Here is a 72089-nt window from a genome sequence, read left to right as displayed (position 1 = left end):
GATGAAACCTGAACCAGACCCATATAATAAAATCTCTAAGTCTTTTGGTACTCTGAGGTCAAATATTTTTCTATGGCTAAATTCAGTTTGCAATTAGAAAGTTTCCTGCCTGCGTGTTTTTCAAATTAGTGAAGAAAAGTTGAAATTCATATCAGAGCACCGAGAAATAATTTTGTAAAACATTCAACATATTAGCTCTCGCAGGAAATGGTCGTTTAGACACCTTTTTTTTGGAAAAGCTAATTAAAATAGCAATAGAAAATTTTACTAGGGGTATATTTAGACAAAGTCTTTATAGAAAGAACGTATCAATTCATAGAAGACAGAAAAATAAATATGTTGGCTTGAAATATGCAACAACTTTCTCATGCTCACTTTTATGTGCTCAAAACTAAATACGTATAAATTAAGGTTTATTCGAGGGTGATAGTTCGGGGCTTGGGTTATCAGTACTGCAACTATCGTTATCATCAGAATAGGAGTCACACATATGCGCAATGCAAAAACTATTTATATGATACTTAGGTTACTTATTTACATAGTTGGAACATAGGGAATGTTCTTGAAGAGCAAGCGAATTATTCTTTATGCTACTTAAAAAAAGGGTATATTTTTGAATAGGGTAGTAACTGTGTTCACTCGCAAGGTAAATGCTATTAAAAGCTAATGTGGCAAACGATTTTGTGTCTTTTTTGAATAGACAGATACGCTGACAGAAAATTTAAAAAGCACCACATATTGAAATTCTTTTTATTTTATAAAAATATAGTGAACTCTATAACAAATACCATATTAACCCAAGTTTCAAATCGTGTACAAAATTTTTAAGAATTCATCAAAATTTTAAACATTTTCCCAGAATTTACGAAAATTTGCTATATGCAGAAAAAAATTATCAAACTTTACTATAATAAGATAAAATTGGCTATAAAACTGCATACCCAAAGAAAAATTTTTTTATTATGAAAAAAAGGTAATTTTAGGGCGAAAATTTACAAATGTTTACAAATTTTATAGGAAGTTTGAGACTTGGATTCATTGGTTTTTTGTTATAGAATGAAATATATATATTCCTTTAAAAAGAAATAAAATTTATTAAAAGCATAAAAGAAATAAATGAAATAGTTTAAACTTATTAATATCTGTAGATTGAATGAATATTTGCTTTTTTAAACTTTCTAGTTCTGAATTTTTTAAAATACTGTAAAGACAAAAGTTTATGTTACTTTCAATGGAAAAATTAGTAATAATTAACAACTAAAAAATAATTGAAAACAATTATAAATATATTTAATTGGAGGTTATACCCTTTGTTGGGTCTTGGGCTCAGCTCCTTTCAATAAATTCCAGAAAACCAAATAACAACAAAAATTCAAATTGTTACAGAAATATCTTTGACACTGTAAAGAATACAAAAAAGTTGCTCTTAAACGTGCATGTTTTATTCTTTTTAATTATTTTACGATGAACAAACAATTTACTTCTAAACTATCTAAGTCCCCCGTTTTTTCGGGGGCATGTAACCTAACTGAACCTGCCACCGACTAAATACTTGCAAATCATTTAAAATTTTGGCAAATGGCGTCAGATGTCGTCATATTTGATACTTGAACTGGCCAGTTAAGTAATGCAGCGCGCAAAGGGCAAAATAAAGATTTCCATCAGTCAAAATACTTTTCTTTTAGTAAAAATGTATTCAAAAGTTACAGTGATTGCTAATTTTGCGCCACCTGGTAAAGATTTTTATCACTCAAAATATTTTATTTTATTTATATTAGTTAAAAATTTTTCAAAGCAAAATTCATGATTAATTTAGCGCCACCTTGTAGTGGCGAAAGGAAAATAAAAAGATCAAAAATGAACCGCAGCTAACAAAAATCCAGAGAAAGACACGACTTGAAAAAATATATTAAAAAAATTCTCAAACTACAATATATATCTAAGTCCATTTAAGATTTTATAAGCTAGAAATAACCACACATTTTATTTTGTCAGAAATTCGAACAAATGAACTGCCAGAGTAATGAAATTTTCTGCCTTCTAATTTGAGAAATATCTGTTGTGCTTCAACTGTCTTTACGGCGCCTTCTCTGCAAGAAATACTACACAAACACGTTCGCAGCTCATTAGATTTGGACAAGCAAGGTTGTTGCTGTGTGTGTGTGTAAGTGGATGTGGCAGGTATTTCCTGAGGAGTACGAGCTGTCAGAATATCTTGAAATTAAGGAAAATACCCTAAATTTAAATGAATGAGGATATACATACATTCACGCATACAAACGTATAGGCAAGCATACGAGCAAAGGTGACTTAGACGATAGTCTGGTATGCTCGGCTTATATCACACAACTAATAAGATGTAAGTATATACATATACATATGAGTATGCATGTATATTGCGGCTACCATTCGACTTCATTTCAGCAAAGTACTTAGAGTCGAAAGCCCAAAGCCCAAAGACTCAGCAGGCACGTCGCGCAATATGCCAACGGATTACTCTAGCAATATACACATAAATGTACAATCGCATATACACACATACATGCATATGTGTAAATGTGGGCTCGAATTCAGAATGAGCGTGTGTGTGTGTATGTGTTCTACATTAAATGCTCATAGCTTGGCTAAAAGGTCTCAGGGACTCCCATGATTCGATATACAGAGAGGGGGAAATGGTAAGGGCAGGACTAAAACTGGTAGGAAAAAGGTGGTAGACAGGGCATTTAATATGCGTCTTATAAAATCAGGAGAAACACTGGAGGGCGTTGCAGTATTGGGCGTGATGCTTAAGCATTCGAATGCGATTTGTGGTAATAAATTGTGCAACATTGCTGAGAACTAAATTTTTTAAATTCCGCCTGAAATACGCTGTAGAAAATGGATGGAAAGAAAAGGAAACTTGTAAAGATGTATAAGGAGGCAAGGGATAAGAGGAATAAAGCAAAGCGAAGGAAAATAGGAAGCCGTTACGTAGCAAGTAAGAGTAGGTCTGAAAAGCTAAAATGAGGAGGTTTAAAGTACATGTTGAAGCAACACCCATGGCTGATTAAAACATAGGCTTCCATTTCGAAAGATTTAATATTGTAAGAAACGGGGAAAGGTTGGGAAAAGGCATTTTGAGTTAGATAAGATATGTAAAACCTCAAACCTCAAAGAAATTACTTAGCCACACAGAGATAAAGACAGTGGTTAAACAAACAGCAGAGGAGTAAAATTACATATGCGATAGCACAGCCCAGCAAAATAAGCCTTGTGTGATATGTGAGACAAAGCGCAGATTTTTATGAAGATACGGTGAGTTTGTTGGTATACAAATCACAGAAGAGTACTGAGATATAACATTAAATATTTATTTAAGTCAATATATGCATCGTAATAATTGTTCAGTCTTGGCAAATAAGTAAGATGGTGAATTTATCAAGTGAGCAAAATGTGGCTGTTAGTATGTTTACAGCAGGTCCGTCCGACTATCCGCTCCACTACCAGACTACTGCAGCGTCTATCAGGCAGAAGTTCTAGCTATAAAAGAATGACTACATATCTAAACACGCTTGCCGCAACACAAGCTACTATAAATATATTCAGGCGGCCATTAAATCAATGAGAGCGACTATACAAAGATCAAAGGTTGCATAGGAATGCCGAGCAGCGCTAAATTATATTAGCGCTGTATTCAAGGTCAGCTTTATTTGGTTCCGGGCCACAGAGATATTGACGAAAATCGTAAAGCCGATCAGCTAGCCAATTAATGATAAAATTACCATTGGTAGGTATACCACGAGTAAACTAATAATCAAAAAGAACATTATCCAAGATACCAATAGATCATGGAGACATGAAGGTACATGCGTAACAGCTAGGTTACTATGACCGCAAATAAACAAGAATAAGACAAAGGAAGAGAGATGATATCTTGAAGGTCGTGGCTTGTGTTACCGATTATTGGCCATTTGGCAGGCCTTGAGACGGGGAGTATTCTCCCATGAATATTGTAGAAGTTGTAGACTTGAAGAAGAGGAAGAAACAGTTGAGCTCTTCCTTAAATCTAAAGCAGGTTGTCCAGGTAAATTCATTTTCAATCCTCTTACAGAACTGTCTGGCGTGGGCATGGGACAAAACCACCGCTTCATAAGAGCCACAAAATGGTTCCATGAAGAAAAGTAAATGAGGTTCCCGTGTAGCACAGTGGTATAACAACGGACCAGCAAGGTCTAAGTGAGTTCGTCGTACACACCGACTAACACCATAACCTAATCCAACTTAACCTATAATAGGTATATAAGACCGTCATTGGTACATAAAACTTTGGTTCATAAAACATTGAATATTCCGAGCAGGTTAAAGAATATATTATATATTACTTTTAAGGCTCAATAGGTTCATACTCATAAGTGGAACTAAAACAAAAAAATTCTTTACAATGAGAAGATTTTTCATCCCAGAAGGGGCGAACGCTATTATGAAACACTATTTTTACCATTTGGTGTTTCATGCAAGAAGATTTGAACCTGCGCACTTCCGAATGGTAGTCACGTACCAATCTATTCTGAAACGGCGGCCGCCAATTTTATCATTTTCTCAAAGGATTAATAACTTTTGCAAATGGCTTTGTACGTCAATTAAGTTTTACACTTGTCAAATAGACAGCTGCAATATACAAATAGATAAGCAATGGATCGCGTAAGGTTCAAATATAGATTTCCATCACTCATTCAATCATTTTTCTTTATTTAGAAAAAAAGCGTGCCATTGGGTGATTTTTTGTTTAATTTTTCCGATGTTTATTAAGTTGAGATACATATTCTTTTTCTTTAACTATTGCTTATTCTTTAACCAAAATCATATAAAACAACAACAACAGACACTTTATGGAAAAAATGTAATTAGAATTTCACACATTCTAATTAGAATTTTTAGAAAAATTTCGAGTTAGCAGTTTTACTGCCCAGTGAAGTTTGGTATAATTATGTGTAAGTTTTAAGTTTTTAAGTTAAGTCAACTTAAGTGAAAGTAAATTGAAATTTTTTATAGCAAGTGAAATATATGAAAGCGAGTTGATCCTTCTTAATTTCTTTAGCAAATTGTTTCGCGTATTTTTTTCCCCATTAATTCGTTTTCAGACGAACGAAAGTGCAAAAAACCGCAGAAAAAAGTTCTTAAGAATCGAGCCTATTTTTTAACCGTTTAAACCTTGCATTTGTTATATTAAAATTTCGTGCGAAATGTTACTGCATACCCCAAAAATTTCTGAACCGATTTAAAAGTTAAAAATTTAGATGAAAATTTGTATGAAGTTTGATAATTGGAAAAAAATTCTAACTCGAAGTCATGAACCGCGAAGTTATGTTTGCCACTGTATTTTAAAAAATTGTATGTATTTATGGTCCATTTTGAAATTTTTCTGAGGAAATTTTCATTTTCACAGTTTTTATGCTTCTAAACGAAATTTTTCTGATATCGATGAATATTTTATTTATACATTTGACTTTATTTTAATTAAATTTGCCGCACATCCCCAGCTACATTGGGTTCTTTGGTTAAAAGGCCTACCACATGGAACAAAGACCAATTGGAAAATAACTACGTCCATAAAAATTTTAACTTGCGTGAAAATTGAAATTTAACTTTAGAACAGAGGCAAGTGTCAGGTTGTGTTGTTTTGTATGAAATCAAAAGGAGCTTTCAAGTCCCAGCTGATCTATCACAATTCTAATTGGAAGCCCAAGACACAAGAAACACTAAGAGAGCACGGTGTAGCAGTCAAAGGCAAGAATGCGGCATAGCTATTATAAAAGAGAAAGAGCTGTAGAAGATTGGACCATCTGCTGCGTTGTCTCAAGTTGATCCATTTATTTGGAAAAAAAAAATACTCGTATAAAACTACAAGAATGGCCATATAACGATAGATGTAGAAGCTGCAATCAAGAGGACTCTCTGGAGACAGCCTTCCACTATCTGTGTGAGTGCTAAAGTCTGGGTGCTCTACAACATAGAATGCTGGGGAAATTCTCAATGAACAATTTGGTAGAAATTGCAGGAAAGAAAATAGATGAAAAAGGCAGATTTATAGCTTAAATCAAGATGGTTTGACTAAATAACGGCAGTAGCTCTGCTAGTGGTGTATCAAAATGGCATTTTATGGTGCTAATTAAGTTTGGAGCGTGTCACCCAGACAGTACCTCAACCCACCAACTATAAAACTACGTTTACCATTAGTATTGTCTTTTAGTGCTTTCAATAAAATTTAATGGCGCATATTTTTGTGAAAAATTTTACTAAATTTTTTTTTTACCCGTTGATACTTATTTTTAAATATTTGAAAAATATTAAGTTTTTAGGGTCGCTAGAGGGTTCAAATGTGCTTTAAAAATGTTCTCAGCGCAATTTGAGTAGGTGTCTTCTCAGACGAAAATAGTCTGCGGTAACGGACAAAAGTACATCCCTACTTTGTTTCTAACACTATTATGGGAAGCTTAAAATTGCCTATGAAGGGGCGACCGCTATTAGAAAAAACAGTTTCCATCATGTCCGCAGTGGGCTGGCAACGCAGTGGCTGTCGATTGATAATGACGGACAATGCCTTGCAAGCAATATAAAAAGTGAAACAATGAATTAAAGATTAACCAATTTTTTAATAAGAACCTTCTGCTCATTCCAGCCTATCTGGCAGACTGCTAACTTAGCAAAGAAAAAAATTTTTAGAAATCGTGACTGAGTGCATTGAGTGCAAGTTTGACATACAGAAAATATCACATACATATATTCTCCTGACGTCTGCCTATTGCATACCCCGCTGCAATGGTGCATTCGCCATTCACTACTTCACACAACGAACGGCACAAACACTCAACACCAACTAATATTCTGCTCACAAAGTCTCTCAGCAGGCACATGGCAAGATATATTGACCTGGTCCACACCTGCTGCGCGTCGGTGCGTTAATTTATTTATGGCACAGAGCAAAATTTGTTGTGGAATTACTTGTAGGAAATTAGATTTGCTGAGTGCATAGGTAGAAAAAGGTAGCAAATTGCCAAGACTCCTACTAACTTACTTTCTGCCCTGCCTTTTTCACAGCTAGCTGACTCCGTCGACTGCTTTTGTTTACAGGATAATTTAAGTCGGCATAGTGCCGACAGCCTTTTACACCTACATATCTACATATGTATGATTGCAAGCATATGCCTGTGTACGTGTTAGTCTGTTGCAAATGTGCTTCGCATCGGTTGCATGTTGGCTATTGTACTTATTTGGATTTTGTTGTTTTTGTTTTGCTGCAGTACATAATTTAACTTTTTATAATGCCAAATAAAGGAGTCTGCATTTATGGGGCGCCGCAGTGTTGTGGCACACCAAATAAATGTGTACTTGCACCGTGAGGTAATAGAATTTTGGTGTGGTGCTAATAAATTTGAAAATAGCCTTGATGTTACACTTGTAGCTGCAGTTAGGCAAGCAAAGGACTGCATAGAAATTGAATACCTAAAGACGATGAAGAGTATTTGCCAAAGAAATTCAAACATATTCGGATTTTTCATTACCTGGAGCCTAATAACTAAGGATTGTCTAAAAGAAAGTTCCTTAACAAATCAGTCCAAGGTTGAAATCAAAATTTCAACCAAACTGGGCAAGCCGTTAAAAATATATTGACTAACTTAGAGAGATAGTGCGACCAAGGATAGAAAGGAGAGCAAGGGGCTTGATGCATTGCATATGAACACATCTCAAGAAGTTACTATAAAGGCACCATATAAAACTACAACTACTGTTAATATTGTAGTTAGGTGCCTATAATAAAATTCAATGGTGCATATTAGCTTATTTCTAATAATGACCATAATAATAAATATTTCAAACTTAGTGCAAGATTTATTAAAACACAAGAAATTTTCAAACTTTTTAATCGCAATTTTTCAAAAAGATTTTGGGTACGCAGTTTTATAGTCCATCAAATTTGAGTGCAAAAATGTATAGGTTTGATGTCGGTCAATTTGTATTGAGTCTTCGATATTTTTTTGATTAAAAACCGTCAGGTGACGCTCAGTCAACTGATTTGAGTTCAGTTTTTTGCTAGGTTAACACATCTGTGATTAACATTCCTACTAAAATTTTATGGATGCAACGAATTTCTTTGTTTCTTATATGTCACTCGACGACATTAAACCATCCGATGATATTCGCTTAGCGATTCGGTTCTGTTTATACTTTAAGTTTTAAATTTTTCGAAATGTTTTCTCTTTTCGTCAAGCAGTGATGAATTGCTGAGCTTTTTACACATCCTTTTAGCCCGAAATAGCTGTCAGTGTCAAAATAAAGGGAAACCAGCCAATGGCTCACTCTTTATATTCTAAGGATCAAGCAGGCACTGAAAGCATATCACTGTAAAATGCATAACTTCATGCGTCTCAGTTCTAATGCAATGAAATAAAGTCGTGTATATAGGCATGTATGAGTGTAAGAGTGACTATACGAGCATCTGTTTGTTCTGAAGATTCACCAGTAAATATCATAAGACATTTTATTGTCGCATAAAAATAACAATTTAATAAAGATTGCAACATAAGAACATTCATGACCACATGCCACAACGTATCATAGTTGAAGTTGGTCGGTTTTTTAGACACCACACTCATACATACATATTTATTAGAAAAGATTTCGTGCGTGCATGTGTGTGCGCGTGTTTATAAAGCTGACTGCGCGGTTGTGACTTTATACTTTGCGTGCGTGCGTGTATGTATGCGTACGTCGGTGCAACAATAACTTTTGAACTGCAATGAGGTGTTGGTTGCTATTGTGGTCGACTTTTCATTCTTGAGAATCACGAGAATTCTTCCCTTATTTTTTTTCCTATTTTTGCCTACATAAAAAGAATCGCTTAAGTAGCATTTTATTGCTTCAATTTCCAGTACGAAATGCATTGAAAATGCTAGGATGCAGCTTTGCAGTCAGCTCAATGACTGTGGAGGTGCTTACCTTGGCAAATTGCGTAGCAGAGTGGGTGATTGTGCTCAGGTTAGCGTTGCCAAGGAGAAGCGTGACTTGACTGCCTTAATGCTGATGGGAGCCATAATGAAGATGATGATGATGATGATGTTGATGAAAAACTATGCTACCTGTGGTTTTTATTGTACATGGAAACGTACCTGTGGTCGTTGCATTTGGTCACTCTGGTTCAGCAAAGCATTCTTGCTACTATTACTGTAGCTACTGTGGCGTCTGTACCTACTTGTGAATGCAACGTGTGTTGTGGTGAGTTGATTGCTTTCCCGATTGCAATTTACGTTAGTTATAAATGAAAACGAAATATTGGTAAAGTTTAATGAAAAAAATCAATCAATTATTGTCCGAGTTTTTGAAACTTTAAGTATAAGTTACAGATTTTACTTTACTTGAAAACTGTGAGTTCGGTGCATGCAAAAAGATTATAACAGGAAAATATAACTGAATTAAAGAGAGGAAAAAAGAAGAGAAATAAATGGTAATGCTATGAGGAATCCACTGGATTGAAAATATGTTCCCATGAAGGCAAGTGAACAAAACCTAAGGAATTGCAAAAAAAAAAAAACACACACACACACACAGAAACGATTAAGTTTAGACTAAATTCAGTTAATTAAATTAAAATGGAATAACCTAGAAGAAATGCAAGGTAAATGAATTTCATGCATTTGAGTGTTATAATTTACTGTGATAGTCCATTGCGCATACTTCGGTATCGCCACTCAGCTCTCGATTAATTTGACAGAATAGACTGTTGAGCTGACATAATTTTAGATATTAGCTCGCATTATTTTTTATTAATAAACACTTCTTTTTTTTAGCTCTGTATCTTATTCACAATAGCCTGAGTGAAGATACAATTTCGATTAGAAAACAAGTTTTTAGCACTTGCCACGATGTAAACACTTGCCGCATTATAATTTTTGGAATACAAGGGTTTCATTTCTAATATGTATGTTTAATATATGTAGTATGCGAAATGATTGCTTTTATTTATGTTTACTGAGAACCTTTGTAAATATTCTTATCCAAAAATAAATTCCAATATTTTTTTCCAAAATACATTTTTTGAAAATGAAAGCAAAAAAATGAAGGGGGGTCAAAAAATAGTTGACTTTTGGGAATTTTTTTTGTAAGTAGGAATGATTACACTGTGGAACAAATTCAGGTTAGCAAAAATTAGGTCCATTCTGAGAGTGGCGGGTGAAAATAGAAGCGAAATTAGAAGACCCGTATCGCGCCGTTTTTTTATGTTAGTTCGAATTTTTTTTTAATCGGCCTTCGAAGTTTGCAGTCAAATGCCGATTTTCAGTATATTGTTTCATAAGTACCACAAAAATTTTCGAAATCAATTTTTTCAAAAATTGTAATTGTTGCACAGGTCTCTAGCAATAATTTGGCTTTTACAGATTGAAAAAATATCAATTAGTCGACGAGTTATAGCCAAAAAACCATATAAACAATTTTGCTTCGATTTCGAACTTCGAAGGCCGATTAAAAAAAATTCGAACTAACATAAAAAAACGGCGCGATACGGGTCTTCTAATTTCGCCTCTATTTTCACCCGCCACTCTCAGAATGGACCTAATTTTTGCTAACCTGAATTTGTTGCACAGTGTTATCCTACTTTTTATTAGGTCTTAATAATATGTACTAAAGTTAAAAAAAAAGTTTTCATGTAGGAATGTACGATCTGTGCGAGCGTAATATAAAGGAATACATATAAGTTGAACTAAGCGCCTGACTTTGACGTGCACATCTACATCAGTGTTTACAACTATAGAAGTGTGATATGTTCGCAAGTTCTGGCTATTATTTTTTTGTCTGTTTTTTATTTCAACTGTTTTTGTGGTCTCGTCGGCTAGGCACTACCCAGAGTTCCGAAATATGTCTTCTAATTGAGGTCGAAATATAGAGAAATAGAGAAAAACCATAGCTTAGCAAATAAAAACACGAAAACTATAATTTTTTAAATTTAATTTTAACAAATTTTTTTATAAAAAACAACGCTTTTACATGCAAAACCATATGAATCAGAAAAATGTTTAAAAATTCAACCAATTTTTTATAAAAATGTCAGTTTTCAGCCTATTCAATTCTAGCATATTAAACTAAAAGTCTGAAGTGACCGCAAAGTTTCATTCATTTTTGATAATGTTTTTTTTGCAGACAAATTTACGCATGGAATGGGCTTAAAATATAAAAATGCATTGGCGGAATATATAGTTTGAAATTTGATTTATATCATTTTGGATTTAAAATGAATGTATTTTTTATAAAAAAAAAAAAAAAAAAAATTGGCAAACTTTCCCAATATATCCACTACCCTATTATTTTTTTTATATGCCATATGTATGTATGTATTTAGTATTTATTGTGGCCCCTTTGAAATTTTTAAGCCTACTTTAAGATGTCAGATAAGCATACAATATAATCGCATAAATTTCTCACCTCCTCCAGTAGAAAATCACGCTAACAAATCTTGCTATTCATTTCAAATCTATTGTGCCATCAAATAGCTCAACAATGCTAACTGACAAGCGATTTACACCAAATTAAGATACTATATGCTCGTATACACCTATCCCTACGAGCATTCATATACACAATCTACGTAAATACTTACAAGCTAAAGCGCTCGAGTAGGAAAATCCCCGAAATGACAGAATGAAAATGCTGAGCGCTACACAATCAAATTCGTATTTAATTGCACCTTGAAGAGCAATTAATGTCACACAAAAGCCTGCTGAGTTAGGAGAAGGAGAAAAATAGACACGACGGATTGTCGAAAGACATCATCAACAATTCACGAGTGCTTAGCAAATATTGCTGACACACAATTATACACATAGAGATAACACACACACACATGCATAGTGCCACATACCAACATACCAACAAACATACAAAATAACTAAGCTTTGCCAAATGTGTTTGTGTGTGCCAAAGGTAAATTTCTAACAGCGTTGCCAACTGCAGTTGTATTATTTGTATGCCTAGCATTCACACAACCATGTATAATAAACTTCCAACATACATATGTATATGTATGCATATGAGACACAGGTCATACATGGTAGGTGTACTCGTACATATGGCTGTGTGCACGGTGGTAAGTCAAATATCTGAAATGCGACTGACAGTTAAGCCCCATGCAAGCAAACAAGCGACGTTTGGCGTTTAGTAAGTGGGTTTGGCTTTGTTAGCTCATTCAGCTGCGAGCTATGGAACGATTTGGCCAACAAACAGAAGCACAAGCTCAGGTGCAGTTGACAAATGAGTCAGATGAGAGTACTGGCGGCGGTTAGTGGTGCTTAGAAATTCAGCGCAAAATATGGCTGAGTATTCGCCAAAATTCACTAAATCCCATGTTTGGTTATTCTGTGCGCCAAGTGCAGGGTGTCCGGTGGCAGAATTTGGTTTTAAATTTAAAGTTTCTCTAATAGCTGAGCGTACAAGCGGGCAAGGGATCGCGTTAGCTTTGTTATTCGTGCGGAGTATTTAGTCACGGTGACGCAGTGGTCGCGTGAATAACGTGCGTTCGCAATCGAAGCGTATTTCAAGGTCAATGATTCATGTGCAACTGCTCTTCGTAGATTTTGTTCACGTTACAATATTCAATGCTTACGTAATGCCCCCAGTTAAAATTTGATTCGTTCATGGGTGCAAATGCTCCGCGCAAGAAGTTCGGTGGCCAACAGCCCACTATAAAACTATTGTGTATGAAATATTGAGGAAGGATTTTAGACTTTACCGCTTCAAAATTCAAAGCCTAACGATAACAATTTGCTAGAAGCCTAGAAGCCGGTTTGATGTCATTGTCCCAAAATGGTAATAATTGGGCCATATTTTTTGAAAATCGCCCAGGGCAAGCAATTTCTGTGGACGGTTTCTCTTATCCGGCCGCCGTAGCCGAATGGGTTGGTGCGTGATTACCATTCGGAATTCACAGAGAGGTCGTTGGTTCGAATCTCGGTGAAAGCAAAATTTATAAAAACATTTTTCTAATAGCGGTCGCCCCTCGAGAAGCAATGGCAAACCTCCGAGTGTATTTCTGCCATGAAAAAGCTCCTCATAAAAGTATCTGCCGATGATTTCTTCTCCTTCCCTAACAAAATGATAAGCCGTTTCGGTGACATATCCTGGCCAACCAGGTCGCTCAGTCTTACCCCTATGGACTTTTTTCTGAGGGGGGTACTGCAAAATTAGAAAACCTAGAGGCTACCTCAGCACTAAAAGAAAATATCGTTCGCGAGGTTAAAGGCATTTCGACATCACTTCTCCAGCAAGTGGAAAAATTAAGGAAAATTAATTTTCAAAAATAAAACTCTCTCTTATTTTCTTTGTAATATGTAGGTATTAAAATGAATTTTATCATTAGTGGTTCGTTTTTAATTAAGTCTTTCATTCCGAATTCTGCCACCAGACACCCTGAAGAATAATATCCCACGACAGTCGGTTCTACGTTACCGGACTGTTACCGTTACAAGGACTGTCACTTCGGCAGCATTCCCATATATGTATGGGGAATGTTTATGCTGCTATAACAACAACAACAAGAATAACATCCTATAACTTAACTTGATATATGTACCAAACCCAAATGAGCTCTTGGCTTGTGGGAGCAGTCATTTTCATAGTTGATATACCAAAAAGGTATATCATATATCCTTTTTTAATTGATTACTGAAACAATGTGAACATATTTTTAGCAAAACTAGTTATTTTACTCACCTCAGTGCAAAATTCACAACCACATTGCTGCAATGTTGTTGCCTCTTCTTTCGCTTCCACATCTACCAGACACAGCTTACAAGTGAATGGTTCAAAATGCTTCGTAGGCTGTGTTGCTACTGGAGCTGGTGTTGCCACATACGACACAAAATCTCTGCCATCCATAACGGACATATCAGTACGCGTCGTACCTTTACACGCGGACGGCATGCTTATCGTCATAGCGTTATCATCATCTTGTTCGCCACTGCCGCTATACCGACCCCCATCACGCGCCATTGCCGTCTTTGACATCGCCAGGAGCGAAGTTATGGTGAAGGGATATGTTTGCGATATCGTAGGCACCGCATAGGTGGGCGCGGGCGTATTGGCAGATGAGCAGGAGGCGGAGGTGCATGGTGTACTCGCTGAAGAGGTGGCGGATGTCGGCGATGACGGCAGATCGACGAGTATGCCTGAGGTGTTACTGTTGCTAGTGCTTTCGTATGAAGACATTGCTGTCTGAAGGTGCGGGACGTTGGCGGTGGGTGTGACTACTAGTGCTTCTGGTGCGACTACACTTGCTGTTGTTGCTATTGCTGTTGCTGTGGGCGTGGTGGGTGTGCTGCCGTGCGGCGATGTGATGCTTGAGGTGAGCGTAGCCGTGGTCATATTGGACGGCGGTGTGATGCTGCTCGCACTGTGCGTGCTCGGCGCACCAGCGGAGCTCTTTCGGGAACAATTACCACTGCTGTTGCCACCGCCGCTGGCGATCTGCTCTGCGGCGTTTGGATCAGCATTGCGATTACTAACTAATACATTACAATTATTATTTAACTGACTACTGCTTACATTACTAATTTTACGTTCGCGCTGCTGTTGATGTTGCTGTGATGAGTGCGGTGGTGGTTTACAATCGAGGTGTGCTGCGAGCGCTTGCAGTTGATGTTGTGAGGCAGATGTTGGCATTTGAACGGTGGGCGCTTGCACGAAGAGACCGCCACCACCATTGGATGTCACATTGAGCGAGTAACGTGATCCGGAGGCGGCCAGGGAGAGCAGACTAGAACAGCGCGAACAGGTTGCTGGTGCGTTGACGCTCGTTATGCTATTGCGCAGCCGATTCAATGGTCGTATTTGCTCGACACCACTTGCACTGAAGATACCACTGCCTGTAGTATGTGTGCGTCGCATGCCGCTACTGCTGCCTCCTCCTGCACCACCTCCAGCGCTGCAGCTATTGTGTCGTGCAACGCCACTGCCTCCCCCGCCGTGTTTTCCACTTGCACCCACATGTGCTGCCGCGCTGCCACCAAAAACAGGCGAACATAGCGAGTTAGTTTGACGCGTCAATGCCAATACAGTCTCACACTTGCGCAAGCCGCGGTACTGCACTATTGAATGTGATTTCTCGTTATACAAACTGGCCGCGCTACCCTCTCGCCGCATCATGTTCCAAAGCTTTTGTTGCACTACGTTTAGCGATGAAGTGCTGCCCTGGATCGCACCATTTGCCGTTAACTTATCGCTGCCGCATTCACTTTTACGTTGCTCTTGCGTCGCAGCCAACGGTTGCTTGTATTGACCGCTGCGCAGCGAAGTATCGCGCAAAAGCACTAAATTTTGCTCTGACGGAGTTCCCGTTATCGTTATCTCTGGTGAAGCAGGCATTGGTTGCTGCGAGACGACGTTATCTATTCGACTCGTCATAGTCACTGATGCGACGACTTCCGCGTTGCCACCATTACCGGAGTTACCGCTATTACGCGCACTGGACGACGATTTACGTCCCACCAACGATTTTAGAAAATTTTCTATGCGTCTTCGTGGCGGCAGGGTGCCACTCAAAGAATTCACCAATCCACCTTCTGTTTCATACCCATTCACCGGGGCCGATGTATGTTCTGTATTACTTGATAGACCAACGCCCCCTCCGCCACTTTCGCTGGCGGCCATTTCACTTTGAAGCAAGGCATTGTGTGCGTTCGCCAGCGGCAATGTTGAAGGCGCTTGTCCATTTGCACGCCTCGCCGCTTGGCCACTGTGTTTTTGTTGTGCGCGAACGGTGCCGCCTCCAACACCACCACCACCACCAACAATGATGTCTTTGCCCGGGTGGGCGTTACTGTTGGCTTGCGCATGCAGCTGCGCCTGTATGTTGACTTGGTTGCGCGTCTCTAAGAGCGCAACGGTCTCATTGTCGACCGCCGTCGAAGAATTGTGTGTGGGCCGATGGTGTTGGTAGTGGTTGAGGTGTTGTTTCTTTGTGTTGGCCAGATTGTGGATTGGCGAGGAATCCTGCGAGAAAAGAACAAAAAAACAAGAAAATTGTAAACTTTGACATTGGAAATAATTATTTTTATAATTAAAGATTTGTGTAGTTGAAATTTATGAAATGTCATTTCAAAATCACTATAAAACAAGAATGAAAAAATTTAGAAAATAGAAAATACTACCGGGTGTTTCAAACAAAAATTTGGATAGATTTATTTGAGTGATATCTTTACGGAATATCATTAAGGAAGACCCAAACACTGACGCACCAGCTCTATTGTATTTAATACCTAATACGAAAAACCAGATGATGGAAAACTGGGTGAGGAGAGAGGTCTATTATCGATTGACCATTCGAAAGAATATCGACCATTTGGAATACAGCATCGATACTAAAGTCCACTTTTATCGCAAACAGCCTATTTTGATTAAGGCAGGAAAATGTTCCTAGGTGCTGGGTATGACAACAAAAAGATCCGCGGTTACAAATTAATAATTCGAATTAAACTTGGTTCAACAAGCCCGACGTGCCTAACTAGACTACTTCGGTTAAAGTCTTATATCTCCGTAAGATTTTCTTTGATTTGCTCGAAATTTTGGCACAGCATTTAGAAAGTATTGCACTTTCGAAGAAAGTAAAAATCTAAAATTTGATATCTTGAAAATAAATTAATAAAATTTGATTAATTTCAACAGTTTAAATTTTTTAGGATCAAATATTTCTTTACAATAATTTGTTTTCAGAAAGAGGTTTAATGTTTTGTTGAAAATTTTCGGAGAAAAATTTTTCTTTTGTCATTTTTGAAAAACAGCCTCCTAAGATTTTTTTGTTAATGCAAATGTAGTTTTCGGAAGGGAAATTAAATATTTGAATATTACACTAGCTGAACTAAGATCTCCATCGGGCTATACCCACACGATCTATACGAAGTTTAACTGAAATCGGATTATAATTTTTAAAAGCTGTTCGAAAAACTAATTTCAGCCTTGTCGTCAGTGACCTCAACATGGACCTAATGAAGTTAATATAAGTGCTTATCTAATATTAAAGGATGAAATCATTTGTAAGCCAGCGATGACTTCACAGATATAAGTGTGACCCAGATCAGTGGGTTTACACTTAAAACAAAAAAAAAAAAAAAAAAAACAGCTATTGTGATACCCAATGGACCGGTAACGATTTAGAGATGGACTGCTACTTCCACTTACCTATCTACCTAAGCCAGCACATTAAATACACGGCATTTCCTTTGGCTCGTCTCGTAGCCCATCGAGTAATTTATTGCAGTTAAGAGTTAAAACCTGTTTTCGAGTTTTTTCACATTTGAAATTTCTGACTACAGGCATCTCTGTATTTCTCTTTACTTCTAAATGAAGCGGGCTTAGGACAAGTTTCAGGTTTTGGCTTGCTCGCTAAGCATTTGTTGATCAATTTAGAGGTATTGTGTTTTAAAGTAAGTAAGTATTTCAGACATTGTTGCCACTTCTTTTAAAAATTGGTTTATAGTATAGCATAGGCTTGAGTAAAGGGATTTCCAATAAAAGGTGTTATTGGTGAATGGATTGCGCTATCGAGAGATGATTAACGATTTTTCATGGCCGGAACTGGAAGATATTGATCTGGACAAGCATCGAAACCATTGATCTTTTACGGAAAAAGTTTCCCGACCGTGTTATCTCTCGGTGATCACAATTGACCACCAAGATCTTGTGATTTAACACCTTCTCACTTTTTTCTTTCGGGCCACGTGAAAGAGAAAGGTCTACGCCAACAGCCCAGGGTCGATTCAAGACCTCAAAGATGGAATTCGAGAGGCTATCGTGGACATAGGGCAGCCACTTTGCAATTCGGTAATGGAAATTTTCATGAAAAGATTTTGTCTTGTAAGCGTGGTTCTGGTGGTCATTGATGTTATTTTTCACTATTAATGGCATACCTTACTCTTTATAATGAAATAAACATCCGATCATTTATATTAAAAAATAGCATTCCTCTGTTTGGAAAACCCTATATAAGAAGTAAACGGCAAACAAATTTGAAAAAAAGAAAGATTTTATTTGGAACTCGAAAATTTTAATATTGCTGGAAATTTTCGTAAAAGAGTTTTCTTAAATAAAATATATTGGTCCTTTCTAAAATTTCTCTAATGTTTTTTAATGTTTTCGGGAAAATTATGAATAAAAAAAATTCAAATAATTTGTTGTTTTTTGTGAAACATTTTGTTGTCTTTTTTGAAAAATATCCAACCTCCTCTCAGATTAGGTTTTTCCATAAATAGTTGAGACTACTCAGAGAAAATTCCTACAAGTTTCATAATGTGAGCCACACAACTTTTTGCATTCAAATACGTACAACAAATTTGTGAAAAACATTCTTCTAGAGATTCATTCCTTGATGACAGTGCATATTCGTAAAAAACATTTTTCTTAAAAAGTATATTTTCTTTTAAAAAATTAAAAAAGAAACCAAATTTATAAAAAAGTTAAACATATCTAAATTTTTAACAATGATTAAATTCTGAAATTATGAAATATTAAAAAAAATCAGTTTACTTCTTATTATACTCAACTTGACGACGTTTTCCAAAATATCTACTTCGATCACTTGACATTGAATGGCTCATTATCTAAATAAAAATACTGATAAAAAACGTTTACTTTCAAACCTACGAGAGGCAACATTTTTGGCCCGTCTTTTGATTTCGATATATACTGCCCTCGTTCTATCTCTCAGTCATCTTCCACTACTGCCTGCTTCCGTTCTACACACTGAACCATTTTTACTAATGTAAACTGACTCGCTCTAAATCTATCAACTCACCCTAGAATCTTGTTCCAGTTCCTCCTCGAGTGCACTGTAGACTGGAGCGTACCAGGAGTACGCGTGTTGCTTGCGTGTTGCCGCAGCCGTGTTTGTATTGTTTTGGCCTGATTGCAGCTGCTGCTGACTCTTATGCTGATGCTGTTGTGGAATGACGTTGGCAGTTGTTGTTGCCGCTGGTGTAGCTGCCTTCAAGTTTTGTCCGCCGCTGGCGTGATGATGTTTATGCAAACCAGCGCCAGTCGACCCGCCAACACTGCTGGCGTCACTGCCACTTGCACTTCTGCCCGTTGTGGTTCTACAGTAATTATTATTCGCACTACAACAAGTCGATGTGGTTACCAGATTATTATTGTAATTCAATTGCAGACTGCGGCGTTGTTGTTGCTGTTGTTGTGGATGTGGCTGCTGTTGCTGATACGAAGCAGGCAAATGCTTGACAGGCTTACGTGTGGCGAACTCGTTTGCTGAGCGCAAGCTCAAGCTCTGATGAAGCTGTTGCTGTTGTTGCTGCTGTTGTTGTTTCGGTTGATTACGCTTTTCTTGCTCCGATTGCTGTTGCTGGTGCTGCTGCGTGGCACAATTATTATTCGTATTGGCTGTGTGATAGGGCGCTATAGACGCCGTGCGCTGCGCCAACAAATCCTTCTTTGTGAATATCAATGAAGCGCTACTCTTGGGCAGACGTATTGAACGTTGCTTATCCGAAACTGTGGCTTCGATATTCGTCAGCAATGGCTCGGTCTCGGAAAGCGGCAAATTTATAACACAATCGTTCTGATTGTGCAAAGGTGAATCTGCGGCTGGGAAGTTGATTATAAAATGCTCTGCTGCGTCATCGAATGCGCTGCAAGCGCGCGAATAAGTTTTGGGAAAGTGTACAGCGTTGCTGCCACCAATAGAACCGTCTTCACTTGACGAGGAGCGCGAGTACTGGCTGGCATACGACGCGCGATGCGTTTGCACAGGTGCAACACTGGCAGCTGATGCGCGCCGATATGGCGGTGGCACGTCGACCAAAGGTCGCTGCGGCAAGTATGTAGAAATGCTACCTTGGAGCGGGTAGATGGGTTCATGCGGCGGTGAAGTGCTTAAGTCCAGCAATTGCATGCAATCAAGGCTGGTGCGTTGCGGTTGCTGCTGGTGGTGGAAGTGCTGCTGCTGTACAAATTGCTTCTGCCTAGTCTTATCGTCTACTGGCAATCTTACGGTCGCGGGATATGCTGCACTAGTTCGGCGCTCATTCAATTTTGGTGCGGCTATGGTCACTTCGTCTGTTGTCGCTGCAGCTGTTGTGGTTGCAACAAAGTTCAGTGGCTTATCAACGGTGAAGTCGTGTTGTTCAAATCGGTATTTGCGTGCTTGTTGTGATGCTGTCGTGGCAGCTGTATCGTAGCTCGAATGGTTGAGAAGTGTTAGTGAAGTGGTCTGTGGTTGTTGTTGTAATTGTAGCTGGAGCTGAAGCTGTTGTTGTTGTTGTTGCTGTTGATATTGCGGTGGCCGCAATTGTAATGGCAGCTGATGATGCTGTGTTGGTTGTAGTTGTTGTTGCTGTAGCTGACGCTGTCGTTGTGTATTGATGTGCACCTCATTATTCTGCTGCAACGCGGTTGTTTGCATTGCTGGGGGTCTCATCTTTGAAATTGTAATTAATAGCGCTCACGGTGTTGTTGCAAATTGCAGTTGTGTACTTGTCGCATGTCGCTGGTAACGCATTAACGCAGTGACCAACAATGTTCCGAGTATACATCTTCATAATGGCGGCCTGCAACGATAAAGCAAGAACACAATAAATCAAGAGAGGAAATGTGAAACTGGTTAGTGGCTGGCTAATTGGCTAAGTGTCAGAAATTGATTGATGGATAGTGTACAAAGAGGGAGGAGTTGATAGCAAATAAGGAAAATGGTACGGAATCTACCGCCTTTTTGGCAAGATGCCAATTTTTCAAATTGATAAAAATTTAATCAATATGCAGACAATAAGTGCTAGATTTCGAGTCATTTTCTGGAGAGAAATCATAAATTTATCCCTTGATACCACATTTAATTCTGTAGAGACTGATAATTAATAATGAAAATCATGTTGTGTCTTTAAAGACTATGTGGCAAGCTGTCAGAATGAGTTAAATAAGTTCACTCAGGATATTGCATGATGTTAACTGTTAGATGTTAACAGTGGCTGCACTCTTTTTATTACGAACGAATTTTTTCACGTGTATACTAGACTAAGCTACATCTCATCTTTGGTTAATCGGCTTTTCCGGGTACAAGGCAGTTGTGATCGAAGAAGTAGAGCATGCTAAACTACCTTCAGAAAATGACGGTATCGTAAGTGGTTATTGCGCTAATCAAGAAGAAGAAATTACGGCATCAGTATTGAAAATTGGATTGCGTATCGTCGTCAAGATAAGTCCGAAATGTTGCACTTAAAAATAAAATTCAAAGATATGTACACAAAAATAGTTATACTGGCAGACAGTTTGGGAGAACGGGTGCACACATGCCATGTTTGAAAATTATTCACTACCACCTTTGTCAGCTGCTGCCTGCTACTACCTGCTTCAGCCGAGATCTGAACCGCCTACATGAACGAGTGAGCTCTACTATGTCCATTGTGGCCATCATATCTAAAATGGTGGTTTTCAGATCATCTATTACATACTCAGTATGCTACTCAGAGCCACAGGACGTACGTCTGTACCTATGGACTATGAAAATCGAAAGGAGTATCGTATTGTGGCGGCCGCCAAAGGGGTGCGTCTGATACGGTGCTATGAGACCTTGAGTTTATACTTGCTGCAACTACGCCCTAAAAAAATAAAAATTCCCACTTCAGAACAAACTTTTTCGGTGGCCGGCTTCAGGTGGTTTGAAAAATTCCCACTTCCACGGAGAACGAGGTCCACGCTAAAATTCCCACTTCGGCCACCGAAACAGTTTGAGGACGCCGAATTGCAAGCATTGTTGGATGAAGATGATGGTCAAACGCAAGAAATGATGGAGGAGCAGTTGGGAGTGACCCAAAAAACCATTTTCAAACGTTTGAAAGACATGGGCATGATTTTAAAGGTCGGAAGATGGGTGCCGCATGAACTGACAATGTGACAATGCACCGCCACATCGAGCAAGAGCGACCCGGGAATTGGTGGAGACGTGGGATTGGGAACCGCTGGTGCATGCGGCTTACTCAGCAGACTTGGCGCCTTCTGATTATCATTTGTTTGCATCGATGGGACCCGCACTTTCCGAGCAGCGCTTAAATTCATTACGAAGAAGCCAAAAGATGACTCGATGATTGGTTTGCGGCCAAAGACGGCCAATTTTTTTTGGCGCGATATCCACAAATTGCCTGTGTCGCTAGCGATGGCTATTATTTTGAATATTAAATTTATAACCATTTTTTGTTAATAAACGTTTGAAATTGAAAAAAGGTCTTATTTCATGGTAAAGTAATTCTCATCCGGTTTATTACATACACAGATATTTTTCGGTGGCTAACTTGCTATATACGCTTAATCACACCTATTCTTCTTAAGTTGAATTCTCTAAATGTCAAACACTTCAAAGCAACTTAAGGCGCGTATTTTTAAATTTGTTTATTCCAAAAAAAAAACACATCCCTGCATTGTGCTCTTAAATTCCGAAAGGTGAAAGAAGGACAATGCTGGAATGAACAACAGCACCAACATCGGTATAAAAAGCTTAGTTTTTAACTAACAGCACACGGAACGCAAGGAAGACTGCACGAAGGAAATCAAAATCTAGCTATACCGGCAATTACACAGAATCGGCCACATATCGTCGATATACCCCGACAAAACTGAAAATTGTATAATGAAATTCCCTTATTGCACTTCTCCGGAAATGAAAATTTATGCAAAGAAGTGAAAATTGATAACACAAAAGTCTTTTGCTAACGACAATTTTTGCCGTTTCGCCTCTATCCGTCTATTCACTCTTCATTAAATGCATACTTAAAAGTGCTTTGGATCCAATTTTCAGTAGTGGCACAAGCAACAAAAAAAAAATGATAATAATAAATGAAAAAAAAAAACATAAAAAACCAAAGAAAAAATTGAAAAGTATCAAAAGAATCGTAATTTGTATAATCTCACTATTGGCGACAGTGCGATTGCCATTGCCATTGAATATCAGAATTCGAAATTCGATTGAAAATGACAACTGAAATTAATGCTGCGGTATTTTACTAAGTACTGAGCTTATTTGTGATTGCCATTCGCTTTGTATGCTGTCATTTTATGCTTCCTAGTATTATTTTGTACATACTTGCGCACATACATACAGCTGTGTTCGTAATAATAGCAGCACTACATATTTGCACATTTTTGACTTTTTATTTATTTTCTAATTAATTTTTTTATTTTTTTTATAAAAATATATTTTATACTTCTACGCCAAACTATATAACGTAAAGTTTCCAATTTTGTGCACAATTTAAAAAAATTTCATAAATTTTCAGAAGAATTTCGAACTTCTAACCGAGCTTCAGAAAAATTACAAGTATGCATTTGTATGGCCCATTTAATTTGGAAGTATAATGCTTTGGTGTTTGAGAATTTTTTTCTTTTTTTGCTGGCGGTAATGTGCATTTGCTCTATACCAGCATAGAAAAGTTTCGAATATTCGCTATCACAAAAAAAAAAAACAAAAATGCTTTTTGTAACATGAATTATATTTATATAAGAAAAAAATAGATAAATAAATAATATGTTGCAATATATCGCGTTGCTATTATTGTGAACACAGATGTATTGTATATAAAAACTTTTCAGCACTTTGTCGAATTAGTCGCTGATAACATTAACGTGAGCACACAAAAAAAAAAAAAGACAGGAGAAATGGCAAATAGAGAGGAATAACAAAAATCATAAAACAGCTGAAAGATAAATGAAAAGAAAAAATTGTAACCGGAATATAAACGAGTGCTGAGCGCATGGAATGCATATCCGCTTGCTACACTCAATCATTTGTTAGTTGCTCACTCCCACCCGCCTGCCTGTCTGCTCATTTTATACGACTAATCCATTTATAAAGTACTTCAAATTTGGAGAATTCGTTCATTGTCAGCAAGAGTTGCAATACTTCCTTCCTTATCAACTACTACTACTACTACATACATACATGCCACTCCTCCAATTTGTACTTTAGTTCGTTTATCGTTTTTTTCTTTTCGCTCATTACTCACTTATTCATTTTTCAATCAGCAGTTTGGTGCGGAATTTCGCCGAGAGCAATGGAAATGTGCAGTCATTTCAGCTCAATTGCATTAAAGTGATTTCCGTTTTACACCCGAAAAATGTGCAGCAAACCTCTGAGAGAATGGTACAGCGGAAATTCGTTTGGCAGGGAGTGCAGTGTAATGGGAATCGCCTTGTATTTCGATACAATTCTTGCAAGCAAAAAAAAAAAAAAATTGAAGACAAATAGCAAATCCTGGAGGTAGTAAAGCAAAGCGGAAGTAAAGTAGCGCAAACAGCGTTTCCATTTCTCATCCTGGCTGATCCTGCCTGCCTAGCTATCATATCCCTCCCTCCTCCACTAGTCATCTGGCGCCAATCGTAATGTCCAAATCTACTAAATCTGGCCGGGAGCAATATGATGTCAAATGGCACTACCAGCATGGCACTGCCAGCTTCGGTAGCATATTACAGTAGCAACAATGTGCAGTAGCAGCAACAAAATAAAAGCTTTGGTTTTACAGCAAGCAGAATAGTCAGGAATAGTTCGAGCATCCCCATCAGGCACCCCGGCAAGAGATCATGGACTATGCTGTTGTTTTAATATCAATTGTTGTTGCCAGTCACTGCTCGCTGCTGTTAATTCCACTATTTGTAGAGTTTCTGTTGCCGGCTATTTGCAGTAGTATTAGTAAAGATGGTATTGCTGAAGCTACTCATGTTTATGCCACCGCCAGGCAAATGCTATTCATTGCACATATTTTAGTTGCCTACATACATACATATACACATACATACATACATGTATACATATTTACGTGCATTCACACAGCCACGCATACTTTGTAGACTTATAACAAATGTTGCAAATGTAGACGAATTTCACGCTTGAGCTATGCTGGAAACTATGATAAAATGTCGAATTAATGAATCACCAGCGTGGAAATAATGTAAAAGGAACAACGGCAAGCTAAGCATTGATGATGGCGAGTGCAAGCACAAGCGCTGAACGGTAAGAGTAGGAGGTTTGACTACCACTGTCAAAGGATATGACTAAGCGGATGATACTAAGCTCAAGACGAATGGAGCTTTATTGTGGTAGGGTTGCCATGAAACAATAACAGCTTTTGTATGAAAGTATGTACTATATAAATTTCGGGAAAAAGAGGGCGTAAAAAACTATTTCAGAACACCGCGCAGCAGTAAAACTCGTGCAGGAAAAATTGCATATGCACCAGCATTCAAGTTATTTCTGAGTAGTAACCCACGCCGTGGCTGAATGGGTTGGTCCATGTAACATCAAATGATACAAAAAGTTTTTTCTAATAGCGGTCGCCCTTCGGCATGCAATGGAGTGTATTTCTTCCATGAAAAAGAGCCTCACAAAAAATTTCAAACCGTAGGTCCCTTCAATAGTGAAAAAACATCAAGGCACACACATAAATGAGAGATGGATGTAAGCCCCAATTATACATACATATATACGTATGTTTAGAGTACATACCTACACTTCCTTCGTCTCATGGTTTTACAGAAACGTACGAGTTTATAAATAGTTCAACTTTTCACCTCTAAAAATACACTAGACGCAATGCACACCTCTGTTTCCATTTTCCCTTTTTAAACTTTAAAGTTTCCATTTGCATCTTGCATTTTAGGTTATCTGAAAATGGTCATAACTTCTGAAACCTTCGTCTCGAAAAGCACCTTATTCAAAAGGTATTTCTTCAATCTTTTTACTGATTCTATAGGGTGGGCCATGCAAAATTTGCTTTTTGAATCGGCTATAAAAAAAAGCAATCAAACTTTGTTTTTTTTTTGAAGATTGAACATTGTCATTTATGAATGAAAAATAATGACTGTTACGACTGGCTTTACAGTAGGCCATTCGATCAACCCAATTTTTAAGCACATTTTCGATTGTTTGGGCTCCAATTTCATGAATGGCAACTTCGATTTCGTGTTCTAAAGCATAAATGGTCTCTGGATGGTTCGCATAGCATTTGTCTTTAACGGCTCCCCACAAGCTCCGAGGCGGCCAATTGATATCGAAATGATATCGGCTGGCTATTCGGTTTTCAAAAACGGTAGCCAAAAGTTCGAGTGTAACTTTGGCAATGTGACAAGTTGCACCGTCCTGTTGAAACCAAATGTCGTCAATGTCATCCTCTTAAATTTTTGAAAACAAAAACTCGTTGAGCATGTCACGGTAACGCTCGCCATTTACTGTAATCGCGGCTCCTCGCCCATTTTCGAAAAAAATGGCCCGATGATGCCGCCAGACCAAAAACCGCACCAAACAGTGACTCGTTGTGGATGCATTTGCTTCTCTACAGTAACGTGTGGATTTTCTGAGCCCCAAATCCGACAATTTTGTTTATTGACGTAGCCACCGATGTGAAAATGAGCTTCATCAGAAAAGAAGAAGAAGACTCACCACTTTGCAAATAGGTTTTCAATATTTCCTAATTTGGTTCAAGCGTATAGCGTCCCATTTCGTAAATATAAAACCTTTAAGTAAATTATGAACACATTTGACATGTCATTTGTGTTACCATTCTCAAAAAAATACGTGGTCCAAAAAGCAAACGCTATATTGGCCCACCCTGTAGTTTAATCGAAAAAGTTTTGGAAATATGGAACGAGAATTGAACTTCATAATATATTTTTTTGGAAAAATTATGAAGATAATCAAATTGAAATACTGTCTAACTTATAGCCTTTGCATCTAAATCCTATTTATGCAAAACGGTTTAGAAAATTGTGACTTATATAGGATTGTAAGACCTCTTGTCGGGCACTGTTTTTGATCGTTGCACTCACATAGCTTCTGTGAAAAAGTGTTGAATTGTGAAATGTTAATTTCCGCCAGTTTTAACATAAATTTAGCACAAGTTCAAAATATTAGCATAATCGAAGATCTTGTTACAAAACCGTATTACATTTGATTTGGAGTGAGTGTTTATAAAAATATAGAGTCATGCGGATAAGAAACTTCTCCTGAGTACAAAAAAAAAAAAATTGAATTTTGTCGAAACTGAATTGGCGCTTACACCCTTTGTTAGGTGTTTGGTCGACCCGCTTCTCAAATCAGTCGTGTGGATCTTGCTGATTATTGCGAGACGTCCTTCCTGCCTGGCAAAAGTTGTCATGAGGTTGTCGTTTAGGAATGGAACAACTTAAAGTAACACTTACTGTTAAGCCTAAATCCTCATCGGAACTCAATGCTGATGTTGTGAACGCTGTTAATCGTGGTTCCCAACTAAATGATATTCTATATAAACTCAAAAATATTGTATAACTATCAGCGCTGAATGTGCGTCTTTGCACATCTGCGCATTAACTCAGTGCTCACTAAGTTGGCGCGAGGCTCATTTTTCAAGAGCCAGACTTGCGATGAAACCGTCTCGATGGTCTCACGCCTGACTTGCACATCACCGCTATGCCACTGTGACCGCGTACCCAAATGAGCTTAATATCGAACTATTCGGATGCAGTCGAGAGAAGTCAGGCATTTACCGACTAATTTCGAACGCACAAGTAACGGGCCCAAAGCCTTGGGCTTGTAACCTGGGTGTCGGAGTAGATATTTACCTGCCCTACAGTAATTGAGGAGGTAAAATACCAATCCAATACTACAGCTAAATTTGAGCTTGTTGCTGAAGCTTGATAGGAGCTAAAGATCAGTGTACCGCTATTTCATTATCTCAAGACATAAAGGGCAAATGGCCTTCTAATTTTTGCCATTTACATTCAAATATTTAAAGCAATAAAATTTACCAACTGAAAATAACGCAAGTGGAATCAATTCATCTTATACATTCTCACTTTGCTCCATCTTAATTGTTTACTGGAACTACTCTCGGAACACCTCGATGACAGCAAGCTTGTTTTCGGCTCTGTTCTAAGATATCTGGCCGACGTCTAACTTTGGCTTTGCTCAGTTATTACTATCCGCTCATAACATATTTTCCATCAACTTTTGGTGAATGCTGCTGAAGTAATAGTTTTGGGCCGAATATTTGGTAAAAAAATGCTGGTTATGAAGATTTCTGTTTTTTGCGATACAGATTGATTGTCTTAGTTTAATCAGTCAATTTCCATTTGAGAAGACAAAATTTGGAGCATATTTCTCTAACTTTTTACAATTGCAAATTGAGCCAGTGATGGTAAATCGCCGGACAGCCATTGAAAAATAGTTGCTTTGCGGTATGAATCAGAACTAAAAACAAAATCATCAGAAACAAAAACAGAGCCAATATGCCTTTGCTAAAGGGGATGTTTCAGGAGTTTTTCTTCCGATTTCTCAATTTTCGTAGCAATTGGAAGTCAAGAAATCAGAATCTTGCAAAAAATACAAAATTGGAAAATTTATTATTGTAAAATAAAATTAAAGTACTGCGAAAATGTTCAAAACGATTGGTCCAGTAGATCGTTTTAACATTCAACAGAGCAATGTATGGAACATACATGCGGCATGGTAACATTTTCGAGATCTAATACCACATATGAAAGTACTGCATAGGATGCTCATATTGAAAAGTTTCAGCGAAAAGACGAAAAGATTATTTTTTGCGATATTTTCACTCACAAGCCTGAGAGAGCTGTCAGATGTCCCATAAGCATATAATATCTAACTAATTTTTATGGCTTTGCTCTAAATATATTTCTTTTAATAAAATTCCACTAAAATATAAATATTAAAATAAAAGAATTCGATTATTTTCTCGGTAGACGGTTGTATGTAGTGATCGATAGCTCGTAAAGTATCGATTCAACTATTAATGGTTAATGCTCGTTGTCAAGATGACATTTGACACTAAAAAAGTTATATAGCTGTTCCATTTGCTCCATTCAGTTGTGAGTTACAAGGTGTTAACAATGTCAATCAACGAAGAGAAAATTTGATACATTTTACAGTTTTTCTTTGATGAAGTTGAAAATTATTTTTGATGTTAAAGATGCACCTCCCACGGGTCTGCCTGTCGTTGAAAATGTCGATAAAATCTCAGAATTAATCGAAGTTGATCGACATGTTAGTAGTCGTAGCATCGCCCAGAAGGTAAAGATCGATCATAAAATAGTTTTAAGTCATTTGCGCAAAATAAAAAATAAAAATAAGGGATTTTATTTTACCCAAACTAATATTTCCTTGCCTTTACTTTAATTAAGGCATAATATTGAGTACATTTTTTTCTTAGAATGAAAAAATCACAAAAATTGAAATACCTTTCGTTACCTTCTAAAAACTGCTGTACCGAAAATTAAGGTGTTACCCCCTCAGGGTATTTCACACTTTTGTATTTGGTACTCTTTCACCTTCATTTAGGAAACACGTTAATTATTTTAACTGTTGAAATCGTTCTCGCGGCTATTCATTGGGAGTTCATAGGGAATTCTTAACGTGCCAAAATATTTTTGGGTTCTTTGAAATTCTTTTACCTCCTCTGTAGCAGTTCCCTGACAAGAGGAAATGTATTTTCAATACTTCTTACTTCGTTTTCTTGCTAAAAAGGGTACTCAGCGAGTAGTAGAGGGAGCAAGTGTCGAATCTTTTCATATATGCGATCGCACTTGCAATTTCACCTATAAAACCTCCTTGGTGTGTAAGCCTTGTAAGCATGCAAATATTTTTAAGACATTTTATGGCAACACTGACACTGACTTACATATATACTCAAACACGTACGGTCTTGTATATAAAAAAGAATTACCAAAAAAAAAACATTCTGTCGGCAATGCAGCCAACTGTAAGAAATATGTTAAATCAGAATTCAGCCGTAAAATATTTGAGCAGTTTCAGGAAGAACAGGAAACGTTTATCAAATTTTAAGAATTCTTCTGCTGAGGCAAATTTTTTGATTTTCGCTTTCGGTTCGCCTTCACAATGCCATTTACAATGGCAGCTAAAAAACGCTGAAGCGGAAATGCGCAAACGTGGATTGGCGAAAAACGGCAAAATGTAATTGTCTGTTCAGTTGTATTAAAAATTTTTTTTTTCAAATTTGATGTCATGCAAAATAGCGGAAGTCTAGCATTAAAGCGATTTTAAGACTTCTGCAGAGCAAACGTTTTCATTTTGCTTTAAGAGACTCCTTGCATGCCATAGTTGTTTAATAAATAAATCTTCCTCTCACTGCAGCATGCGCATTGTTTGTTGCTGTAATGCATAGCAAGCAAGCACAACCACTATTTGATTTGAATGTCACAAACGCCAATGAATTGATGATGCAGAATTCTAGATTTACGAGAATGTCTGATGCGTCAAGCTAGACTCAGCATGTCCGATTTGAAATAAATTCTATTCATCTTATTCGGCAGCCAGTTGCTCATTTCACACGCCGAGAATCAGCAAACACTCACTGACCGCCACTCACCACCACTCACCACCATTCCTGTTACTCCAATGTTCTTGCATTAGAAATTCAATTTGTCCAGCTGTCAATTCATGCTTAAATAAATTTTACTTGTATACTTCGACATTTCGCTTCTATGCGAAAACTTAGGAGAGATAGAAAGAACCAGATAATAAAGTAGTTGAGAATGCATGTTAGCGGGCGGTAGTGGGCAGCTGAACTGAATTGTTGAATTGTTGGCAATGCCAATGACAGACAGCTGGCCGTTGGTAACCACCAGTAGTGATTTTGAAATCAATGAAAGTTAAACTTTTTTTCTTTTATATTCAACCCAGAGTATTTGAGTACCAACATTTTCTTTGCTTCAAATATTCATTCATGCATATCTAGCGTAAATCTGTGAATTCACACATTCTCAAAAGCTTTCATCGCCATATGCATGTAGATAGAAACATATGCATATACACACATAGGCACTGATTAATCTTTATGACTAATCTTAGCAAGTTGGCTAGCTACTAAGAATTTTCACTTATTCTACTTCTTTGCTTAGTTCTTAATCTCCAACTCGTTCTCTAATCAAATTTTAGAAAAGAAAACTTTTCTAATTAGACACACTTGAAGTGAGCGCACACTAAATACATTCAAGTACTGCTCAATTTTTGGATGGCACGCAGTGACAGAGAGGAGCAAATAGACTATGCGAGCTAAAAATTAATTTGGTTGATCTGAGATGGAGAAATGGTAAAGATGTAGAATACGAGTGCGGTACGTCGGACTTAGATGTCTGAACTTTTATATGTCTAATTTTACACTTGCTTATTTATTTGTTCAATTATGTATAGAATTTTTCAGTTTAGACACAACGCAACTCCTGCTGGTCTGAATAGAGTAAGCTTCAGCACTTCAAATGGTAAACGGGCTTCATTTCTTGAATTTACTTGATCATGATATGGTGAAAACCAAGATCTTTACGCAAATCCTACAAGAATGTGAACTAAGAGATTCCCAAGCCCTGTGAATAGCGTGGAATGAACCGATTTGGCTCATTTAGAACTAAAGCACATACGTTTGCCGGTCGTGAAGCTGCGAAGATCGACTCAGTATTTCGGTAGTAACTTTTAATAATCTCCAAGCGTTGCTAGTCAATGAGCTAGACCGTGTTAAAAATGTAAAACTTTAATAATATTTTGATCATAAAGATCATAAATTTTTTGATCAGCATTTATGTAGAAGTAACGGATGCGTCGAATTTAATTAAATTTTGTGCGCAGATAGTGATTTTCTATCCAACTATACAAATCTAGATCAAAGGTTGCCATCTTTTTAAGATTACTTTAAAAGTAGATCAAATATCACAATTTGGGTACCAAATAAAAGGCAGTTTTGATAGAAATTGATTAGAAATGTTTTTGAACAGAGTTGCCACATAATTGTATTTAATGAATTGTTTGAAAATTAAGATACAATATAACCATGAGTGGACGTTATGCTTGACGCTATTCATATAAGGTGGGGATCCTCCTTTGTAAAAAAATCATAATATGTATATTAAGCACCAATTGAAAAATAAATATAACTTTACCGGTAGATGTCATACCTGAAATTATTTCATTTTTTTAGTTTAATTAAATTAATTAAATGGAAATTTAAGATACAATGCATATACATATATGTAAGTTTGTATATGGAGATGTTATATCTGAGATTATTTATACAATATTGCCTTAAAGTCTTACGGAAATTTGGAAATACAGTTGAAGCTCTAATAGCTCTAAAGTAGTAAACATAGAGCTAAGAGTTTGAAGATTAAATAATCGGTTTTAGCTTAACACTTAAGTTTTTTCAATAAACTAAAGGAAAATTTCAAATAAACAGGAAATTAATTTTTTATAATGTTATTGATTTTGCTCACTAGTTTAAGTTGCCTTACAAAAAACAAAAACAATTTTGCGCTTTATCTAGTACATAATTGCGTTAGCTTTCGTTGCCATAAGATTTCTACATGAGAAGATATGGGCCAGATACAAATAAAAAGTGGCTACCATTCCTAGGTCGTGCGAGTTGGACACCAACTTGTATGCCTTTTTCATCTTGAAGCTAGCTATGTTTTTGCAGTCGATAGCAAAACACCCTGTATAATAATATTGTAACATGACAGCTTATTCGGGAATAATTGTGGATTAAAGCCAGTTAAAATGTTGTTGGTTTGCTACATTATTACAAAATTAAAGTAAAAATGTCTAAATTGAGGTATTCGGGTGCAATTATTTGTATTTAAAGTATACAGGTAAAAATTCATTCTCCAAAAGATATCCAACTTTGTAAACTATTTAAACGTATGCGCGGAAAAAGTAATCCTCATTGCGATAAAAGTGAAGCAAAACAGATTAATCAAGGCTTATCTATCATCTGTAGTGAAGCAGCGGCTGCTCCTTACATAAATTCATGTTCCCGAAACAAATTGCTGCTAAATTTACTGTTACATACCCACAAAATCATATATCACCCAGCTAGTTACTTCTTCTATCTTTGGATGCGAATTTTTTGCTTGCACAAACAACCAAACCAACACAAGCTTGAAGTCATAAAATTTCCTCGAAATATGTAAATTGGTGTAATTTTTCACAGCAGATATCCGAAAAAAAAAAAAGAAATTACATAACTGAAAAAATGTTAAGAAAATCTTGTAGGAATACGGCAGAAAGTTATTTAAAAAATCGTTGCTGATGGTTGTTTGATATGAGCCATGCTGCAAAACATAGTGTGGGTAACAAGAGGGTAAAATAAAGAATGAGAAAAAGAATTAGAATTAAAATGAAGTAAAACATAAGAATATAAAATAATTAAGAACTAAAAGGAATAATCAAGTTAATTAAAGTAAATGAAAATAATAATAAAATAAAATATGGAAATTGAATGAATTAAATAAATAAGAAATAAACTAATACAAATAATATCCAACTTTAATAAGTTAAAAGTTTAATACGTTAATAATAATAATCTTTAAAAATATAAAAAAGATAAAACATCAAAATGGAAATTTAATTACATGATATAAGAATTAAATAATAAAAAAAAAAATAAATAGATAATAAAATTAAAGTGAGTAAAAAATTATGTACATAAAACAGAATAATTAAACAATTAAGTAAATGTAATTTAAATAAATCAAAAAAAAAAAAAAATTTAAAAACTCAAATATGAAAACTGAGCTAATGGAATTAATGAGAAATAAAATAATTCAAAGAATAAGATTAAGAAACAGGAAACAAATTAAATAAAGGGAAGGTAATTGAATAAATATATATAAGTAAAAATATAAAATAAATAAAAAAATGTAATAAATAAATGGAATTATATTATTTTATTTGTAATAAAGAATATGGTTAAAAGTTAAATAAATAAATTGTGAAATTAAACAAATGAAGTAAACAAATAAAATAAATGAATTAATTAAAAAAGTATATTAACAAATAATAAAACTAACTTAAGTAAATAAAACACAAAAAAAAATGAAAAATGAAAATTTATTTAATTAAATGCAATAAGAAATAAAATAATTAAAAAAATAAAAATAAATAATTTAAAAAATTAGAAATGTTAAATAACGAAATAGTAAAATAAAAAAACTAAATTAGGCATACAAAAATTTATTGAAAATATAATTAATAAATAATATAATTAAAAGAATTAAATAAATAAATAATGAAATTAAACAAATTAAGTAAAAAAATTAAATTGATTAATTAAATAAAAAATTACACCAACATATATCAAAGGTAATTTAAATAAATGAAAAAAAAATAAAGTCAATAAAATCGAAAATGAAAGTGTAGTTAATTAAATGAAATAAGAAATAGAATAAAATTAAATAATTAAAAAAATTAGGAACATTTAAACAAAAAAACGTAAATAAAAATATTAATTTGGTATACAAGGTATACACAAATAAATAAATTAAATTAAACAGAAAAAAAATTAATTAAATTGAGCTAATTATCATAAATGATACAAAAAATTAAATGAAAATAAAGACAACAAACTAAAATAAAATTGTACGCAAAATGCGACTACTAGAATCCTAAATAACTAATATAATTATAAATATATACATATACTAGCAAACCCGGCCCGCTTCGCTGGGCACACTAAAATAGAATAGATATGGTTTAGAACAGAAAGGATATGGTTTTCATATTATTTATTTCTTTATTCTCATACTATTTATTTATTTATTCAATACCACGTTTTGGTCTCTATCTCGAGACCCCAGTCACGGAGCGGCATGAAAAATACACTGCACTAAAGCATTCACCAACAGCTTCCATTTGATACCCATATTGTACATACACATCCGAAGGTTACCCGGGTCCACGTGTTGGTCTCTATCTCGAGGCCCTAGACACGGAGCGGCATGAAAACTACTCTGTACTAAAGCTTTCACCAACAGCTTTCATTTGATACCCATATTGTACATACACATCCGAAGGTTACCCGGGTCCACGTTTTGACCTATCTCTCGAGACCCTAGTCACGGAGCGGCATGGAAAATACTCTGAACTAAAGCATTCACCAACAGCTTCAATTTGATATCCATATTGTACAAACACATTCTAGGCTCCACGTTTTGGTCTCTATCTCGAGGCCCTAGTCACGGAGCGGCATGAAAAATACTCTGTACTAAAGCATTCACCAACAGCTTCGAATTGATATCCATATTATACAAACACATTCTAGGGTCCACGTGTTGGTCTCTATCTCGAGGCCCTAGTCACGGAGCGGCATGAAAAATACTCTGAACTAAAGCATTCACCAACAGCTTCCAATTGATATCCATATTGTACAAACACATTCTAGGGTCCAAGTGTTGGTCTCTATCTCGAGGCCCTAGTCACGGAGCGGCATGAAAAATACTCTGAATTAAAGCATTCACCAACAGCTTCCAATTGATATCCATATTGTACAAACACATTCTAGGGTCCACGTGTTGGTCTCTATCTCGAGGCCCTAGTCACGGAGCGGCATGGAAAATACTCTGAACTAAAGCATTCACCAACAGCTTCAATTTGATATCCATATTGTACAAACACATTCTAGGCTCCACGTTTTGGTCTCTATCTCGAGGCCCTAGTCACGGAGCGGCATGAAAAATACTGTGAACTAAAGCATTCACTAACAGCTTCCATTTGATATCCATATTGTACAAACACATTCTAGGCTCCACGTTTTGGTCTCTATCTCGACGCCCTAGTCACGGAACGGTATGAAAAATACTCTATACTATAGAAATCATCAACAGCTTCCATTTGCTACCCATATTGTACATATACGTCCGAAGGTTACCCGGGTCCACGTTTTGACCTATATCTCGAGACCCTATCTACCAATAGGTATTCAAACTATACGGAAACCATCTTCAATACCTACTTAACAATGTGTGTAAGTTTGGTTTAATTCGGTTTAAAGACACGGCGGGCCCACGTTTTGGCATATATTTCGAGACCCTAGTCATCAATAGGTATGAAAATTACCCCACATTAAAGCACTTATCGACAGCTTTCATTTGATGCCCATATTGCACATCCACAACCAAAGGTTACCCGGGCCCACGTTTTGACCTATATCTCGAGACCCCAGTCACGGAGCGGCATGAGAAATACTCTGTACTAAAGCATTCACCAACAGCTTTCAATTGATATCCATATTGTACAAACACATTCTAGGGTCCACGTGTTGGTCTCTATCTCGAGACCCTAGTCACGGAGCGGCATGAAAAATACTCTGAACTAAAGCATTCACCAACAGCTTCCATTTGATACCCATATTGTATATACACATCCGAAGGTTACCCGGGCCCACGTTTTGACCTATATCTCGAGACCCCAGTCTCGGAGCGGCATGAAAAATACTCTGTACTAAAGCATTCACCAACAGCTTCAATTTGATATTCATATTGTACAAACACATTCTAGGGTCCACGTTTTGGTCTCTATCTCGAGACCCTAGGCACGGAGCGGCATTAAAAATACTCTGAACTAAATCATTCACCAACAGCTTTCATTTGATACCCATATTGTATATACACATCCGAAGGTTACCCGGGTCCACGTTTTGACCATTTTCCCGGCAATTATTCGAATTTTTCTCACCTTTTAAACCTTCCCTAGACCTCCACGAATAATTCAAGACCAAGATAAGATAAATCCGTTCAGCCATTCTCGAGTTATAAGCGAACATAGGGACAGATTTTCACATTTATGTATATAAGATATTGGCGTGTACACCCTTTTTGGGTGTTTGGCCGAGCTCCTCCTCCTATTTGTGGTGTGCGTCTTGATGTTGTTCCACAAATGGAGGGACCTATAGTTTCAAGCCTACTCCGAACGGCAGATACTTTTACGAGGAGCTTTTTCATGGCAGAAATACACTCGGAGGTTTGCCATTGCCTGCCGAACTACAGCCCTGTTTGAATTACGTTTCCCACCTTTTTCAACCTGGACGTGGTATAAAGTTTTATAGAAAAAAGTCGAGTAATGTTCATCTATGCTGTTGTTGAGATAAACTGTGTCGAAGAAATCAGCACGATTAATTGTCATATCGATATAAAATATTCAATTCAGTGAGAATAGCTGAAACGTACTTAATTTATTAAAAAATGCATTTTTAAATAGCAGATTTCAGACATGACCTGGTAAGACAAGGATTGCCCTTTCTCAAAATATAAATAGCACCCATTCTATTCGCACTTTTTATGCACTTACACGCATCTGTACAACTGGAAATAATTTCGTAAGCTTGATTGTATGTTTTTTGTAGCCATCATATCCTGTTGCCATTGTTATCATAATGAAATTTCCAATCTCATTAATTTGACAGCATAATGACGTAGGCAACCATCAATCATCTTTGGTTGACTGAGGCAACAGCGGTAGAGGTTGTGTTGTTTAAAATATAATAGCATTACTTCCTATAGGCAATGTTGCTCTTGGCACTGCTGGCACAATGTCACTTTGTGTGGGTGGCAGTAAATGCCGCCTTAGCAACAGCACATCTGAAGTTTTCCTTACTGTTGTTTTTGCCAATATTTTCTTGCCGCTCGATTGCTTGCCGGCTGTAAATGGTTAATATTGACGGATAAACGATGGAAAAAATAACCAAAACCAAAAATGTGGCAATAGAGATGTCGGGATTAGGGTATTAATCAATATGAATCCCGAAAAAATGTATATATTATTGTAATAAAACAAATAATAAAATAAAAAATTTCTTAATTAAAAAATAAATATCATTGACATCAAAGCCGAAAATAATATAAGTGCTATTTCCGTCTGGGGAGTACGTGCGCTGCAATAGAACCATTCCATGTCAAGTAATTCCAGAACTTTGGAAAAGGTCTTTAATTTTTCTTAAAATTGGGCTACTTGTAGGCTTGAGTATAGAAGTATTACGGAGTAAACTGATAAAAATTCAGTAATTTTGGAATTTATTCGATGCAGAAAATCAGGTTGGGAGCTCTGACAAATTTTTAGATTTTATTTTTTGAGGTAAAATATAGTTTGTAAAAAAATTAGTTACAAAAAAAAAAAATTATTTCTTTGTTTAAAATTTGTAGGAAAGAAATTTTTTTTGTTTTAATTTTTTAAAAACATCATCTTTAATATTTTTTTTCATTTTTCACTAATCCCTGACAATTGCATAGTGGGTTTCCATGAACTTTTAGAGTTTTATGTAAATACGTACAGCGAATACAAAAAAAAAACCAAAAGCTTTTCATTTTTTGTACACGTTTTATTTTCGTACGAGTCCCGAAATATCGGGATTACCTTAATCCCTGGATTTTAGGTTTATTTAATGGCGCTAATAGTGTTAATACCCAGCCAAGGTAAAGAAAGGAGTAGCGATAGCGATAAACAACCTAAAAATTTGGTCAATAATTTGAGTGTATTGTATTATTACTTAGGTACATACATACTTATACATATAAAATATATACATGTTTATGTACGTATGTAGTAAATTTTCAGTACAAGTGATTGAGTTGCAGCCTGTAACTTGTCCGCAAAAGTATTTTCAGCATCATTTGCTGTGCAAATATGCGTGACGCTACAACAGTACCGAAGTAGAAACTTGTACAATGTACAACAAAAAAAAAAATTCTTTCAAAAAATTTTGCTCGCCACAATTCGGTGTCCATTAACAATCAGCCAGGCAGCCACCAATCGAAATAGCGCAACTGCCAGCTTGTGAAAACAAATTTTGACAGCAATTTATCAAAAGAAGTTGATGCCAACAGCACGACAACCATCACTCTAACGTACATACTTGTGTGTATATGTGTGGGCATGATTTGGTAAGGATCCATTATCGCAAATTGAGTAATTGGAGTTTAAAGTGGTATGACTGTTGATTTGCCAATAATGAGCGGGTTGATTGAATGGTAGAACAAATTGGCTGGTTGAGAAGTGACATTAGAACCAACGCCAAGTAAATAATAATTTATATTACTAATTAAAAAAATAAAAAGTGTAGTTACTCAAGAAGGCATCAAGTTTGTAATATGTTGAATTTATTGAATAATTTTAAGAGGATACAATTTAGAGAGCAAACAATTTTATCAACTTGATAACTGTATTGCAAAGCCACGACGCTTATGAAAAAAAGTGTAGTTTATTAATTCAACTTAAGAAGAACGATGCTGGCAAGATTTGGTTTCTGTCTATATTCCTTTCATCCAGAAAGCACCCTCGATTTACTTATCCTTTTTTAGTTACCTTGTCATTTCCTTGTATTCATGATGCCCGCACAAAGGCGCACCTATTACTGAACAGAGCTCGCTAACCGAGGTCGAAAGTTGGAAGCAATTTGTGTTAAGCATAAATACGAGGTGTGACAAATAGGTTTTTGGAATCTGTCAATAAAACATAATCAAATTAAGTTACGGGAAAAATTCTAGAATCGACCACACAATATGCACAAACTCGCGATAACCCTTCGAAGCCGAAATAGACCCGTTCAGTAACGAATTTACAGATTTCTTGACATCGACTGTATGCCACAACCTCAACTTCAGGAATAGCGAAAAAGAGGGCATCGCAGGTGGTCCACAAAGTGGGTGCGGCAAAGTTGTTGTGATTTTTTTACAAAAAACACATGTACAGTTAAGGGGGGGGGGGGTAGGGTCACAAAATCGACATTTTTTTTCTTCACTCATCTTATAGTAAATCATTTCAAGAATGTTGTGTCAAAATTTTAAGTGGATCGGAGCAGAACTCTCAAAGTTATAGCCTTTGTAGGCACTCTACCTCGAATGCGAAGCATCGATAATTTCTCAGAGTCATTTTTTCAAACGCGTTTTTCCCGAAAGGACTTCTTAAAAGTCGGTGCCAATCACAACTCCGAAACTATTCAACCGATTCTTTTCAAATTTGGCACACGTTTTCTAAATCAAAAATACCTCCCCCGCACACTGTTTTTTTTTTATTTTTTTTTTTAAGGTTGTTTTTCACTTACGAATATGGCGAAATTTTTCGCCAAAAATGTTCGTTTTACGTTTTTTTGCCACCAAAACTACAAAAATGAAAAAAAAGAAATTTATTAATGTGGGGGGGGGGGGGGGGGGTGGAGCATTACGTCATACTTTAACTGAAAAATTCGACTTTTTTAGTTTCAGATGATGATACGACGAATGCCGATTGGCACCGCAGAGCACCTCTCGAAAAACATATCTCCAAAAAAACTCTGTCATGGGCTTATTTGTCAATATTTTATTATTAATATTTTTTAAAAACTTATTGAGAAGATGTACAATAACATGCAACTGATTTTATTAAAGTATCTTAAGCCATATTTCTGTAAAAAATTCAAAAAAAAAGTGTTTTTTTTTAGCGCTAAACCCTACCACCCCCTTAAGGGGTTATACGCAGTTAAGAAGCAAATAAAAGACGGGTTGTCAAGGATTTATCCTGAAGAAACTTCAGAATATTTTAATTTGAAAATTTTTGGCGGTTATAAAAGCATCCTTCAAGAACGTAACAAAATTTTTTATTTATGAAAATGTTGATTATAGAGCGCGCTGCAGGCGATTTCTGGAACCTCCTTTAAAAAAAGACGATTTACGGTGTACATCGTAACTCAGGATTGGATTATCTGAAATCAAAAAACCAAACAAATTTTGTTAATATATTAGATTATCTAGTAATTAATCGTTCGGCTAATCAAAATAGTGAATTTTCACAAAATGGCAGCTTTTAAAAGAAATGATTTCGATTTTTACGTTAAAATTTGGCCGTAAATTGATTATAAAATGGAAAATAAGTATCAGATTTACAAAAGGAACGATTAGTTACTAGAAAATGTATCTTTAAAGATTGAGTTAAAACGGTTGACCGATCAAACAAGCCGTTTTCGAGATATCGTGTACACCGACTTGAAAAATGCCGTTTTGAAAAAAACACGTTTAAAGTTTCAATACCTACCTTAAAACGTGCCGAGACATCTCTACATATTTAGGTATAACTCCGAAAGTATTGCTTAGATCTACTTCAAATTTCGTGCGTATACTTTTGAATATATGTACATTACAAAAATGCAATAAAAAAAATCGATTTTTTTGAAAGTCATAACTGCGTATATCCCCTTAGTGAGATAGACGGTGGGTTGTCGTTATTCAAAATCCAGCTGATCTTGGCGAGTTTGGACTAGATGCTGTCATAGAAATAGCGAATCACTATCTGTTCGAAAACAATATATCTTCAATGAATAATGCCGCACGAAATGAAAAAAAACGACTAAATTACCTTTAGTTGCGCATTGGACGCTCCGCTAGCTTTATTCGCATGTCTCCATGAATAATTGAATCGAAGAAAGCACTCCATCCTGTGCATTCAATTAGTTTTGGATATATGCTTCACTCCACTCAATTCCATGACGTCATATAAAGGAAATAAGTTTCAATCGCGCTGAGTTCCACTTATGAAATTTGTATTTTCCTCTATCACTTTTCTTTCATATTTTGTGACTTTCTATTTAGATAGTTCCATTCCTTCCGTTCCAGTTTACTCCGTATTAACTCATTACACACAATTTCATTCTACTCCAGATTATTGCAATCCACAACAATTATCGTCGTTTATTCTATAGTTTTTTTTTTTTTTTCTCCATTCTGCTGCATTCTATTCCAACCCATTAAATTTTAATTCAATCAAGACGTTCACTCAAAATTAGAGTAGACGCTCGAAGCCAGTGATATTAGTACGCTGCCTTGCATTTTTTCCATATAACGAATGCTCGAATTCTTTTTATGTCGCAGAGAACATCCAACACAGTCAAAGGAAAAAATTGAGCTACAGAAATCGCACACTGTTATTACATCAGAATAGATTGGACTATGAAACTGCAAACTAAATTTTGTTTTTCTTTTACTGCAGATTCAAAATCTCGAAATTTTGTTGAAGATTTTTTTATATGCACTAAGTTTGAAACTTGGAATTATACGGTTTCTGCAGGAGAATGAACTATATTTTCATAAAATAAAGTATTAAATTTTAGTGAGAAACGAATATATTGCCATAATGTGTCACTATGGCCTTTGTGCTATAGTTATTTACTTTAATGTATGTATGTCTATATAATTTATTAAAGTGAATTTCTCTTCTTCCAATACATTTCCAGTCATTTCAAGTATTTTTGTTTGCTTTGTTATTCAAACAATTAGTACCTAACAGAGGTTAAGTTGAAGTGAACGCCCCCGGGATGGAACAAACAGTCTCGACCTCAGAGAAAACGAAGGCGATTGTATATTGGCAAGAATATTTTCAACATTATTCTGTTCAAAATTCGTCTACTTTCTCCTGTGAAAATATACTTCTGACTTTCATTGTTAGTTTTATCATATATACATACGTAACATACATACATATTATTAAGTATTTGCAATGATATATCCAGCTGTGTGTAAGCAAATCTGTCACTACAATGAATCTGATAAATATGCCACCAATAATTTATGAAATACCTATACATGTTCATGTAAATACCTATACAACGACAATATGATCATATTGCTGTATGGAGTTCATATACACCTATACTCACAGCCACACATAGTCATTAATCAAGACGACAAGCACACCATTACACACAAGTTTACCACGCCCTCTTTAGCAACACTAAAGATTTCCATTCAACATTGTTCTTATCGCCTGTGTCTTCTTTTCTGCTGAGTAACAAAGTAATAAATGGCATGAAATCGAGAGAAAGACAAATTTCTTGTCAACATTCAAAAACGCGTGGTTGAGGGTGAAAATCTAACCGCGCACAATTACTTACATGAATCTGATATGCATTTATATCTGTTACTTGATATAGATACACACACTCTCACGTAGTAGAAATTGAGCGTAACAGCGCCCAAATAAACTTAATCGCTACTGGCACTGTAGTAATGCACGGGCGTATACGTAACATTTTACTATAGTCAGACGCGTAATTCTTTTCGACTTTCAACGGAGTAGTACATGCGACAAACAATATCCAGTGAGGACTTTCTTCATTTATCACAGAATTCATGAAAATTGTTAAGTACCTTATTTTACATTTTGAGTATTTTGCTGCGATTTATATTGTATATTTTTTAAATCCGCAGCGATGGCTAGTTTTATTTACGAATTCGTACCAACAGCAACAGGGGAGATTGAAAAAAAAAAATTAAACAAAAAAATTATACAAATTTTTGCTCTACTTCAACTTCACAACATTCATAATATTTTGCTTTCGCTAATTTTAGATTTTTTGTCGTTTTTGTTTTGCTTGTCGTTATTTTCGTTCTAACAAAATCCCTATAACTCAAAGTCTCAAACCATGCAAAAAACTTAACAAATTTCAAAAAATTGTCAGGAAAATTTTCAACATTTTAATCAGAAATTATGCAATTTCATAGCCAATGAAATTTTAGTACAATAAAGTGTAGATTTCTAGTCGTTAAAAAATACGATGTTCAGAGTTTTCTCCAATATAAAACACTTCCAAGCACTTGTTATTCCAAAGTTTTTCTATCGTATGTGGACTGAGTCGGTCTAACACACATTTAACGAATTTTTCACTAAAGTATAAATACTTTCTTTCCAATTTTTGTCGTACCGTCTCTCTTCGTAAGAAAAGTAAATTTAAAATATCTTTCGTGGTCATCTGGCTATATCTAAGATTTGTGCAATTTGGGTGCGGAGAATACTTATAACAATTAATACTCGCAGACTATAGCCTTCTCGTCGTTTTCAGCATTCACTTGATTTATACTGCGTTAGTCGCCTCCTAAAAAACTAAAGATTTGTATTTTTATGTTGGGAGCACAAGGTCGGCTTAACAATATTACAACAAATTAAATTATTGCTTTTATTTATTTGCCGATATTTCGATTTCAAGCAGAAGTCACCATCGAGAAGAAGTAAGAAAAAAAATTAAAAAATAAACGATAGTGAAAATATTATCTTTTGATTAGACAGCCTATAATAAACACAAAATAATGGGCCAACGAAAAATTTCAGCATAATCTCGTCACCATTAATCGCAACTGTAAACGGTAGCCACGCTTATGCCATTCGTCAGAAATTAATGAAGTGCCGAAGTGAATATGTGGGAGTCTCCACTTCGCGCGCCGCATGCGGTTGGTCAACAGAAATTAATAAGCTCACATAAACCACTACATTTGTCACCCTCTCAAATGCATACATTCATGAGCATGATATGTTTACTTATGTGTGCGCTTTAGCCTCTATTTCATTATGTAGGCGTCACGCTTACATTCTGCTGTTGTGCAAAATTTACAAATCACTTAATCAGCAGCTGCAAATGCGGCTACAAATGTTCCACATCCGATTAGTTGTTGCTTTTGGCGTTGTTTTTCGTTTTTTGTTTTTGTTTTGAATTAATTTAGTATTTACATATAGCTGCTGTTGTTTTTACGAAGTTCTATTGACTCTTGACAGCTTACTAACCGCATTGTTACTGCATTTGCGTTTATTTTTGCGCTTTATGCTACTAAAGCAATTGGCGTAGGTAGTTAAATACATACACACGTATATATACATATACATATGTATGCTAGTTAACTAAGTATGCGCTTCACTTTAGTTGGTGGGTGTTTCATGGACACGAGCTATTGATTTATGTGTTGCGGTTTTTAGAAATTACCGAATTCAAATGCTTATACCGCAGTAGCATGAGCATTTGTGTCTATTTGTTTTTGTAACTACTCCCCGCGGATTTTAAATGAATTTGTCGTTTCGTATTTCCAATTAGTCTTAGTAATTTATTTGTGTACATTAGGCCGATAACAATACACACATACACATCTATGCCTACTACGACCACATAGTTATGGGTGCGCAAATACATAGTTCACGCATACATACGCATGTGACCACATAATTAAGTCACTTCATCTTTTTACAATATGCGCAATATTTTTCATGTCCACTTTTGTTTGTTAATTTTTTATAAAAAAATGTAGATTATTATGTAACAAAAAGCTTACAAATGAAAGTTCCAAGCTTTGTGTAATACAAAAAAAAAAAAAATTAACAATTTTCAAGAAATTAGGATGAAAATTTTCAACTTTTGAATGATTCAATTCTAGTACAATAAAGTGTAAATTTGAAGTCGCGCAAAAATCGCGTTGATTTTTTAATATTTGTTTTTTCGTTTTACATAGGGTAATGAGCACTTTCATCTCAATAAAGCACATGTTCGAAACCCCTGTGTTGTATATAGATACTACTCTAAGACTCGTTTATTCGGAGTTTTTCGGTTCGTTATACTAAAATGTGATGCACAAGCAGAAGAAATTTCTAAAAGCTCTGATCAAAGGTCAACAATATATATAAAAGTTTCTTTAAATTTGTTCAATTTTGTGCGAAGTTCGGAGCTTCGGTTCATAAGATTCTTGTTATACAATATACCAAGTTTTTATAAAAAATAAACGACAAAGTTTGACACGTTAGTGCGAGCATTGCAAAAAGATAAAGTGGCTTAGTTATGTGAGCTCAACTGTACATACCTACATGTTCATACATATATCCTTCAATTAATTAGGAATTTTGTTAATATTGCGCATTTATTAATATTGACCCCAGAGAGCGGAAATCGATCGGATTTTTGGTCATTTTCGCCGCAAATTTTGTTCAAGTGCCGCCTGCAGTTTCAGCCAGCGCCCACCTTAACGCAGCCCACCAAAGATAAAATTATAAAATGTAAAAAATCCTGAAATTGGATTTTGTGGCAAATCGCTTAATCATTGCAACAATTTAATGTAGTTGTGTATCAATTAAGGCGTAAATTAATATTAAATTTAATTAGCGAAGGTATTTCTTTTATTTATAGTTAGGAAATCTATGGCTTATATACATCTGAGTAAGCATCAATTGCAATTAATTACAGTTCATATGAAAAACTCCCTTATATTAGTATCGATATTATAAATTTTTGTGGAACAATCGAGGGATATTAATTATTAATTACAGTGCAAAAAGTTTGAATAATAGAAACAGAAAAGTGAATATGCTATATAAATCTGGAAGTGTACAATTCTTATTACATAGTAAAATGTCTAGTTTTTCCTAAACGGGTTCGAGTTGCCAAATTTTGTCATAGGTATTTTTATGCTAATTGTAAGTGCTACAGTGTTATAAGTCGATTTCTGATAGAAATATTATTAATATTTTTAATTAGCTTAGAAAAGGTGGGCAAACCGAGCATAGCGGCAGTATTACCTGAGCTTTGGGATGAGCTCATTTCCAGTTTTATTTATTTGACCTGGATAGCTAATCAAGCCAGTAGTATACGCCACATGTGGAGTAGTTAGCTAACTTTTATTATTACATACCCGTGACAAAATGATAACACATCAACATTTTGATCAGTTTTGAGCAAAATTCTTTGTTCCTTTTAATGTTCATTACTTTTGCTCGAAAAAATTCCAAAGTATAGTTCATTGTCTAACAAAAATTAAACGCGCAATTATTTTTTATGAAAATTAATGTCGTGCATTTATTACATGGAGTCTATGGAATAAACGCTCACTACCGTCAAGGCAAAAATTATAAAAAGTCAATGAAAATTTTGAGCTACTTTAGTGGCACTTTTTTATACTAAAATTGTATAGGCTACAAAACTATTAACATACCAAAAATGTTTCCAGAAATTCTAATTAAAAACCATGGAATTATGATGAAAAGTTTATGGAATTTTCCTAATTTTTGCATAAAATTTAAAATTTGTATTATATGGTTTTTGTTTGTAAATTATGGCAATAAGTTAAAGTCTTAAAAAGAAGTCAAAACTGGTCAAGATGTAGCTGCGCTCACATTTGTCGCATTTTGCGGGAGAGCTTCGTGACTCGGGGGACTTTTGTAATAAATTAGTATTATATTTGTTTTATGGAAAGAGCGGTATGGAATACATGGATGTATAAGTACAGTGTAAGCTTTCACTGCAATATTTCACAAGCCAAGGGAGAGGTACAGTGACTTGCTCGGCAAATGATATATAAAACGAGAAGCGTAATGCCCTAACTACTTACAGACGCTGAAGTAATTTAGCGCAGCTCGTTGAAACATTTCTATAACAGAATTTCACGAAGACTAATTTTGTATAGCAATTTAACCCTCTAGCTTTCCTTTCTAGGAAACAACTTGACTTCATTTTAAGTCTTTTTAAGAAAAGTCCAAAATATTCTTTCAATTGAGACATGTGAGAATTCAAATGATCTTCGAAAGTATTCATGATAAAAATTCTCTGGGGTTACCGAGGGGTTACTCGTTAATATAAACATAAACTCGTAATTGACAAAAATAGTCGGCTATCTTAAATTGAGGCAAAAAGTAATTTGTTTTGAGACATTTTTAGATTAAATAATTTCCAACACAGCCACCGTAGTCGAATGGGTATACGGCTGACTCCTATTTGATAGGGCCTGCTTTCGAAACTTACCAAATAATAGAAAAGGTTTTTTCTGGTAGCCGTCGAACCTCTTCAGGCAATGATAAATCTCCGAGTGTACTTATTCCCTGAATAGAGCACCTCACAAAAACAAAAAAAAAAACACCATTTCCTGTTCAAGAGGCGCCGTAAAACTGTAGGCCCCGTTCATATGCGGAAAAACATCAAGAAGCACACCACAAATAGGAGAAGAAGTTCGGCGAGAGACTCCACAATGGGTGTAAATGGCAATTCCGAGTGGTAATATTAACGCTTAAAAGTTCGTTTTCGGTATATCTAACATCGTTGTACCAAATTTACTTTACTTTTATTTTTATTTATTCTTATTTGTATCCAATCAAATGATACCCACAAGTGACGGAGGTGGAGCGTTAATATGTTCTTAAGGAATTATTCACGCGCTATTTCATTACACATTTGCTGAACATTTTTCATACAGGGTGTTTTAACTAGACTTCATACATGAGAACTGGGAATAATTTAGTGAGAAAAAGCAGTTCAGATTCCCTCCGGTTAAATTTTTTTTTTTTGATACAATAGAATTTATGAGGTCACTGGCTGCAAACATTGTCGAGAAGATGCCCCCTATTTTCATTACCGCATATTTTGGCTCTTTTTTTTTCTGCATTTTCATAACCATGCGGAGCGTTCGGGAAGTGATGGCGGAGATTCCCTTGACAAGATTAGCCTTCAGGTGGTTTAGGTTTATTTGTGCACATCTTTAGCTTTAACTAGCCCCACAGAAGTGATGACGTCGAGGAAAAATTGTCTTGAGTAAGCGGCAAGCGTTTGCGGTGCCGTATGGCAGGTTGCGCCATCCTATTGGAACCAATAATCCTTCTACTGATTTTTCTTGATGAACGGCTGGAAAAATTTAGTCGACTCGAAAAAGAATGGCTCACATGTTGCTGCCTTTTTGGTTTAATATTATCAATGGTGAAATTGGCGGTTCGTCTCTTTTAGAAAGGATTAATTTTTCGGTCAGGTTTTTTGCCAGGTTTTTATGTAATAAATATTCGTACCATTTGAATTGGCTCGGAAAAAATTATGGCTGCAATACTCCTATTGTTCGCTCTCTTCACCAATTCAATGAAATTTCAAATTCTATTGAACTGGATTTCACATTATCTAAACTATACGAGTACTCTGCTGCTCAACTAAACTCTTTATTCTTATTTAATTAAACTTTTCGATACAGATGTTTTCGTAGTAAGTAGTTAGTATGAACAATTATTTATTGATTTCAGAAAAATAAAAACAAAATCAGGTAGATGTTGTTCAAACACGATTCGAGGACTTTCATTGCTCCAAAACCGACAATTTTGTTTATTTACCACTTGGCGCTGAGTTGAATGTGCCTTATCACTCATGATAAATCGATTCCAAAGTTAAGATATTCGAAGAGTTAGTTTCAAATTAAAATGTCATTCTACGCGTTCTGGGGCTGTGTAGTGGTGCAGGGGTAAAATTATAATATATTACACAGATGTTTCTAAAAAGAACCAAGTCGAGCAACAGCTGTCAAATTTAGACAAAGTTCTCATGTGTCAAGTATAGACAGAATACTCTGAACCTCCGATGTAAGAGTTGTATGATCTCGTACGCCATTTCACACTTACAAATGGTAAACTTTGAGCATCCTGCGACAAATTTAGTTGTAAACTATAAAAACGATGTTTGATAGATACGTGCATTATTTTTGGTTCTCCTTTACCGAGTTCTGTTTGTGGCATTATATTATTTTGAAAACAGATGCACTTCGTTGTGATATGAATGATATTAAAAAAGTGTAATAAATAAAAAAAAAAATGTAAATTGGCGAAAATTTATTATCGAACTTTTTATACTAACTGAACCCGAACTAAACCTGACAAGTCCAATTAAAACATAACACAACGCTTTTAATTATGCCGCTGACGTCAGCAGCCTTTCGTTTTTGAAACTAAAAATACTCGTACGTAATGTGCATTCTTTTAATTAAATGTGTATATTTACGGCAGCAGGCATTCGATGATATTTATATCCTAACTGGCATTGTAATAAAATCGATTGAAATTGAAAATAAGTTGCCCAAAACAAAAAGTGCCACACAATTCTTTTCAAACTAATTTTATGGAATTCGAACTTGCTTGTTTTAATTATGTGGAAGCACTAAAATTCCGTTGCTGATTGTTGTGATTAAATTTGAATTTTACACCTGCATACCTGAGGTTTTTACATTGCATGTTTTTCACTTTTCTTGAGACCAGAATGACGCTATCTCAATTTACGCTTATATAAAATATAAATCAGCAGTTGATTGTTTGGCTGTAAAAGTGACTAATGACTGGCGTCAGTCATTTCATTCTTCTCAAACAATATTAATATAAGTTTATATAAATCTCCTTTGTTTAAAGGCTACATTTTACAAATGCGTTTCGCTGCTCTGATCTTTTGTCCTTTCCGGTGTCATGGTTTTCTGTACACAAAGTTTTTTGCTTTTATCTTAAATATTCCGCAGTGTCCATTCCACTATTTTTGTATTTGTTTTCGTAACAAGACTGTAATGGAAGAACATTTTTAGCAGCTAATTAACTTGTGATTTTAGTGGACCAAATTAGACGTTTCTATTATTTTTCTCTCTTTAGTGTTGTAGATAACAGAATGTAATAGAATAAGAAATAAGAACGGAAGAAGAAAATAGCAAAAGAAATATGTTGTGACTGCGTTAGTTTGTTGGTAATTAATGTGAGTAGGTCAACAAGCGCTAAAAGGTTGTTTTCAGCTAATTTATATTTACTGTAGAAAACTAATACATAAAACAAATTTCAATGAAAGACATTTGATACACACACAATTTTAGCACTCGAAAAAGCGTTACTAATTGGGCCAATGCGTGGCAAATAATGAGTAGCGAAAGAGGTATAGACTGATTAGAGAGTTACATCGCATTCAAAACTCATTGAAAACATTTTGTTAGCCTAAGTTAACAGAAGAACTGGGCCTTCAAAAGGAGTTCATTATTTTGGAACTGTCAGTTCGGCCATTTTTATGCCCGCACGTTGTATTGAAGTGCTATCGAATGGTCGAAAATTCGTTTTATATGAAAACAAAACTCAACACAGCACACAAAAAATAAAAAATAGCAAAAAAAAAACCATTCTCAAAAATTAACGAAATTTTTGAGTCAGTTCAAACTTGCAGTTTATTGTACCGGAATTCAAGGGGCTACAAAACTGCATTTTTCTGAATAGCAACTTTGAAGTTTTTATGGAAATTTGTTGAATTAGTTGGAATAAAATTTGAAATTTGGGTTCTTAAATTTAATGTGGTAAAAAATTTATTAACAAAAAATTACAAAATTTCAGTCACTCAAACTATTGATGTGAGAAAAAAATAATTAAAGCTTGAACGGAAGGCTATTATTATTCCTGTCCTTTGCTATATTTGCCATGATAACCGGCGAAGAGTGGGTAAGATAGTTTACTTCAATAGCGTCATAACTCAAAAACCCACAAATAGCGCGAAAAAGGTCTTTAATCCATACGTTATTAGGGTTTATCACTTTCCGAAAAAAAAAAAAAAATTTCGCAATACTTTCTCTACAGAATTATAAAATGTATTAAATTTTAACACTTCCGCCAAAATATTTTGGAATCATATTAAGATTTACATGAGGAAGTCCAGTACGAAAGTAGCTCCATGAAATTCTTTATTTCGATTCTGCTCATTCAATTTTTAAACAATTCTATGCGGACTTGGTATGCGTAAGCTTTCTATCATTTAAGGTAATTTTTTTCGAAAAAATATTTTGAATATGATCATTGTGGAAGTAAATTAGCTACATATATGTACCTATTTTAGGGTGCTTCACTTTCCAAAAGAAATTATCATTTTTATTATATTTTAAAATATAAAATAAAACAAAATAAAATTTTTTTTTTTTAAATTAGATTTATTGATGAAAAAGATTTGAATTTTGGAAATATATTCAAATCGATCAAACTGACGTAAATACTAAAATTTTTCCGAAATATTTTGGTGTTAGTCTTAAAATTTAATGAATTTTGCAATTCCGGTGGAAAACCTGCTACTCCTTATGGTGAAACACCCTAAGTACATATGTGTATGTATGTATGTATATACCGCACTGCCGCCCTCAAAATCAAAACAAATTTTAGAAAATATTACGAATCAAAAACTTCTTTATTTATTTAGATTTTTCTTTCGGAGAACTATATAGGAAACAAATCTTGACAGGTTTTTTTGTTTCACTTTGTTGTCAAGTGTTATTTGAACTACTTTTGTTATATTTTATACAACGTAGATAAAAGTTGTTTAAACATGTGCACTCGGTGCTTTTCAAGAATATTCAAACCTTCGGCTCACTTAAATACCGAATTAATCATCATTTCAGAGTGCAAAAATATACCTACATACTTAGGCTGAGATATGCCATTGAAATGTTGAGATCACTAGATCTATTTTAAATCAACTACCTGTGAACATCTTTTGAGGTGTAAAAAATATTTTTAAACTTATCACTCCCCTTCACATATCAGAACTGAGCAAAAAATTGTTCTGCTAAGTAATTAGATAGTCGCCTCTACCGACACTGTGACACTATAATATGAGTTCAAGTATTGTCTTCCTTTTTAAACCATTCAGTATACCTATTGAACTTATTTAGAAAAATCTCAGCTAACAGTAGAGGCCAATTGTTATAATATGGTTTTAGTTTTTGTCCTCCGTCTTAGACTTTCCAGGCCTTTCTAAGGCCTTTTGTATAAAATATTCTCCACTTTGCGATAAAGCTTTTCTTTTTAATTTATGTCTTGGAAAAGCAGTTAATTGCATGCTTAAACATCTTAATTTATTTCACAACCTATAAATTATTAGTTCTCACGAAATGAAGAAAGCTACCCAGTCAATTTTATATATTGTATTACTGCTGTGGTAATTTAACCGCAGATCTTAGTAGTGAGTATAATTTCTACTGAATTAAGTAAGTAACTTCATTTAACTGGATTGTGTCTTACTGCAAGCAAATAAATAAATATTCAACGTTGAAGAAAAAATATAATTATCACAAATTCTACTTATAAATAATAATCCTCAAATACAAATACAAGTAATATTATTTAAGGTGTTAAATTTGAAAGCCAATTTAAATTTGAACAGGACATTTCTTATTTTACATTTCATTAAATTTATTTAATCAACGAAATTCAAACTCACCATTTTGATTTGTTGTCAGACCGCAAATAGTGTTAATCGAATTTTCTGTAATTCTGTAAATCAAAACACAAGCACATAAAATTTAAATTAGTACTAACTCCATATGTAATTATTCAATTATAAATACGAGTATTAAGGGCAATAATAAATACTAAATGAACACATTCATAGATTAAAATAAATGCAATTAACTGTTGCTGACGTTAGCATCATAAATCATATGAATTTGCTGTACAATTGTCACAACAAATACAATTGCATTGTAGTAAGTAATTAGAGGAGGTAAATTTAGTTCACAATTGAATTGTTTAATTCTAAGGGGTTGACCGAGAATTAGAGAGACGTGGTTTGGCGTTTGGTTGAATAAAATTAATAAATCATCTAGATGAAGAAAGTCATGTGTTTGATTAGAAAAACAAAATATATTTTATTGAAAAATTGAGGTAATGGTAATGGTACTGGTAATAGGAATAGTAATGATAATGAAATTAATAACTATAATTATAGGGGCGATACTAATAGTATTGTAATTGCAATTAATTGTAATAGTAGTGCAGCACGAATATCATTTATAGTAATAATAATACTGGTAATGGTAATGGGAATGGTCACAATAATTATAATACTAACATTACAGTGTTATTAGTATTGGAAATTGTACAGGTATTGGCAATGGTAATGATTATGATAATGACAATTGTAATTATCATAGTACTGAGAATACGAAAGACATTACTAGCACATATGATAATGGAAATGGTAATGGTAATCATATTAGTAGTGTTAATGGTATTAATATTGACAATAGTATTGACATTGTTGGTAATGGTATTGGCATTGCCAATGATAATGCTATTGGAAATGGTATCAGCAAGGATAATGGTAATAGAAATTGTAATTGTAATAGTCATGGTAGTACAAAAGATGTTAGGATTAGAAATAATTATGGTATTGGGGATGGCAACACGAATGTTAATGGCAATGGAATTGAGGCTGATAATGCAAATGGTAATGTTAATTGGAACTCTAGTACTAATGTCAATGGTATTGGTAATGGTATTGGCATTGTTTGCGCAACAATGCTATCGATACCATGGTAATGTAAACAAAAATACTATATCAAATAATAATGACAATGGTAATGGTAATAATGAACGGTAGTGTTACAATAATGGTAAGCAAAGGTGGTTGTACTAGAAATGGTAATAACAATTGCAGTTGTAGCGGTTATAGTAGTAGTAGTAGGAGTAGTAGGAGTAATAGTAGTGGTAGGAGTAGTAGGAGTAGTAGTAGTAGGAGTAGTAGGAGTAGTAGTAGTGGTAGGAGTAGTAGGAGTAGTAGTAGTAGTAGTAGGAATAGTGGCTGCAGAGATAATTGCAATAATGGTAGAAATAATCGCAGCACGCAGCTCATCCACTTTTAAAGACCTTCTGGAATCCGCCTGCCAGGGAGTCTTTGAAAGGTTGAAAAAGAGTGTCGGCGCTTAAAAAGTACACTTTCAAGAATTTTAAGATTTGTGGTATCTTAAATATATATAAATATTTTTAGCACACTTTTTTCTACATACCTTTTATAATCACCCTCTATCTTAATAGTTGTCGAGCTTTTATTTTTCGCAATGCTCTTTGGCAGATATGTTTTTACGTACTACTACATAACAATTTAAATCTACGTTTTCCCTTATACGGCATATTTCCATAAGTAAAAAACCGCAAAATATTCAAAACAAACGCATCCATCATTGAACACAATTGAGTTCCATAGCAAGTTTTTCTAAGCTTTATTTCTATTATTTACTCTTTTAATTGTAAAATGTAAACATCAAGTTCAATAAATTACACTAACGCTTAGACAATTTATTAACTACAGGTGATACCGGACCCAGACAAAAACACTCAGTAGCCACCTTTGGAATTATAAAAAAAAAGGAAAATAAAAAGCGTAGCGCAGTATATTTTTAATTAGTAGCCGTTTAACACTTCTACGGCCTTCTTGGCGTTTTAATGAATCGGATTGCGATTATTCACTGCAATAATGATTTATAGTTTTAGGAGAGGTTACGACTTAAAGTAATGAATTTATAAATACTTAGTGTGCAATTGTTTTATTTTTGATTTGGACTCACCTACAATAAACCGCCAAGTGAGAGCGGTTACTCATAACTGAGTAATGATAGACCTTTCCCAATTTTATTATATTATAGCTAAAACTGCTTTAGAAATATTCCGTGATATTTTTATGAGTTTTGACTACTTTTTTGTTTTTAATGTAAATTTTTGTTTTATAAAAGTAAAGCTAACAAATCCCCTATAAATTCAGATATCACATTTTGCACAGAAATGAGCAAAATTTTAAAAAACCTTAATCATACTTCAATCAAAATTTCTGGAAAAAATTGTTGTAAGCATTTTATAGGTTATCAAATTTTAGTATAATAAAGTGCAAGATTGAAGTCGCTAAAAGTCCCATTAATTTTTTATAATTGTATCCTTGGCGGTCTATCGCATTTCCTTCCATATATACAATTTGAGCATGTACTTTGTATGGAAGAGAAGGCGTGACAAATAAGCGGGGAAAAATGTGCAAAATCAAGAATCACCTCTTTATATTAGAATTTGATAAGCTACTAAACGTCATGCTAAGAAGAAATGTAAAAATTCTGGTTAAAAAGTTGAGAGTTTTGATTAATTGTGAAAGATTTCGTGCAAAGTTTCAAGTTTTGCGTTAACTGGTTTTTTTTGCAGTATGAACTATAGTTTTATAAATATTAGTGTTGTGTTTTTTTAATTTGCAACCGGGCATATATAAAAATAAATCGTAGTGGTACGAGTTAATAGTGGCTAGAGCAAATAAGTAGTACAGGCGGATTTCCAACTGCATGTCCTTTGCTAATTTACTTACTTATTATTTACTTTTTTAATTACTATCAAATCGTTGTTTAGCGGGCAGATGAGTAGAGAGCTCACGTGCTGAGCTCCAATAATCGATCTGTCTTGTTATTTCCGTAACCCTAATAACAGCAGCCACTCATTGCACTACTCGTTTAAACACCTTTTGGACTTTGCATCTACATTCAACCTGCCTGTTTGGGCAACAGTATGAAAGTCATGGCGTAGATAGAGGAATGTTCTCGCACTTAGAAGTATGATACTAGATATATCTTCTGATTCTTTGGTGCCTATAATTAAGTCAGAAAATTAGAAGTTTTGATGTAGTAATACCATACAGCTGCCAATAGATTTTGCCATCGAAACCATGTTTCAGATACTCTAGAATCTTTATAGATGAATCTAAGTCATGGTCTGATCTAGATAATGTAGAACAAATGAATGGGCAAAATAGTCTATATGCGTGGTAAGGGGCAAGCTACACTGAAAGTTACCCTTGTTTTATTACCTGGACACAACGGCTTATTAGGGACGCAGCAAGCAGGGGAACTTCCTGAACAGACCTTTGCAGGACGACTAATAAAAACCGAAGCACAAGCCATAGCATTCTTCGATCACACTTTATGGTCGTTAAAGTTCGATTCATCACACCAAAGTATACACTTCCAAAACCTCACAGGCTTTTTGCCGAACTGTTCGAAATTTTTCGAATCTACCAAAATATTACAAGCGATAAGGGCCGCCGATGTACCTCTACAAGTTAGATCAGATGCATAAAGAAAAGAAACCTGCATATCATCTTATAATAAGATATATACACTAAACAAAGAAGGTCTAGACAGTTGCAGTTTATTATTATGATTTTTCCAAATTCAGCCCTAACCTAGAAGGCTGTCTATTCACATTGGATTACAATTCATTTCTGCCAATAGCAGGCACCTTTCGACCTATTTCTATCAAATTTTTGTATTAAAATTTTTCGCATTTTATATATTTTTTCGAACAACGACAAACCGCAACCAAAGAGTCAATTCACTTCTCATATATGACTAAAATCATTCAAAAATTATCGATAAATTGCTTGAGGGACAATATGATACATATATTTTGAGAAATTACCTGAGCCAGAAAGACGGAAAACAGTCTCATAGTTTACGACTCAAAATTAATTTTACGTGTCTCAGCACTTTAATATATAATTTTAGCGTCCGCAGAGTGTTTCGAGTGAAAGAGCGAATGCTAGTAAAATTTTTTATATTTATTTCTAATATTTACGATCGAATCAGTTTAGCCAACGCTGTGTGAAAATGTTGAGCTGTAAAGTTGCAAAGACCTTTTTTCGGTTGAGATGAGTCTTTCGAGAGAGGTTCCGGAGTTCACAAACCCACATTTCTCATTATGGGTGTGGGTCTTAGCCGTAAACAGACCATCAGGAATCCCTGTGGCGAAACTCAACACAACTTCGAAGAACTTCGCCAGTACTTTGACGCAGGTTGATGAGAAGATAGCATTGCCAGCTAAAAGCATTTGTGGCATTTTGTATGTCTTTGCATAATTTATTGCTTCACGTCCCCGAAACTGGGATCAATCGCATAGTATTCACACACTGCAATGGTAGTCTGCGTATAATTAGATGCATTTAAATATATTAGTATATAAATTTAAAATCGTCGAAAGAATTTTTCGAGTGCGTAAGTCGATCCTTTTGCAGATAAATTAAAAAAAAGGCCAATTAGCTGTTGTAACAAAAGTTATTTTACAAATCTATATATTTTCCTTTTTATTGTAATTAAAAGTTCTCATTTCCACTGTGTACATGAAACAAAATTTAACTGAATTTCGCTATAGAAAATATGTAGAAGAAGAGCAAGAAGTAAACAAACATACAACATGCAAATTCAATTAACTAAGGCACAGCAAAGCTAAGAGACAAATATTATTCATTTTATTGTGGGTGAACTCAAGCTCAGAAGTTGTTAGTATGTGAATACTGCTGAGAAGAATATATTTCTATATATATGAGCATACATGCAATACATATACCAGCGACTAAGTGAGCACAAAGTGTAAAGCCAATGCAAAGCAGCTAATTCGAGAAATGCAACATCGAATGTAACTGCAGAAAGAGGAGTTGTTGCAGTTGTTGCCATTAGCATTTAGAAAGTCTTGCTAAAAGCGGATGTTCGGCTAATCTCTAAAATCTCTCAATTGCTAAGTGCACTATGGTAGAACAACGTAGATTTCAGCGTCTATATGAAGATGTACCAATGTATGTATACACAGACGCAAGTATGCCTGATTCATTAGTAAGAACAACTTCGAGGTATTACAGGAAAATATCAACAGAAAAAAGGTAAATATCAGTTGAGTACGCAATTGGGAGATGTTGATGCACAAGCGTACTTTTTCTCTAATTGTTCTCCATGCTGAGCATAAAATTTCCTTTTTTTGAATTTGTAAATTTGCGGCCTGCAATGCAAATTATTGCATATTTAAAAAATAAAAATTTAAAAAAATTGGTTTCGTTTTCTTCGCCATAAAACAAGGACAGCATACAAAAAAAAATATATATTGCTGTGTTATACTGGAATACGTATTTTTGTTTAAGCTCTATAGTGGATTAAACAAAGTCCAGTACTTTTGAATGTAGCGATAAAATTAATGCAACATTTTCGAAAATCATCTTGGCTTTGTAGGCCAAAAGAATGTTATACTGCCCTCTTTATAATTCATATTTTTAACCCATTAAATTAATTTAAATACCTATTACTTACAATTTTTTACTGGTGGCACTTATGCTTTCTCTCAATTATATTTTCTGCTCTAATAACCACTTATCACCGACAGAAGGCAATTTACCTCCACAAAATTTTCTCAGCGTTTGCAGTCATTCCTTTTGCAATTTCAACACGAAATTCCTAACTACTACGTATACTTCCTAACTTATCCACTGCTGGTAACTTCACTTAACCGATGCTCTGAAGCATCAGCACTGCATCCCAATTAAAAAAAAAAGCTGGATTGAAATTCGAAATAAGCCAAATATTCAATCAACAATCCACTTGAATACTTCGCATTTTAGCATTCTGGCAGAGTAAACGGGTCAGACCAATCGTTTACTAACACACACACACACACACACACACACACATACACAGATATATAAATTCGGACTTCAGGCTCTCTTCACAATGATTAGCTGATCAAATATCCAGATGAAAGCAGACATTTGAGAAACAGGATTTAGATATGCGGATTTGCAGTGCTTAGCTAATTAATCGTTGCATAACTGGCAAATACACTAAATGGTAAAGTGCACAGTGATGCAGTTATATAGTGAGCTACAAGAAATCTTAGTGCACAAATTCCTTTAGGAATTTGTTGTGAAATTTTAACAAAGAATGTAGGTAGGCTTGAGTGTGGTTTACTGATTTCAATTAGAATTCAATTCCCAGTTCAAAGTTTTTCATTGGAACCAGCAGGAGAACCTTCTAGAAAATTTCTATTTATATAGTCACAACAACTTTGCAACATAAATCATCGCTAAAATGATTAAGTTTAGATCTTAGAGTGCAGTTCCAAGATCAGTTTAATAATTGAAGCAATTCCCCCTTAAATCTCCTGGTTTTTACAAAAATGCCAGCCAAAAATAGCATCTTTTATATTTCCTTATTAGCTCATGCGAGCTTTTTGCCTACAAAGCTAACCAAAAGTACATTAGTAATCTTACAAATTACCGAAGAAAAAAATTTTAGAACAAAAAATGTATGCTTTGCAAAATGTTCATAAAAATATTGTTTGACGGTTTTCTATGTGTAAATTGATTTTAAGGGCTGGTGATGCGAACAAAGGACATACAGTTCACTGTGTATAAAACTGTTAATTAATTCCTAGATGGAAAAAGCAGCATCATATCACATAACTACCAAATATTCGAGATATGAACCAAAGACGCTGGTAGGACATGTCCGATACCACATGGTTTGAAACTATGACATGAAAGACTTTTTTCGCATATCGATCTCCTCGTCTTTCGCATAGCGAGTGTATTTCCATGATAAAGCTTCTCACAAGAAACCATCTGTCATTTAAAGAAAAAGACCAAGACGCATTATGCAAATAGGAGGAGTAGCTCAGCCTAAACACCCAAAAAGCATGTTGTAGGATATAATTCATAATTAAATATCAAATTGGCTGCGTTACTGTTAGAGAGAGTCAAGGAGCTGAGCGTAGCCGAAATTTTCCAAGCACTTAGCTAATATTGTTCACAGCTTAGAGAGGGGAAACTATATTATAAATAGTTTGTTCCTTTGCAAACCATCCAGATTATGTTATGAAACTTAGCAATTTGAAGAGGAAGAGAGCGTGGGCTTTCTTCGTCCATTTCGCCTCAATACAGCCGACCCAAAAATATAGGGGCCAGAAGGCCAGACAGATGTATTATACTCATCCTCCAAATGAAATGTACGCCGTGGATCGTCAATGATGCCGTAGGTCGTCCCCATGAATTGTGCCACTAATTAGTTCTAGCACTTTTCGTAGTTTATTCCCTCTCTATGATAGACGGAATTTTGTTCAATCACTGTCAGGAAAAGGCTGGTTTACAGGTGTCAATTCTGCACGAACGGCTCTCATGTGCTTTATTAATGAAAACTTTAATGTACCCAACTTTCCCCGCTGTTTTTACTACTAAACTTGGCTCCGATCCAATTAAATGCTCAAAAAGATTGCTGCTTATTCATTTATCAGCCAGCTTGCTACCTTGAACACCACAGTCTCCTATTTTGCAACGGAGCTCAGCCCCAACTTACTCCTTTAGATTATTTTTGAAGATGAGAGCATGATTTCTAAAACCTTTGGAGCAACTTGGCTGCCTCTGTAGACCCTGATCCACGTCACTTTTTGCCAATTATCCAGTCTGCTACTTTAAGTAGTGCAAATATTTTCATTTGAGCAATCGTTGCCATTAAGCCTAAGGCAGTAAAGCCTTCTAAATTACTGTCTAAGTATACAGGTGGTTCTACACAGACCTCATAATTAATGACGGAGTATATCTTCTGTGCTGACGTTTTCAATGAAAAGGGTTTAAAAATAACTCAACAGGTTAACTGCGACATGGTTATTGCATCACTTTGTATTTGTGAAATTATATATTTGCATGTCACTCATACGCCATGGAGACGTATGGAACAAAAATGGCCATTTAAGAGCCAGTATATTCGAAGAAACTATTAAACTACAATATTAAATTTCACAAATCAAAGCAAACAAGCAGCGCGGTCAATTTAACTTTCAATTTGCTCATGGAGCAACCAAAGTATTAATAAAATGGATGAAGTCAGCTGGCAAGTGAAAAAAAATTATAAATAATAAAAAGAAAAAACAAAAAAATAAAAGTAAAATAAAATAAGATAACGACCCAAAAATAATATTCAATTTCACAGACCGTATGCAATATTAAAATGTCCGGCACGTGACAAAAAGATGTGATGTGACCTGCTTTGCCGCGCGTCTAGGCATCTGTTAGTCTTGCTGCACTGCGGCCATTAAGTTGGATAGCTAAGGGAGGCAACAAAAGGCGGAAGTAAAAAAAAACAAATTTTATCGTTGCACCAACAAAAAGGTATACCAAAGCAAACCAAACTGACGCGCTGAGTGAGTGAATGAGCCAGTGAGTGTGAAAAGGGATGTCAAAATGAAGCAAAGGAACTAAATGGCAAATGGCGGTAAAAGAAATAATGTGTGAACATGAGCACATACGTTTCACTAGCTTCATGCCAACATAGGTGTGTGTGTGTGCGTGTGTGCATATGAAATTGTTGGTAAGCATTTTGCATATGCTCGTACAAATGTCAGTTGCGACAGTTGAAAAAATAAATAAATAAAATATGAAATAAAAACAAAACCATAAATTAAAGTAAATGGACGCATATGTGTTGCCTGAAGTGATATCTGGAAAAGCGGCAAGGAAGTGAATGACAGGCAGGCAGGCAGACAGCTGGAGCAACGGAAATAGCAGAGGCAACAGAAGTGAATGGCGAGCGATGGTAGCTAAAAAAACAAAAACAGCAATAAAGTAATATTAAACAACAAAGTTGGAAATAACAAAAACAAAAATGTATGTGTGTATATTCACCAGCATTATGACTTGAACAACGACTGTTGCTGCCTTCGCCGCCAAGCGTTATAATGTGCTGTTGACCCAGTTTTTGATACTGGTGCAACTAAGCTGTGGCACAACGCATGGCAGTGGACATAAACTAGCAACACACACACACACAAACAATATTCATCTATCTATATAAGTGCAAAGGGATGTGCACACACACACTCACATGAAAAGATCCGCGTGCAGGCGCAATCCCACTTAGTGGCACTTATAACTGAAGGCATTCCAGGACATTTGTTGTATGAGGGACTATGAATATGATGGGACGCGTGTGTGAATATATCTGGGCTTGTACGTTAGGGTGCATCACTCTCCACACAAATCAAACTCAGTATAATTTCTCAATCGGAATTATACAATTTTTTTTATATTTTAAAACTTCGCACAAAATCTTGACCGATTTAGACTTCTAAGTCATCATTAAAAGACACTTTTCATTTTTAGCAAACATTGCTCGTCACGCCCCAAGTTTTTACGGAAATATTACCACAACTTTCTTCCGCTGATTTCGAATTTTTATACAATGTCTTTAAGCTTAAACTCATCTATTGTCTCAAGTGATTGTATGGAAAAAATTATTTTATTTGTACAAGGTGGAGTTTTGGAGGTATTTTTAAAACAGCCCATCTTATGTAAAACTCAAATTTTTTCTGAAATATTTTAACGAAATCCATATGATATAAAATAACACATTTTGTAGTGCCTGTGGAAAAGCCATAACTTGTTAGTGAACATTCTAATGTTTACATCGTATAGATGTATATATATATTTAGCTGCATACTTGTACGTATGTATTTTCGCTTTCACTATGTATTTTTGTACGCAGATTTACATCTTTGCTCTATATATGTATATGTGTGTATACAACTTTCTCTCGACGTATTGTCCCAAAGCGTCACTCAGTGCTGAATTATCTTTTTGCATATTTTAAATGTGTGCAAATTTCAGTATTATTAGTTTTATTTTGCGTTTTTTGACTTGTTTCCTTATTTTGTATAAATTTCCTACTTGAGCCACTGGGGAGTCATTCCAGTGTAATTTTTTAATCAGAATTATTCATAAGAAAGCAGTGCAATGGAATATTGCATTGTACTAAAGGGGCTACAAAATTTACATATCCCATACAGCAACCATATGTCTGATGGCTCACTATTATAAAAGTCTTATAGTAGAATTGTATGACAAACATTTTGTGGTACATTTTAGCCCGCTATATCCCTCTACTACGAATATTTTTTGCACTCTTCCAGTTGGAGGGTTAAAATGGTCCCGGTTATATTTTCCGTAGAAAGAAAGCCATTCGTTTGCCCCGGTCTTAACTCCTTTTTCGTAGAAATGAAGAGATGTAACGCCTTTATAAGGGATTCCCCACCAAACTTTAACGGAGGCTGGATGGTGGCCACGTTGAGCCCTTGGAAAATCATTTTTTGCGTCTTTAGAAGCTTTAGCATAGATTTTATCGTTTTGCTTATTAAAAACTTCTGCAACTTCAAAACTTTCTCATCTGTGAAAAGAATATTTTCACTGCCGTTGACAGCGTGCCACCGATGAAGCTCCTTGCATCTGTTGAGTCTAATTTTTTTCAAGCGCGTTGTCAAAAGATTACCAGTTGAGCGTCGGAAGGCTTACATGTGGAGATCATCTGTAATTAGTCTTGACATGGATTTGGTCGATACATTAATTTCCCTGGACTTGGTTTTCTACTTTCTAAGGGGGTTTCTGCGAATTTTTTCTCGAACAGCTTTTATGGCTGCACAGGTACGCACCACGCGAGGACGACCATTTTTTTTGCGTGTGTAACTTTAGATCTTTGGAAAAAACGATTGATGTGCGGTAAACAAACTTTCTTGAAATATCAGTTTTTTTTCAGCAATTCGTAAATCTCACTTTTTTGACTTTATTGACTCTAGCGATAGTCTTCCTCAGACGCGTAATCCCTAAATATGACGAGTTTCATTAGTGCAATAAATTCGGATTGTACTACACTGCAGCTAACACACTCACACTAGCTTTCCTGTCCTTTACTTCATAAATTCATATAAAGGGTAGTTAAGTTTCAAGGCCCGGTGTTGATTTTGAATAAAATACAATTTTTTTAGGAAATTATTATCATAATATTGGTATGGCTCAATTACGTATGGAACAAAATATCGGCCAAATGGCCACCGCGGCCTCGGCGACACACCTCCAGCCGATGGTCCAAATTTTCGATGACGCTGAGGCATAATTGAGGTTCTATGCCGTTAATGTGCCGAATTATCTCATCCTTTAGCTCTTGAATTGTTGCTGGCTTATCGACGTGCACCTTTTCTTTCAAATAAGCCCAAAGAAAGAAGTCCAACGGTGTCAAATCACATGATCTTGGCGGCCAATTGACATCGCCATCATTCGGCCATCAAATTTCTCGCGCAAAAGAGCCATTGTTTCGTTAGCTGTGTGACAAGTGGCACCGTCCTGTTGAAACCACATATCGTCCACATCCATATCTTCCAATTCGAGCCATAAAAAGTTCGTTATCATCTCTCGATAGCGAACACTATTCACAGTAACTGCCTGACCTGCCTCATTTTGGAAAAAAAACGACCCAATGATGCCGCCGGCCCATAAACCGCACCAAACTGTCACTCTTTGTGGGTGCATTGGTTTTTCGGGAATCACTCTTGGATTATCATTCGCCCAAATGCGGCAATTCCGCTTATTGACGAATCCACTGAGGTCAAAAAATGCCTCATCACTGAAGATGATTTCCTTCGAAAATTGATCATTCACTGTTGCCATTTCCTGCCACCATTCTGACCATTGACGACGCATGAAATGGTCAAGAGACTTTAGTTCTTGAGTCAATTGCACCTTGTCAGCGTGTAAATGCAAGTCTTTATGCATAATGTTTATCAACGACGAGCGTGAGAGGTGCAATTGTTGGGCACGACGACAAGTTTAGGTGGGCGGCTCTTCAACCACACTATCGCTAACAGCAGCAATATTTTCTGCGGACGAACTGTACGAGCGTGCACTGGTGTTTTCACATCTCCTGCAGACCCGGTTTGCTCAAACTTTTGCCCAATTTTTCCGATTGTACGCACATTTGGACGATTAAATTGACTGAAAAAATCACGAAGTGCGCGACAGTGAATTTTGAGTTGAACGCCCGTTTTCATAATAAGCCTGAATAACTTTAACGCATCGCTCCATTGTGTATCTTTCCATGGTTCAAATTGGGTTAGTCTAAAATTGAAAAATGTCAAATAAAATGCAGAAAAAGATTGACGTTTAGAGGTGTGGTTCACATTCAACATCGGCCCTTGAAATTCTACCACCCTTCATTTCTTCTTAGTCACCTTCATGTATTTGTGACATATGGCGCTGCCGGTGACAGATGTTATCGCCATTTAAATCGTTGACTAGACATTCAAATATTCAACTAGTCACGACACTTTTTAAAAGCTTTTGCAAAACATTTGTCAATTGAAAAAGCAATGCTTTGGCAAGTGCTGTCACAATCAGGCTTTGTAGATATGTATAATGGTATCTGTTTGTATTTAATATTAAGTTAATGCCACTGGAGTTAAACTATAAATTTAATGGTAGATATAACGAAAGACAGATGTCCGAAGTAAATTTAGTAGAATAATTGGATATTGTATGAATATTAATTTCCCAAATGAAAAAATAATGATTTTCATTGCAAAATCTTAAAAGGAGGGAAAATGTGAAAGATCCCAATGGGATGTATGTATGTAAATTGAAGCATGAAATGCTTCTTTAAGTATTCAAGTGCTTTATGTCAATTAGATAATTATAAAATTATTGAAAGTTATCAGGTGTAATATTAAAAAAATTAATTCAGCAACTGTTTGAACAATTCGAAGACTTTACTATTTGACCACCGATCATGACTCAGGCGACTTCAGCGACTTTGCGATATTTTTGCTACTTTGCAACATGAACGACGGACGATTCGACCATACCAACTGACTCGCGCCACCTCTTTGAACTTCCCCACACAAGAAGCTAACTTCAACTTATGCTCTATAACTTTCCTTATTTCGACAAATTCTGCTACTTGACGTCTCTCTATTTTTTTGACCACTTCTTTTGTACACCCTCGGGTTGCCAACTAATCCTTCATATGTATAAATTTGTCAAAAGCACGTTTTGGTGGGCAGTTATGAAGGCTTTAGGGTGAGCAGGCCATGTTCGGAAGTCTCTTATATGGAGCAAAATTCTCTACATCGTGTGCAAAAAAAAACAAAAATGCCAAAATGAATCGCGATTTTTGAACAACTTCAAACTTACAGTTTACTAAAATTCAATGGGCTATAAAATTGCATACCCGGAATTTTTTTAAAGACTGATGATAAAAAAAAAGCGGTGAATTTTGATGACAATTTGTTAAATTAAAAAAAAAAATGCTACAAATATTGTAAAAAAATAAAGTGATTTAATTATGTACGAATAAGTGTGTATGTTGTGAACCCCTGATTAGTTGTAAAAATATTGGGAACCCCTGATTACTTGTAAATATTGGGAACCCTTGATTAGTTGTAAAAATATTTGTTGTACTATATACTTTATGTATTTGATTCCCGCTAATTCTGTGTATGCGTGTTTGTACACAACTAGTATGCCCGCACAATAGGTAACGGTCAATGCAGAGTTCCTATTTCATTGTTTCTTGTTCGCGTACATATGTACAAACGCGCATATATAGAATTAGCGCTAATTTGTATGTGTCCTTCGCCGAATTTGCCGCTGCGTTAATGACTGGTTCGATTTCAAAAATCAGTCGTTAGCCAGCGGAGGGAGTGGACACACTGCGAAATAAACGCCCGGCAAGTTAAATTCGCAAGCGAACATTTTATTCCCTCACTTTTTCACAGTGTAGGTGTATACAGTATGTATATCTTATGCAGGTAATTATGTACAAAGAGTGAGTGAACATGTTTTTATCAATGTGAAGCTACTTTTTGCACCTAACTCTCTTTTTATTTGCCTTCCTTTAAGCCACATACGCAAGCGTGTAGTCACAGTTTCATTATTTATCTCTCTATCTCCTTAGTTTTTTTCATTTTTATTAATTAAATCTATCTTTTCGTTTGAATTAAATGCTTTGGTAACCAATTTTACGCCATTATTCACACGCACACACACACACACACATTATTTCTTTTGTGTCTATGACATACATTCAACACTCGTCAGTTTTAATTAAAGCAACACCAAACCCACGCATACATACACATGCATACATGTTTTCGTGTTTTTGCTAGTGGTGACACATTTATGAACTGTCGGCGTGTTAATTGTCAAATGTCACGCATACGCAATGGCGTACCATCAACAGTGCACCATCCCATCAACTAATCAACATCGATACGATAACTCGTCGCAGCCAAAGGCCTGGTGAATGTGGTGCTCATTTGGTACGATATTATAAATAAAATAAGTGTGTTAGTGTGCTGGAAGTAAAAGGAGGAAGAAGAAGAGCGTCGATGCCCAAGTGACCGCAAATGAGAGGCGTATGTGGCGTGTAATTGATTTGCGAATATAATAATAAATTCATATAATGTGTCATTGGAGAGTGCGAGAGATAGCGAAAAGCTGATAAGGAAGTGAGTAATTTGAGCGGAAATAGGAAATTCGCAGTAGATGGGTAAATTAACAAAATTAATGTAATGGCAAATGACCTACTTTCTTATACTTTTTAAATTAAAATATCAACATTTAATCTAACTAAAAAATACTTGAAGTTGTTAATTGAAAACTTAGTTTAGTAGAACTAAAGGGAAAATAAAAGCAGTTACTCTTATTCAGATTACAGCGAACAGCTGAATGCATTTTAGCGATGAAAAAAATTATTCGTAAAAAACTATCGTCTCTTAAGAGGCAGCAAATTTTTGATCACTGGGGTCACAGAAGAACAGAGCCAATACTCGTTTCATAGTTTTTAAATGGTTGAACATCGGACTATCATCAGCAATTAAGTCTTGAAATTAAGCGAAAAGATATGCTAATTCGAAACAAAAATTGGAGAGTAGTGCTTGTTCTCAATCAACCAATAAAACCACATCCATTACGCCTCTCTTTATCGCTCATTGCAGCCGGAATACAAATACATATGTCTAACGCTTTTGCCATCCTAGAATGGATTTGTTGAAGATTCATGGACTCTTCAAGTAGGTGAGCATTCTAGACATTGAAATAATGAGAACCATAACCACAACATATTGTAATAGATAAGCAGATGCAGAGAAAAACCGAACATCTCTGAAAGTGTGGGGTGGGGTGGTAAGAGAAAAAGAAGAACTCCTCGTCGCTGGAAAGTCTAAATAGAGCAGCAATTGTTTTGACATAGTGTTTCTAATTGAAAATAGATCAATTGAACGAGATCAAAATCGGGACCATGATCAGAACATTGAATGCATGCTTTGGCAGATAGTGATGGTTGGATGCAGTTTAAAATAAGAATTAAAAACCAAATTTTTGGCCTTGAGAAAAAATTTGGGCTGAGTAGTCTGTGTAACTATGACAACTCCAGCTTTCTTAACCCATTAGCGTCTAATTTTTTTGAACTTTCTTTTTATTTATTATTCTTATTATTTATTTTATTTATTATTCTTATTACTAGCAACCCGCCCAGCTTCGCACGGGCATAAAATATATACCCTATGTCACTCACTGAAAAAATGATTAAAATCGATCCAGTAGTTTTGGCTTATTCATTATTGCCCGTGGCCCGCACGCGTTAAATTTGGAGTAAAACAATTCTCCTTTCTTTATAGCATGAAGATTTCCTGCTATCTTTGGGATATCTAAATTCATACCCTACATTTTTGCATATTAACTTTTTGCATTTTTACATATGTATTTATTTTATTTTTACAACAATTACTATATTACAGAATGTCTTTATATACAACGTTCATAGCCTTCTTGTCATTAGACAATACAAACATGTTTTCTCTAGAGGTTACTCTTGAAAGAGCGACATACAGTTGGCCATGTGAAAAGCAGTCAACACTCAAATCTAAGCCTGCAACGTTGAAGGTTTGACCCTGAGATTTATTAATGGTCATTGCAAAGATGAAGGTAGATCCGATGGTATCAGAGGGATTCGGGGAATCAATACATCTTCTCCGGCACCACATCCTGTGAGTATTGTGCACTCTATTATGAAAGTTTTCAGTGATTTTACCATCAAACGCGTGCCATTGCAAAGTTTAGGTGGATTTAGGTTTCTTAATAAAATAACAGGACAACCTATTTTCAGCTCCATTTTGTGAGGAGGGAGTCCAGACGGGTTCAAAGAATTTAGAAATTCTGTAGGAAATTGAACAGCTTCTTCCAAATCGAGAACAGTATCGACCGAGTAGTATATTTTCGTCGGCGCATCAATCTTTGAAATAATCAAGTTATTTACTTTATCTACTTGTTCGTTAGTTGGTGACAGAATAGCTCTTTCTTTAAACCAAGATATTGTCTTATAACTTATGTTATCAATGTCTGGATAGACATTGTTGACTAACTCTTGGATGTTGTCTATCAAAACACAAAGGTTTTCTAGGTTAATCCTTCCCTCACTTTGTGTTAATTCTCCATTGCCAACTTTTAGCAGCTTCTCTGGAAATAGCCTGTTCTCACGTGAAGATGACGAAATCCTCATATTAGTTTTAAGCTCTAATTTATTGACATACGACTAAAGGTGGGATCTTTTTAGCGAAGCATTTATTTCGTCAGCACGTGTTCCTCGAGTCACAACTGGTAGGATTTGACGGAAATCTCCTGAGAACAGAATTGTACATCCACCCATAGGTGCATTTTTGTTGCGCAAATCGCGCATTGTCCTATCCAGTGCTTCCACAGACGTCTTGTTTGACATGGTAGCTTCGTCCCAGACTATTAATGAGCAGTCACGCATCAATTTTCCTGTATTGCTCTGTCTAGAAACACTACAGACGCTGTTATCATCATCGGTGGCGATTTTCAGCGGGTGCTTCATTGTAGAGTGTGTGGTTCGGCCTCTTTCCAAAAGAGTAGCGGCAATGCCGGATGACGCAACAGCTAACGCAATTTTTCCGGTAGATCTCAATTACTATTGTAATTACTGTTGTAATATCTTGAAAAATATTGTTTTTAATTATATGCTGTAAAGAGCCATATACATAGATCTATATGAAAACAACAATGTATTTAAGGTATTTAATTGGATAAGGATTAATGTTGTACCCATTTGTTGAAATCGCTTCGAAAATAAGCTATTAGTTGTCGTAAAAAGTAAATTACAAAAAATGTTATTGTATGGAATTGATAGCAAACTAAACGCGCTCCGAATCAATAAAAACTATTCAAAAACTGTATTTTAATTATGTGCGATTTACTAATATAGAACCTGAAAATAGCGTTTTATTTCGCTGTAAAATTGTATGTACATATAATTACATGGAATTCAGTACATACATAGATACATATGTACATATGTCCGAAATGAAATAATGCGAGCGATTCATAAATACATACATACATACGTCACCATATGATGTAATTCAACATTAATGAGGTGTGGTGAGATTATCGCTTAACGCCTGCTGCTTCATTCGGTTGACAGCGAACACACACACAAACAGCTTTTTTTGGAAAAAGAGCTGCTTTTGTTTAAACAATTTTGGTTAAATAACAAATAAATCAATTTTTTTTTTGATGCAGAATGAAAGTAAATATTTCAAAGTTAAACTTCAAAAAAGTTTCATTTTAATTGGTTGATTCGTTTATGATTTATGGCCATGAAAACAAAAAAATTATGTTTTTTTGCCACATTTTGACCGATTGCCACGCCCCCTTTATATATTTCTTCACATTATATAGATATAAACCTTCCTCTTCAATCAATCTATCTTTAAAAAAAAACCGCATCAAAATCCGTTGCGTAGTTTTAAAGATTTAAGCGTATAAGGGGACATAGGGACAGAAAAAGCGACTTTGTTTTATAATATGTAGTGATTATCGCCGGCCGCCGCAGCCGAATGAGTTCGTGCGTGATTACCATTCGGAATTCACAGAGAGAACGTTGGTTCGAATCTGGGTGAAAGCAAAATTAATGAAAACATTTTTCTAATAGCGGTCGCCCCTCGGCAGGCAATGGCAAACCTCCGAGTGTATTTCTGCCATGAAAAAGCTCCTCATAAAAATATCTGCCGTTCGGAGTCGGCTTGAAACTGTAGGTCGCTGCATTTGTGGAACAACATCAAGACGCACACCACAAATAGGAGGAGAAGCTTATATACATATATATTATTTATTTATTTATACAAAAAAGACAATATAAAACTAAAATAAACTTAATTAAAAGGAATGCAATTATATTAGCGAATTAAACAATGAAACAAAGAAGATAATTGATTTTTAGTCATTGCAAAATCCAACGATGTGGAATTCGAGATCTCGTTAAATTCGCGCAGAGTCCGAACAATAGATGCATTGGACTCAAAATTCGTTTTAAATATCTTGAGATAAAAAGAGCAAAAGCTTTGTAAATTTCTAGCGGGACTAAGAAAGTTAATGCGTTGCAAAAGAAATGCACAATCAGTGTCACCTTGTATTAAATTAAACATAAAATAAAGCGATTGAATCGTACTTCTGCACTCAAGTGGGAGCTATAAGTGGGATATGGGACAGAAAATTTTAGAGATTTAAGGGCATATTTAGGGAGCATTTTTGTACACTTTCTATTTTTGTGATAGCAAATTGGTGATATGTTCTCCAAATAAATAAAGTATATTCCAACCTAGATCGAACAAACGCGGTAAACAGTAATTTCATTGTATACGGGTCAGAGAAGGTTGAACTTTTACGTCTAACAAAGCCCAAGATCGCATATGATTTTGAGATAATATAATTCTTGAGACTTGAGAATGAAAAATTAGAGTCATTATAAATAGTAATTTTCTATGAGAATTTTCATAGCTAACGTTTGTTTCAAATCTTTGGACAAAAAAAATCCATGCTACAATAGAATTTTATAATATTAAGAAAATAAATAAAAATATTTTTCTATTTCTTCATAGTCTCTTTAAATAATTTTTTGTTAAATATTTGCTATTTTCGCCATAAATACCAAAATACAAAAAAAAAAAAAAACAAACGCCACATGTAATTTCGTGTTGAGCGGTAATGGGTTCATACAAAACGAATTGCTCTTTTGAACGGATTATCCAGTATATATTTGGTTATAAAATTCGTTTAAGTTCTCGTGCCCTCGATATCAGGGCATTCGTCATCTACGCTTTGGAGCTTTGAACAAATTATAACTGTATATAAGTTACTTCAGCACTGATGTTTGTATCACAAAGCACATCATTAAACGCAGACCTCTTAAGTCCACTTGGAATATAGAAACCTTTTTGATTAGTACGCGGAATACATATAAATTGAGAATTTCTTTATTACTGCAAATAATC

The 72089-nt window shown here is 35.4% G+C and overlaps 2 protein-coding genes across 2 annotated transcripts; one reads left to right on the top strand and one right to left on the bottom strand.

Annotated features, from left to right (window-relative positions):
- Positions 1-13671: 13671 nt before the first annotated feature.
- LOC128866978 (putative mediator of RNA polymerase II transcription subunit 26) lies at positions 13672-52632 on the bottom strand. The gene is made up of 3 exons (XM_054108060.1): positions 52578-52632; positions 18812-20576; positions 13672-16014 (listed from the first exon to the last, which is right to left on the bottom strand). The coding sequence occupies exons 2-3, from the start codon at positions 20444-20446 to the stop codon at positions 13687-13689; spliced, it is 3963 nt and encodes a 1320-aa protein (XP_053964035.1). The 5' UTR covers positions 20447-20576; positions 52578-52632; the 3' UTR covers positions 13672-13686.
- LOC128867077 (uncharacterized) lies at positions 37371-53677 on the top strand. Its single transcript, XM_054108173.1, has 2 exons — positions 37371-37488; positions 53241-53677. Exons 1-2 carry the CDS (start codon positions 37371-37373, stop codon positions 53675-53677), a joined length of 555 nt encoding a protein of 184 aa, XP_053964148.1.
- The last annotated feature ends 18412 nt before the right edge of the window (positions 53678-72089 follow it).

The sequence above is a fragment of the Anastrepha ludens genome, chromosome 6 (genome assembly GCF_028408465.1).
Source record: "Anastrepha ludens isolate Willacy chromosome 6, idAnaLude1.1, whole genome shotgun sequence".
Lineage (NCBI taxonomy): Eukaryota > Metazoa > Arthropoda > Insecta > Diptera > Tephritidae > Anastrepha > Anastrepha ludens.
The sequence above is the reverse complement of the archived record's forward strand: the minus strand, read 5'-3'. Positions and strand labels throughout refer to the sequence as shown.

Excerpts from the sequence above, each read along its gene's own strand:
- LOC128866978 (XM_054108060.1), bottom strand. The coding sequence starts at position 20,446 with ATGAGACCCCCAGCAATGCAAACAACCGCGTTGCAGCAGAATAATGAG. Across the intron at positions 16,015-18,811 it reads AACTGGAACAAGATTCTAGG|GATTCCTCGCCAATCCACAA; the intron begins GTGAGTTGATAG and ends CTTTTCTCGCAG.
- LOC128867077 (XM_054108173.1), top strand. The coding sequence starts at position 37,371 with ATGTCACTTTGTGTGGGTGGCAGTAAATGCCGCCTTAGCAACAGCACA. Across the intron at positions 37,489-53,240 it reads TTGCTTGCCGGCTGTAAATG|GTATTGGCAATGGTAATGAT; the intron begins GTTAATATTGAC and ends GAAATTGTACAG.